Below are 60,948 nucleotides of genomic sequence, written 5' to 3'. Positions count from 1 at the left end.
ACACTTACGCACCTTTTTAAAAAATATAGCAATACCAAAATACAAACAATGTAGAATAGCTTACAGCTCAGACTGTAAACGAAGCTCGGGCGCACCGGATAACACGTCATTAGCGTCACTGTCCGGAGCAGAAGGGGGCGGTAATGCACCAATAAGCTGGATACCAACTGCCGTAAAACAGGAAAGAAGAAGAAGAAGAAGAAGCAGCATCACTGTGGAGTGAAAGCGGATATACAACAGACCCGGAAGAGAAGACAATGCTGAATAAAGTCGTAGTTTTTGTTATTTTTGGACCAAAATGTATTTTTGATGCTTCAGAAACTTCTAACTAACCCACTGATGTCACATGGACTACTTTGATGATGTTTTTATTACCTTTCTGGACATGGACAGTATACCGTACATACATTTTCAATAGAGGGACAGAAAGCTCTCGGACTAAATCTAAAATATCTTAAATTGTGTTCTGAAGATGAAGGTCTTACGGGTTTGGAACGACATGAGGGTGAGTCATTAATGACATAATTTTCATTTTTGGGTGAACTAACCTTTAAATTTCTTTTCGACTGAAAAAAGAAAGACATGGACATCTTGGATGACATGGGGGTGAATAAATTATAAGGAAATTTTAATTTGAAAGTGAACTAATCCTTTAATTTCATGTTAAATTAATCTGTGTTTATGTCAGAATGCCTTAGTAATGCATTATTTGGAAGATATTATTGCTCCTTTGAAATAGATTACTATTTCTGCATAAAAAAGTCCTCTGGACGTTTGGTGGCGCTGTAGCACTGATGGGATGCTTTGCCTTGTGTGTCAAAGCAGTTCCGGGATATTGCTCTCATTGAGCGGAATATCATTAGGTTTTTTCCAGTGCACAAAAATTACTTCCTCTAGGGGGCGCTTGTGGGCTCAAAAAAGTATCTTATAATGGTTTTGTCCTGCTGGGCACATTATTAATGTAAAAACGGCATTCAAATAAATAAATTAATTTCAGCGATTTATATCTGACATACTAAAAACATCCGCATAATCTATCTCGAAAAAAATGAATAAATACCGTGGCCTTAATCTGGAATAATCCTGATTTGGGCTGAGAAAAATATCAGGTAATTTACCGCGCGCCAAGGCCGTCATCCTGCTATTTTAGCAGCATTCTTGACAATAATTTTCACCCAAATAATAACAATTACAATCTTTAATAACCACTAAAGTGAAAATCCTCAGTGAAGACTTAAAACATGAGAATAATATTTTTAAATCCCCATACCAGGTCTAAGCCCCGCCCGTCTGTGACGGCAGTATTCATGCTAAATTTCCATTCCTGACGCTGGCGATATTTCTTTGGGTTTTCTATGGATGCTCGTTATTATCAGAGGAACGCATGACCAAATCAAAAGAGAAACATTAGTTATTGTACTGAACGTGGAGCTGTATTTCCATTCCTGTGGCTGATAGCAGGTCACATTATTTTAAGCGGAGTTGATACTAAAACCGAATTTGGTGAGTCTTCATCAATAATATAGTAAATACAGAGCAAATAATAATAATTCCAATATACCAGCCGGCCTCCTAATTTAATTAGGATATAATGAAGTGTAGTGATTTTATTTGGCTCTTAAAATAAATGTGAATGCAATGGGTGTTGATGCAAATATTGTTTTTCTTCCGCAACATCTCTTGGGTGGAAAGACAACTGGCTTTCATAGGATGTAGAACAGAGAGGAAAACATGCATAAGTTGTCAAGCAGGCAGTTTTGATATAGAATGTGCAGTCTGTATAGGTCCTATGTTTACTGCATACTGTGTGGTTTTTAATACCCAGATTGAAATCCCAGTTAGTCTTTGTATGGCCAAACACTTAAACGTTTATCTGACAGATTGGTGTATCAGCAGAGATGTCATTCCCTCCTCACCTGAACCAGATAGCCCAGTTACCCCCTGGCATTTCCCCCACACAGTTTACTGGGTTTCCCTCCACTGTCCCTACAGGTATGTCCTGAAGATGAGAGAGATGTATATTCGTACAGCCATATGGCGTCCTTAATCTTTATTTACTTATTTTTTCCTCAGCAAGTCCAATAATCCCAGTCCCTGTAGGAATGATGACTCCCTCTCCAGCGGTATGTACCGACACTGCTGAAATGTTTGCTTTGGTTTCCTGGGAATGAAAGTTAAGTCCAAATATCTGTTTTGAATATTAACCCTGTTAACAGAACGAGAGATCATGTAGGGGTAACTTTTTCTTATTTTTTGTAACTGTTATATTGTGCTTTATATATGTCCTGTTTACTGCTATATATAAGAATTTTGGATATGCTGATGACTAATTTGCATGTTAATTTTCCCTCCTCTTCTTTCATGTTTTCCTTCTGGACTTTATTTTCATTTCTTATTTGTCATTGATTATTTGTATTTCTACTTTTAAAATGGTTAATGATGTGATAAACAAACCATGCAGATGATGGTGAGGGGGTGGGGGGCAATGGTAATTTTTATGGCTTTATTTTATATTTTTATATTTTATTTATTTATGTTTATATACATTTTTTTTCTCTCTTCATTTTCTTGTTAGTTGTTATGATGAAAACAATGGAACATACTGTTATTTCTAGTGCACTTGCATGTTTCACTTTTTGTATGTATATTCCCAATAAATAAATCTTTAAAAGAGGAAAGAAAGAAATTTGGATGTTATCTTATAGGCTATTCAGTTCACAGGTTCCAATTACAGGGAAACCATGTAGGATCTCGTGGTGCAGTATGCTTACATTTTCAAAAAATAAACAACAAGCCTGGTTCCATACTCAATATGGATCTGTGAGCCAGGTATAGTCTGATGTCTTTGAACTACTTGCTACTAATTGTTCCTAAAATGTATCACAGGTTTTGGTTCAAACTGCAGTGCCAGTGGTTCAGAAGCTGACTAAGGAGACCATTGCCACCCGTAACAAGGACCAAGAGGAAGGTACGGGAACCAGCACAGGGCCAACCACCACAGTGTTTGTGGGAAACATCTCAGAAAAGGCCTCAGATATGTTGGTGCGGCAGTTGTTGGCGGTAAGTGTGGGGACTTTATTCACCAACTTTGTCTGCACAGTTATATTTAATATTTTAGACACCTTTAAATGGTTAGTTTTCCCAAAATTGAAGATTGTCATCATGTAGTCACCCTCATGCCGTTCTAAACCCATAAGATTTTTGTTCATCTTTAAAACATAAATTAAGGTATTTTTTATGAAATCAAAGTCTTGTTATCCCTCCATTTAAAGTCCTATCACCCAAAACTTTGATGCTTCAAAAGTTCATAAAGACATAAAAGTAATCCATAAGAAACAAGAGGTTTAATACAAATCTTCTGAAGAGACATGAGCTTTAAATCATGAAAAGATTTAATTTATGCTTTCATTCGTATATAAACATTGATCAGTGCACATATATAGAGCACATCAAATATGGAGGAAGCTCAAACATGCTTGCTTGATGTATGAGCAAAAACTTATGGGTTTGAGGTAAATCATGTCTGAATTTTCATTTTTGGGTGAACTGTCCCTTTAAGTTAACACATCCATTACTTGACCTGATGTTATGTGTTATGTAGCATTTAGCTCAGGATTTTTTTATAGTTAGCTTGTCCCAACATATTTTCTTCTCTTCTGCAGAAATGTGGTTTGGTCCTCAGCTGGAAAAGAGTTCAGGGGGCTTCTGGAAAACTGCAAGGTATAATAATCCTCAGTGCATAGCCTGTCTTTTCTTTTGTAGTCCACCATTGTCAACAAACATCTTATTGGTGAACTCTAGACAAGCCATGCCATTTTTTTACAAACTTGGTTTTCAAATTGATTTTGACTGCTTTTGAATAATTTTTCTGAAGAATCCCTCTCCACCGTTATTTTTATAATTCTAATCAGGGGATTTCTTAGACAAGTATCCTCTGCTCTGCTTTTCTATCCTAGAAAAGAAAAAAGCAGTAATATGTTTAAAAAGATCAGACCTTTAGCTGTCATCTGTCAGACCCAGTGTTGTGAACTTATTATATTTTTACTTTGTTTGTAGCATTTGGTTTCTGTGAGTACAAAGAGCCAGAGTCCACGCTGAGAGCTCTCCGACTGCTTCATGAGCTGCAAGTTGGTGATAAGAAGTTACTTGTGAAGGTGGATGCAAAGACCAAAGCTCAGCTGGAGACCTGGAAAGCCAGTCAGAGGAGACGAAACGGGGTAAGATGGCCTCCAGGACTAACTGCTAAATCGATACAATACATACACCACCATTCAAAAAGTTTGGGGTCAGTAATTTAATTTATTTATTTTTTTTAAAGAAATTACTGTTTTTATTCCACAAGGGCACATTAAATTGATTAAAAGTAATGACATTTTTAATATTACAAAATATTTCAAATAAATTCTGTTATTTTGAACTTTCTATTCATCAAAGAATCATAAAAAAAATTTATCACATTTCCACAAAAATATCAAGCAGCTGTTCAAGATTTGATAATATTAAAAAATGTTTCTTGTGTACGAAATCAGCATAGTAGAATGATTTCTGAAGAATCATGTGACACTGAAGACTGATGTAATGTCTGCTTTGCCATCACAGGAATAAATTACATTTTAACATGTGTTAAAATAGAAAAGTGTTAATTTAAATTGTAATAATTGTAAAAACTTTTTGATTAAGTAAATGCAGCTTTGGTGAGAATAAGAGACTTACTGACCCCAAACTTTTGAACGGTGGTATACTAATTATATATATATATATATATAAATATTAAAGATATTAATTACTAATATTAAAGATATTAATTACTAATATTAAAGGTGCAGTATGCAATTTCTCAAAATCGTTGTTGAACGCTGTTGATAATTGAAATCAAACCAAACAAACAAACCCCTCCCCCAAAATGCACAAACACACAATGTAAGAGTGATTCTTTTATCATAGCAGAAGCGAAGCAAAAATATTTGACAAAAATAAAGCGAAGGTGGTGTCGAACGAACAGATAATATTAACGTGGGTCCTATAGCTCTTGCCTCATCCTAGCCCTTCTTTTTCCAGTGTTATTACTCTGAGCTTTCTCTTTTGAAATGTTAGCCATCTCTCTTTCTAAAGTCTTTCTTAAAATCTCCCTCTTGTGGAGCTCACTTTCTCTCCTCTCCCATCATAAGTGGACACACCCCTTCTGCTGATTGGCTACAAGTTTGTTGTAGTGCTCGGCCTGATCCACTTTCAACAGCGTTTTCAAAAATCACTTACTGTACCTTTAAACTTCAATATGAATGCTCCTCACCTGCTTCATTGATTGAAAGAGCTTTTGTGGATCATGTCAGTCTAAAGTTGTCCAGAGATTTTCCCTGTTTAGAGGAGTTTGTAAAAAGTGATCATGTGTATCAGAAATGCATATCTCCTCTATACAGGCTACTCAGACTGGAGAAGAACCTAAGGACGAAGATGAGGAAGAGGTTCTGGACGAAGAGACGAAGCGGCGTGATCAGATGGTGAAGGGTGCCATAGACAGTCTGATACGGGAATATTCCAGCGAGCTGTCAGCTTCCTCACAGGATGCTGAAGCCCATCAACGCAAGAAACGTAAAGAGAAGAAGGAGGTATTTTGCTCTCACTATATATATAACCACACTGACCTGGTAGGCCTGTCATAATGACATCACTGAAATACTGGGACATTTTGCAGAAAGTTTCACTTAAAAAAATATTTTGACATCATTTATTCACCCATATGTTGTTCCAGTCCTATAACACTTACTTTCTCAAAAGTTACCATATGACTTAAAGGTGCCAAAGAACATGTTTTCAAAAGATGTACTATAAGTCTAAGACACCCCTGAATGTGTCTGTGAAGTTTCAGCTCAAAATACCACATAGTTTTTTTTTTTTTTATTATTAATTTTTTTAACTGCCTATCATTATAAATGCGCCGATTCAGGGTGTGCGGCCCCTTTAAATCTCGTGCTCCACGCCTCAAGAGCTGGCGCTTGCCTTAATCACCATAAAAACTTCAAACAGCTAATATAACCCTCAAAATGGATCTTTACAAAGTGTTCGTCATGCAGCATCTCTAATCGTGTGAGTATTGTATTTATTTGGATGTTTACATTTGATTCTGAATGAGTTTGAGGCTATGTTCCGTGGCTAAAGCTAACATTACACACTGTTGGAGAGATTTATAAAGAATGAAGTTGTGTTTATGAATTATACAGACTGCAAGTGTTTAAAAAATGAAAATAACGACAGTCTTGTCTCCGTGAATACAGTAAGAAACTATGGTAACTTTAACCACATTTAACAGTACATTAGCATCATGCTAACGAAACATTTAGAAAGACAATTTACAAATATCACTAAAAATATCATGATATCATGGATCATGTCAGTTATTATCGCTCCATCTACCATTTTTCGCTATTGTTCTTGCTTGCTTACCTAGTCTGATGATTCAGCTGTGCACAGATCCAGACGTTAATACTGGCTGCCCTTGTCTAATGCATTGAACATGGGCTGGCATATGCAAATATTGGGGGCGTACATATTAATGATCCCGACTGTTACGTAACAGTCGGTGTTATGTTGAGATTCGCCTGTTTTCCGGAGGTCGTTTAAACAAATGAGATTTATATAAGAAGGAGGAAACAATGGAGTTTGAGACTCACTGTATGTAATTTCCATGTACTGAACTCTTGTTATTTAACCATGCAGAGGTTAAATTTTTTAATCTAGGGCACCTTTAAGAAGACCTGGAATATAGCACTTAAGTCACATGGACTGTGTTTATGATTATTTTAAGGTGTTTATAGTCTTTTTTTAAAGGTTGAAAGTTCCATTCTCCCTTTATTATAATTGTATGGAAAAGATCAAATGGTAAATTATTAAGAATATTTCTTTTTTTGTTACATGGATGAAAGAAAGTCATATCTGTCTTGAACAACATGAGTAAATAAATGGTGACAACATTTTCGTTTATGGTTGAACTAATCCATTCTATATGTATTCAGGAATGTCTGGAAAACTAATTCTGATTATTGCTCTTAAAGGTTGAATCTATCTGATCTTACTATAATATTTTTCCCCAGGATGATATAAATGCCATGGAGCTGGAGGATGACAAGCGAGACCTGATTTCCAGAGAGATTAGCAAATTCAGAGACACACACAAGGTAACACACTCCTTTTCTCCTCCTTTCTCTCTCTTCTTTTCTTAGCATAGTCTGTGGACTGAAGACGGCCACATCTAGACTACTCTAAACCCACATTATTATAACTGAAACTACACCTGAATAGAGTAAATTCACACAAATAAATCTGAAGTATGACTTTAATATATCCTGCCCATTTTAGACAGCTGTGCTGGGCAATTTTCTAATCCAAAAAACATCATTATTACATTTATTAAAAATAATGCCACTTCTGTTGTTTTTTTCCCCCATCTAGCAGCATCTAAGCATAAGAGCTAACAAAATGGAGCCTTAAAAATTAGTTAGATGACAGCACTAGAAGCTGTTCTCTAGAATGGCTATAGAAAAGATAGGGCAGAAGCCTCATAGATTGTTCCCAATCAGAGAAACAGTGGCAGCAGATGGGCAGGACCAGTTCAGGCTAGCTTTACCACACAAAAAGTGCATGAACGAACTGTAAACCTCCCTCTAAAGCTAATCTGTTCATTAAACCCCACCATTACGGTAGAGGTCATATGGTGACTAAAGCAAGATGAATCTCAGAGCTTTGGAAAAAGTTGCTGGAATAGAGGATGTAAGTATGAGCCTCCTTTTCTATTCTTCATATCTTGGGCGCCCCCTTCTGGAGGATCCACAAAGGCGCAACTGGCTCTGGGCCTCAGAAATGCTGCACTGAGGATGCTGTAGTGTTGAAATGACCCACTGAAATGTAACACACTTTCATATCTTGACCTCAGGAGACACAGTAATCCTGAATGCATGTGTGTGTTCAGCGGAAATTGTTCGATAAATCATATTTTTGGAAGGTGTTGTGTGGGCAGAGCTTAGTGAACCTTTGTGAGTCCTCTGTGTAAAAGCGTGGTTTTGGTGAGAAATGCAGTACTGAATAACCACTGCAGTATTTTTCGCTGCAGTCCGAGGGGGGCGCCATTTCACAGCACACACAAAGCTGAAGATTGCTCAGGTAAGATTGTCATATTTTTGTCTTGTTTCATTCCCTCTTTCTTTCTGTTTCTGTCTATTGCTTTCGTGTGCTTTTCTGTTGTTACATTACATTTGATACAGTGATACATTACAACTGATACATTATTAGATTGAATTTGCCTATATCTGTGTATTTGAAACAATCATATCACAAGTAATCAAATTTTCCTTGATCTTCGAGATAAAAGCTCATATGGTGGAAACAGAATGATTAAAAACATCTCTGATGTTTTAACAATGAATTCCAGTTTTACAAAGAGACTTATTGAAAATAGTGGCAGTTAAAAACTATATTGAACATGACAACAAACCTGTAACTTAATAAGTTCAGCAAAACATGTGAAAAGGGCCTTTGCATAGGAGTCCGAAGGGTCAGTTAGAGGGTAGAAAGTGGGCATGAACAGATTATTTTTTTTTTAGTAAAAAACTTGTTTAACATTTTAAGTGGAACAAAATCTATAATAAAAAGTATGGTCTGTAAACACCTTAAAGGGATAGTTCACCCAAAGTGTTTATCAAAGATAGTTTATCTGCTTACCCCCAGTGCATCCAAGATGTAGGTGACTTTGTTTCTTCAGTAGAACACAAATGATGATTTTTAACTGTAACCGTTGCCGTCTGTCAGTCAAATAATGGGAGTGAATGGTAACTCGAACAGTAAGAGTCGAAAAAACTTGCATAGACAAATCCAAATTAAACCCTGCGTCTCGTGACGACACATTGATATCCTAAGACACGAAACGATTGGTTTGTGAGAGAAACTTGTCAGAGCGCGATCAGACCTCACTAAACGAGTGCTGAACACAGTTGGTGTTTTAGAGGTAAAAAATGATATAAATACTGTTCGTTTTCTCGCACAAACTGATCGTTTCGTGTCTTAGGACATCAATGTGTCGTAACGAGCCGCAGAATTTAATTTGGATTTGTCTATACATGTTTATTTTTTTTTTTACTCTCATAGGTTTTGTTACCATTGACATGCATTACAGACTGACAGACTGCAACAGTTACAGTTAAAAATCATCATTTGTGTTCTACTAAAGAAAAAAGTCACCTACATCTTTGATGCGCTGGGGGTAAGCAGATAAACATCAAATTTCAATTTTTGGGTGAACTATCCCTTTAAATTGAGTTTATTCAGAGGTAAGTTGACCAAAATTTAACTGCTGGCTCATTAAAATTCAGTGAAAGGAAAGTAATTTCCATACAATCCCACTTCTTTAGTTCTCATCTTTTCATTTCTCTCCGTTTCTCTTTGCATTTCCTCTTTTCTCAGCGTTCACCATTCAGAGCAGAGAGTTGCTCTCCACAGCAGTCATTCAGATCTCCTCTATTGTCACAGCTATTTAAAACATTTAGTTTTACTGTAGCCTCTCTCTCTGGATGGTCAGCGTCTGTTTTTGTGTTTATTTGTTTATATTTGTTGGTCGACTAAGGCCTGAGGGACAACAGAAGACGACCCTTGGGTGAGACTCCACCTCTCTGATTTCATTCATTTTTCCAAAGTGAATATATTTGGATGATACAGTGTATTACAGATTTCTGCAAAACTGATTCAAGAATAAATCAGTGAATGGAAATAGTGGATTTTTGCAGCAGTGTTTATTGTTACACTATGAGAGAAATACACAGGGTTTGTAGAGATTAAGAATGTGCCAGGTCAATACTAACATTAAAAGGTGTAATAATAATACAAGTCAAATCGGTACCCAAGGGCTGTCTGACTGACAGGTGCGTATATCTGTGTGTGAACGGTCAGTTCTTGGTCAAAATGGACGTTCTGGAGAGGTATTTGTTAAAAGGGTCAGTTTGTCTTATAGGAATGGTCAAAAATATCTTTGCGGTGTAAGTGCAGCCAAATAGATGTTGCTGTGTATTATGTTATTAATATTAATCAAACACTTCTGTTTACTCCAATAATTAAGCTAAAAATGCTTTATTTTAATTTAATATTTTTATTCATATTTTTACTGTTTAAATAAATGTGTGTAAACTGTGTATATATGTATGTTTGTATATATATGTATGTATACACTATTGGGTCAGCAAGATTTGTATTCATTATTAAATTTTCTAAAGAAATGTATTCTTTTATTCAGCAACATGTATTAAATTGATCTAAAGTGACAGTAAAGACATTTATGATGTTCCAAAAAAATCCCATTTCAATTTTTTTTATGAACCTTGTTCATCAAATAGGCTAATCCTGAAAAAAAATAAGTGTCATGGTTTCCACAAAAATATTGCACAGTTGTTTTCAAATGATGATGATAAGAAATATTTCTGACCACCAAATCAGCATATTAGAATGATTTCTGAAGGATCATGTGACACTGAATACTGGAGTAATGGTGCTGAAAATTCAGCTTTGCCATCACTGGAACAAATTACATTTTAAAAGATATTAGAATAGAAATGTTCTAAATTTTTATCAAATCACAGTTTTAAAATAAATGCAACCTTGGAGAGCATAAAATACTTTTTTCAAACACATGAAAAAAATCTTACTGACCGCAAACTTTTGAATGTAGTGTATTTATAAAGCATATTAGTTTTTGCTGTGGTAATGAAATTGATATTGATAATTCAACTCTTATTGGTACTTATTACAGAAATGGTATCGCAGCAATCCTGGGAGGGAGAATGCTTAAATATATTTTTGTGTCTGTGAACTGACCCATCTTTCCTCCTTAAGGCCTAGTTTTAATGTAATTTTTGGCAATAAAGCAATCTCTGACCGCAGAGTGAAAATTCTGCCACAGGCAATGGTGAAATCTTTTTAGGTCAATCAGAGAGAAAGTATCTTTAGTTTAGTGTGGTCTGTGTATATGCTATCAATATTAGTACTCTATTTTAAATATTTCAGATGTTATAAATAATAGGATCATATTTTCATGTAATCATGTAGGATGATATTTTTACTACAGTATCCAATATAATGTAGAATGAGACTTTATATATGAAACTTTCTATGGGAGAGGAATACAGTGTGTGTGTCTGTTTGAGATTTTCATCACACTGAAACACCGGATTCATTATTTTAAATTCTGTTTCCAGGGAGATTCTGGAACTTTGCTCTTGTTCTATATGTGTTCTCACACTTACATGAACTAATCTCTCTCTTTCCCCACCGGAACCCTGCAGAAACTAGAGGAGGAGAAGGAGAGAGAAAAACAGCAGATTGAGAAAGAGAGGAAAGAAAGAGATAAAGAGAGGGAGCGAGAGAAAGAGCGACGTGAACGAGAGAGAGAGAAGGAGCGGGAGAGAGAGCGACAGAAGGAGAGAGAAAAGGAGCGAGAGAGAGAGCGAGACCGCGAACGTGAAAGAACAAAGGAGAAAGAGCGGGAGAAAGAGAGAAGTCGTGATCGCAGTAAAGACCGAAGCAGATCAAGGTGTGTATTACTATATAGTCTTTACAAACATCCTATTTGAACTTTGACTGACACGTTACTTAATAAAGGTGTGCAAAGTATGACAGTGCAAGATTTAAAAAAAAAATTATTTAGACATTTCCCATATTCCGTTTCACTCTTAAAGGAACACTCCACTTTTTTTGAAAATAGGCTAATTTTCCAACTCCCCTAGAGTTAAACAGTTGAGTTTTACTGTTTTCAAATCCATTCAGCCGATCTCCGGTTCTGGCGGTACCACTTTTAGCATAGCTTAGCATAGTTCATTGAATCTGATTAGACCGTTAGCATCACGCTTAAAAATGACCAAAGAGTTTTGATATTTTTCCTATTTAAAACTTGACTCTTCTGTAGTTAAATCGTGTACTAAGACCGACTGAAAATGAAAAGTTGTGATTTTCTAGGCTGATATGGCTAGGAACTATACTCTCATTCAGGCGTAATAATCAAGGAACTTTGCTGCCGTTCCATGGCTGCAGCAGTGCAATGATATTACGCAGCGCCCGTGAGCCCCTGCTTGCACAAGGAAGACGCTGTGAGAGACACTGCGTAATATCATTGCACTGCTGCAGCCATGATACGGCAGCAAAGTTCCTTGATTATTACTGAATGAGAGTCATTTTTAAGCGCGATGCTAACGGTCTAATCAGATTCAATGAACTATGCTAAGCTATGCTAAAAGTGGTACCGCCAGAACCGGAGATCGGCTGAATGGATTCGAAAACGGTAAAACTCAACTGTTTAACTCTAGGGGAGTTGGAAAATGAGCCTATTTCCAAAAAAAGTGGAGTGTTCCTTTAAATACATCACATTACTTACTATGCAGCGAAATCACATTCCATGTTATTTTAAAAGACGTCATGAAATCGCCTCAGATTTTGACTGCAACCATGGTTCCCTGAGAAGGGAACGAGATACTGCGTTTTGGGACGCTATGGGAAAGCTCCTGTGTGATTGTCCAGCCATGTCCAACTAACTCCAATGTCACCCCGTGACGTGTGACTGCATACCATGGAAGCTATAAAGCAGTGGTCTCGAGAACTGCCGGCCTGCAGGCCATTTACAACCTCCAATTGTCAATATAATACAATACTACAGTACCAATACAGTACTACATTTCCTTCAAGGTAATTCCCATCCCGAATACAATACAATATAATACTACAGTATCTCGAGGTAATTCCCCTCTCAAATACTTCTAATACATTTCCAATACTTCGAGGTAAGTAAGGTGACAGCGTCCCGTCAAGAAGCTACTATCACTACCTCAATCACACGTGAGCACACAGGTCTTTAGCATCTATACACTCTCACCGTCCTTCTCAGGTGTACGCTGGTCCGACACAGGATCATTAATACTAACTCTGAGTATTACAGCCTCACCCCGAGGGCGACTCTATAGTCTTTCAACACTATCACTGTCTCTGCTGTGGCCTTTTGAACGTAGAATCTTTAGTACGTCTATTCCTCTGCTGCGCAGCATATACCTGACACGACTTCCAAGTTGCTCTTTGCAGAAATGAAGTTTTATTTACGGCCGGAAGATCATTGGTCAAAACTGGTCCCTTTCGAGGGAACTCTACACTGTGTCTGTGGAAATGGAATACCAACTGTGCCATACTGGTGAAATGCCTGTCCTAGTGTGAATCACATGACCACAGCTTAGGATGAAAGCACTTGAGACCCTGATGTAGAGTTCAGATCCAGGGTATAAAATCTGCCGAATGTGTGCAGAAAGGACCAGCCCTCCACATTACACACTTCTTGGAGGGAAACTCCTGATAGAAGAGCCTTTGATGCTGCCATACTTCTGGTGGAATGGGCCCTCACAGCCAGAGGCGAAGGAAGGTCACGCGCCTTGTAGGCAGTAGAGATAGCCTCAACTATTCACTTGCTTGGATGTCCACTTGAAATGTGTGCTTGGAAGCTGGGGAACCCCGTCTGGGTGAACCAAAGCATTACATTTATTTGTGCAGCACCTTTCAAGCAGTGATTCTTGTAGTGCTTCACATGACAGAATATATAGAAAAAAAATTAGAGTATAAAATACCTGCTTATATTTGTAGTATTTGTAAAACCATGTAATCTTTTAAAGAATAGAGAACTTTTTTTTTTTCTAGAAGTTGTTTTTCAAGAGTTCCATCTAAAAGCTTTGTCTAAAATCTTTCTGTATATCCTTGTGTAAGTGTTGTTTATCTTTTGTAAGTAGTGTAATTGCTAGTTTCTAATGTACAGAATAAATGTTGTGTGTGGGCGCGTTTTTGTTTTGAAGGGAGAAGAGTCGAGAAGAGAAGAAAAGGGAGCGAGAGGAAGATGAGGAGGAGGCATACGAACGACGGAGGTTGGAGAGGAAACTACGTGAAAAGGAGGCAGCCTATCAGGAGGTTTGAAATCTTTATTTTTCTACATGACTATAAAGGAACATCAGGGAAAACAACATAATTTATGTGCTCTTTACAAATTAAGAATTTTATATACTTTAAATGGTCATGTTGAAATAAATTATTAGGTTTTGGGCCCATAAAAGTGCAGAAAATCTGTGCCGTTTCCAGCTTCTGTTACTTCTTCTGTCTCTGGAGCTCTGTAGTGTCCTGCTTCTAGATCATCTGACCTCCTTTATTCTCAAATGCCAAACAGGACAAACAGAATTGTGCTTGAAACTGAACACAGTAAAATACTGTGATGTTTGTCTTTCACAGCGCCTGAAGAACTGGGAGATCAGAGAGAGGAAAAAAGCAAGGGATTACAGTAAAGAAACAGAGAGAGAGGAGGAAAGACAGAGAGAGATGGTAAGAATAAATGGATAAAACCATTAGTTATCAGAATGTTTTTATATACATGATGATTCAAGTAGAACATTATTATCTAGTTTTTTTCTTTCTCTTCTCAGTCAGATAAACCATAATTTTAACCAATCAGTCATTCTAGCTAAATAGATTTAAACATATTATACTTTTTGCATTATTTTTTGCTCAAGGAAAATATTAAAATTATGTTCATACATTATTTATATGCACCAATTTAAAATGGTGCATATAAAAATTGCAAAGCTGAATTTTCAGCATCATTACTCCAGTCTTCAGTGTCACATGATCCTACAATTATCATTCTAATATGCAGATTTGGTGCACATTTCTTCTTATCAATGTTAAAAACATGGTGATACATGTTTATTCAGAATTCTTTGATGTATATAAATTCCAAAAGAACAGTTATAAAATATATATTTTTTTTCATTAATAAGTAAATTCTTTACTTTCTGCAATGTTTTTAACAGTGGTCATATATTTACTAAAACATTTTTTGCCATAATTTGTCTGAACGCTGTCATATTTTTGAGTCATGGTACAAGGAGTAAATTAGTCTAATAACTGTAGTGACAAGGAAAAAATTATGTAAGTAAAGCTTTGTTTTTTTTCCTTCAGACTAAAGAAGCCAAGCGCCTGAAAGAGTTCCTGGAGGATTATGACGATGACAGAGATGATCCTAAATACTACAGGTACAAACCTACAGAAATGATGGTATTGCTGCTCTGTTACATGTCAGGGTAAATGAATAACAGTACTGCAATTTTTAAGGTTTGTAAGATTACACAAAAAGTGTGAAAATATTATTGAAATATAATTATTTTACATTTTAGGTGACTAGTTGGAGAAAAACCCATATATTGTGTTCTTGTTCAATTACATCTGTCACCCTGTCTATTTTACTTGTCTTGCTCTCTCTTTGTCTCTCTCAGGGGCAGTGCATTGCAGAAGCGATTGAGAGATAGGGAGAAAGAGCTGGAATTAGATGAAAGAGATCGAAAAAGAGAGAAAGATGAGTTAGAGGAGATCAGACAGAGACTCCTAGCAGAAGGACACCCAGATCCTGATGCTGAACTTCAGAGGGTACATATGTGTGTACAAATTTATGTCTGCATTTATCTGTGTGTGTGTGTGTGTGTAACTGTGTGTTTTTTGCCTTAAAGATAGAACAGGAGGCCGAGAAGCAGCGGCAGCCGCCTCTAAATCAAGAACAGAGTGAGGAGGTGCTGCACGTCTCCCGTGAGGAGCATCAGAGAAAAGAAGGTGTGGAGAAAGAGGCGTACTCCTCAGACAATAACGTCACCGACCAAGAGGAAGATGAAGAGGATGATGATGATGATGATGATGATGATGACCGAGAGGCTAAGCCATGCCTGAAGCCCACACTTAGACCTGTTACTACGGCACCCTCTGTCTCTTCAGCCAGTGGGAATGCCACACCCCTCTCACCCAGCAGCGAATCACCTCGCGGCATCGTCGCTCCGAATGAGAACTCTTCACATGAGGTCCCGCCCACAGAGGAGCTCAGGCCTAAAATAGGCCTCAGTCTCAAACTAGGTCTCTGTGTTATTAAAATGACTGTCACAACAACATTTGAGCTGATGTACATTACTGTTCAAAAGTTTGGCTCAGTAAGATTTTTTTATTTATTTTATTTTTTATTTTTATATGTTTTAGAAAGAACTCTCTTATGCTTACCAAAGCTGATTTAAAAAAAAAAAAAATTAAAAATAGTCAAAACGGTAATATTTGATATTTAATAATTATTACAGTTTAAAAGAACTTTTTTTTAATATATATTTTTAAATATTTAAAATGTATTGCTTTGATGCAAAGCTGAATTTTCAGAATCATTACTTTATTACATTATCAATGTCTTTACGGTCTCTTTTTATCAGTCTGATTTGTCCTTTCTGAATAAAAGTATTCATTTATTTAAGACAAATACTGACCCCAATCTTTTGAACGGTATTTTAAATTAAAAACTTCAGCAGTTACTTCAGCATGAACCACTTAGCAACTTGATTCAAACTTTGTTTTTTGGTTAATTTTACCCTTATATGTGATGCATTTATTTTTTTAAACTTCTGGTTTACATTGATATAATGTTTAACATTCAACATCTAACTGACAGGTGATGTCATCCAAGTATTTGCATACTAAATTGCAGTTGGTGTTTTGTTTTACATTTACATACTGAATTGTGATTGGTCTTGTCTTGTTTTCGAATCCATTCAGCCGATCTCAGAGTCTGTCTAGTTTTAGCATAGCTTAGCATAGATCATTGAATCTGATTAGACCGTTAGCATCTCACTCAAAAATTACCAAAGAGTTTCAATATTTTTCTTTTTTTTTTTTTTTTTTTGTGAGAGACGCTGCATAATATCATTGCTCCTGCTGCAGCCATGTTACGGCAGCACAGTTCCTTGATTATTACGCCAGAATGAGAGTATAGTTCCTAGCCGTATCGGCCTAGAAAATCGCAACTTTTCATTTTCCGTCGGTCTTAGTACACGATGTAACTACAGAAGAGTCAAGTTTTAAATTGGAAAAATATTGAAACTCTTTGGTCATTTTTTGAGCGAGATGCTAACGGTCTAATCAGATTCAATGAACTATGCTAAGCTATGCTAAAAGTGGTACCGCCAGACCCGGAGATCGGCTGAATGGATTCAAAAACGGTAAAACTTTTTAACTCTAGGGGAGTTAGAAAATGAACCTATTTTCAAAAAAAGTGGAGTGTTCACTTAAATCACAAAAGTTTTTCTTCTCCTTCACATTAAATTGCTTCTTGTCTCTCAGGTGCTGCAGGAAGTCCTAAAATGCCGCAGGCAGTAAGACGAAAGGCTCTTGCCGTGGTGGACAGCGTCTTTAATAAGTTTGACGATGAGGAGACAGAGGAAGCACCCAAGAAGAGGAAGCTGGTACCTCTCGATTACAGTGAGGATGAGAGGGGAGGCCTTAGCCTAGATGGAGCAGAGGTCACGGGGTCACGGCCTGGTGTAAACACAGAAGAGAAACGAAAACATATCAAGAGTCTGATTGAGAAAATTCCCACAGTCAAACAAGAGCTGTTTAATTATCCACTGGACTGGAACATGGTGGACACGGTGAGAGAAAAAGCTATTAGACAAGCCATTAGAGTGACTGCTTTAAACTGCAGTTTATTTGTTTAATGTGCCCTGTAATTACTCAGCCTAGATATTGAACTGTGTGTTTTTGTAGACATGAATGCAATATATCGATGACTCCTTTTTTTTTTCCCACACAGACATTGATGGACAGGAGGATCCGCCCCTGGATCAATAAGAAAATCATAGAATACATCGGAGAGGAGGAAGCCACACTAGTCGACTTTGTCTGTTCTAAGGTATGTTTGTGTCTCTATCTGGGTGGATATGTTGTCTGTTCTCCTTTCTTGGCATCAGTTTGTTTTTTGTCTTGTTGCAGGTCATGGCTCACAGCACACCAGAGGGAATTCTGGATGATGTTGCCATGGTAAATAGCACATGGAAAAGTGTCTACACACACACACACACACCTAATAAATATTATTTGGTGAATCTCACAGAACTTGTAAAGTCAGTAAATGGAAATGTCAGTATTTCTCCCCAATTCTATTGTATATAGTAGAACCATTAAGGGTTTTTTTGCACTGTAAAATTATTTTCATGACAATTAAGCACATTTATCATTCCCACAGTGTGAAAAATCTAATTGAATCCAATCAAATTATTATTGTTCTCATACCAGTAATGCATTCAAAAAATCTATATTTTTAAAAACTATGAAGCATTTACAATTATTTAAATGAAATCAGAATTTTATAGTTTTTATAGTAATGCAGTAAATATTACTATTGCAGTAATGATGATAACTAAAGAGAATAATGGGAAATGTGTCATGTCACAATGTAATAAATCTTAATCATTCTAAAAAAAAAAAAAAACACTACTAAAACTTTATTGCAGTGTCCATGTTTAACTTAAAGTTATAAAATACATGTACGTTCAACCAGTGCCCGAAAAAAGAAAGCAAAGTACATGTAGTTCATTAATATTACTCAGAAATATTAATAAGTACCAAATTTGTGAATACACATTAACACATTTTTTTTTTCTTTCAATTTTGGCTTGAATTGTGACTTGGACATATTTTTGTGGCATTCATCCTTTTACTGTTTGGATAATCTGAGATATATTTCCTACAGGTACTGGATGAAGAAGCGGAAGTGTTTATAGTGAAAATGTGGAGACTTCTCATCTATGAAACAGAAGCCAAGAAAATCGGCCTGGTAAAATAACATGAACTGAGAGAGAGAAACAAGCAGGAGAGAGGGTGAAGTTAACCTGGCTTCTTCTGCTTTTAGAGCCTTTAAATTAAAGTATGGTGGATGAACGCCACAGACTGATGCACATCAACTCTTCCTATATACTCCAGAGGATTAACTGCACAGCTACTGGTGTGTGTGTGTGTGTGTGTGTGTGTGTGTGTGTGTGTGTGTGTGTGTGTGTGTGTGTGTGTGTGTGTGTGTGCGTGTGCATGTGTACACTGGTATGAGGTTGTGTGTGTGTGTGTGTGTGTATAACAGGCATGTGCCAGTTGGTCTGAATGCATTGCCAAAACCGTGTAAAAGTTAAAAGCTTATTTCATGCCCAGATTAAACGGGGAATCTAGTTTGGCTGGCTGTTTTCCATTTGACTTAGTTGTAGGTTTTATTTAACTCTCTCAAGTCTCAATTGTAGCTCAGCCAAGTTCAATCAGCTTACGTTTTGTTTCCCCTTTTATTATTTGAGTGAACTCAGTTGGATTTTACTGTCTACCTGCCTCATTACAGAAAAGTATGATAATTTTTGTCTGTGTGTGTGCTGTATCAACAAAAAGTAATGTTTAAATAGGGATTAAATATCTCATTGTAAACAAGCTGAATGAAGCCATACCTGTGGAGATGTGGGATTTTCTCCAAGTTTGTCTGGTTTTGCAGCAGTGGTTTTGAATGTGGTGTATTTTGCACATACCAGCCCATTTGAAGGTTTGTTTCCATGGTGATTGCTTTGACTTTGAAATATTAAAATGTTTGATTTTCTAGACTGGAACCAGTCAGTACTTTTTTGCTACTTTATCTCATTCACTTTTTTTTTTTTTAATAGTTCTCAGATCTAAAATCATGCAGATACAAGTTGCTTTGAGATTTCAAACTGCCATGTTGACCACAGAAGTCACCAAAGATAAGTAACAGTATTTTTATGACTTATTGGTAGAAGAGATCAGTATTTCATATGTATTTACCAATGAATTGTGGAGAAATGGGGCAAGTTGTCACAGGGCAACTAAGATTATAGGTTTGATATCTAGTCCCCCCCCCCCCCCCCCCTCAAATTCTGTTCTTCATACAGAGTATTTTTCATAAATGTCATGTGTATTTTTTTATACAAGTAATTTTTCATCTTGCAGTTTTATATATTGTTTGGCCTTCATAATTTTCTTTTTTTACTGTTTTCAATTTGCATAAAAGCCTTTCACTAGCAGCTATATAATATGGAGTTTAATTGCAGGCTCCCATTGTGACCACTTATTTCATATAAAATTGTGTCAGTAAGTTTGTTTCCTGCGTGGAAATGGCCGAAGCGTTCGATAGTCCTTAATTTTCTTGGTTTGAAAAAACTAACAAACGACATGGCCACATCTACAGTTGTGGCCAGAATTATTAGACCCCTTCATAAATATGATCAAAGATGTCTCTAAAAATAAATCTACATTGTTTATCCTTTTGATCTTTAATTTATAAAATTAGCAAAAATCTAACCTTTCATTGAAGGAAAAGAATTGAAAGTGGGGGGGAAATAACATTATGAAATAAATGTTTTTCTCCAAAACACATTGCCCACAATTATTAGCACCCTTTTATTCAATACTTTTTGCAACCTCCTTTTGCCAAGAAAACCGCTCTGAATCTTCTTCCATGACACCTGATGAGTTTGGAGAACACCTGACAAGAGATCAGAGACCATTCCTTCATACAGAATCTTTCCAGATCCTTCAGATTCCCAACTCCATGTTGGTGGTGCTTCTCTTCGGTTCACTCCACTCATTTTCTTTAGGGTTCAGGTCAGGGGACTGGGATGGTCATGGCAGAAGCTTCATTTTGTGCTCAGTGACACATTTTTGTGCTGGTTTTGATGTTTGTTTTGGATCATTGTCCCAACGGATGATCTAACCACAGCCCATTATAAGATTTCTAGCAGAAGCGGTCAGGTTTTGATTTTTTATCTATTGGTATTTGATAGAATCCATGATACCATGTATCTGAACAAGATGTCCAGGACCTCCAGCAGAAAAATAGGCCCACAACATTAAAGATCCAGCAGTATATTTGACTGTGGGCATGGGGCACTTTTTATCCATGTGTGCACCAAACCCATCTGGTGGATTTGCTGCCAAAAAGCTCTTATTTTAGTTTGATCTGACCATAGAAGCTTGTCCCGTTTGAAGTTCCAGTCTTGTCTGACAACTGAATATGCTGGAGATTGTTTCTGGATGAGAGCAGAGGATTTTTCTTGAAACCCTCCTGAACAACTTGTGGGTATGTAGGTGCTGTTTGATAGTTTTTTTTTAGGCTTTCTGAGATTCAAGACTCAACTAATCTCTGCAATTCTCCAGCTGTGATCCTTGGAGAGTCTTTGTCCACTCAAACATTCCTCCTCACTTCGCATTAGGACGATTTAGAAACTCGTCCTCTTCCAGGCAGATTTGTAACATCTTTAATTAATTGGAACTTCTTAATTATTGCCCTGATAGTGGAAATGGGGATTTTCAATGTTTTAGGTATTTTCTTACAGCCACTTTCTATTTTGTGAAACTCGACAATCATTTGCTGCACATCAGAACTATATTCTTTGTTTTTTCTCATTGTGGTGAATGATTAAAGAAATTTGGCCTTTGTGTTTCCTCATGTTTATACTCCTGTGGAACAGGAAGTCCTGGCTGGACAATTTCATATTCATGATCACACTGGTATGCTAAAAAAAAATTTAAATATGAATGCGAATATACTTCAGAGATATTTTACTCATAAAAAATTCTAGGGGTGCTAATAATTGTGGGCAACGTGTTTTGGAGAAAAACATTTATTTCTTAATGTTATCTCCCCCCCCCCCCCACTTTCAATTCTTTTCCTTCAATGAAAGGTTAGATTTTTGCTAATTTTATGAATTAAAGATCAAAAGGATAAACAATGCAGATTTATTTTTAGAGTCATCTTTGATCATATTTATGAAGGGGTCTAATAATTCTGGCCACAACTGTATTCACATCTATCCAGCTATCTATTATTGTAATTCTACTGAATTTTCTAAGGGTGGCGCAATTACTCGGGGTTGCAGATGGTCGTCTCTTTCTGGCAAACCGGGGAGAACTATATGTTGATTGAATACTAATTCAGAAACGCTCTGTTGAGTGTTTGTATTTATCACATGCGTTCTGTGATGTATGAATCAACTTGAACTTGATGGAAGTATCCAGATTTTTGTCGTGCGCTGTGCATGTATCTCCAGGTGAGTCAAGTGAACAACCAGGGTGTGAATTATTCAAACTGTTGTACTCGGTGCTTTGGTGTCATTCATTTCCTCATGTTGCGACTGCCTGTGAGAAAAGAAAAAAATATGTTCACATGTAATGTGTTTTTCACCATTGTTGTCAAACAATGTAATCACAGAATTTCAGTAATCACAAAAGTTTAGGGCAACAAGATCGGAGCCCCTATTTTCACTTGTCGCCAAATAGACGCCAGTGAACATAAGTAACCACAGTATTTTACTTGCTAGCTTTCCGTGGGGAACAGCGATATATTGAAAAAAAAGTGACGTTCCATTATCAACAATGTATTGTTTCCTTTAAAAAGTGCTTAACCGATGTGTTTGCGTTGCGCGAGAAAAATCACAACACCTCACCCCGAAATCATATATATATCGCACCCTAATCTAAAAAGGCTGGAAACAGCAGGAGAGATACATTTATTAAGAGTTGGGGGTTATAGAGGGAGAGAGAGAAAAAAAGAGAGAGAGAGAGGTGCGCATGGAGGAGGGGGGAGACCTGTTACTGCTGTGCCAACTGCGCGCTTTCACTGCGCAAAAGCGCACAGAAATGTTACCGGCTCGAATCTAGATATCAGTCTCCCGATTCTTTTCTTATCAAAGCTTTTTCTCATTCACAGAACAAAATGATTTAATTTTACTCTTTAGCATGTCTTCAGTATTTATGAAGTCAGTCCTCTTTTGACATGAGGATCCTGCGTCTCCATGCGCCTTTTCACTACTCATCGTTTCTAACATTTAACTCGTTTTAAATGTTTTGAGACCAGGATTGCGAGGATGTGGACGCTACCGAGGACTCGGTTCGCACACTGTAACGGCTCGTCGAGCAGCGATGAGAAGGAAATCGCCGTGAACATCGGCGGCGTGCGGCTGGTGCTGTGCGGGGACATTCTGAACCGCTATCCGGACAGCAGGCTCGCCGAACTTGTGAACTGCTCAACTCGGAGTTTTGATGTCATTTCATCACTCTGCGATGATTATGACCCTGGGAAACGAGAATTCTACTTCGACAGAGACCCTGACTCGTTCAAATGCATCGTAGAAGTGTACTACTTCGGGGAGATCCATATGAAGCGCGGAATCTGCCCCATTTGTTTTATTAAAGAGATGGAGTTTTGGAAGATTGACTTAAGCTACTTGGACGAATGCTGCAAAAGCAACTTGACCGAGAAGGAGGAAGAGTTGGCGGAGATTGCAGACAAGGTGAAACTGATCCTGGATGATTTGGACTCTGACCCTGACGTGAGCCGCAATGAGAGATGGCAGAAGTTCGTCTGGAAGCTCATGGAGAAACCAGAGTCCTCGCTCCCCGCACGCGTAATTGCCGTCGTGTCGTTCCTGTTCATTCTAGTGTCATCTGTGGTGATGTGTCTCGGGACCATACCGGACCTCCAGGTGGAGGATTCCGAAGGTAACCGCGTTGAGCACCCGACCCTGGATGCTATCGAGACGGCATGCATCGGATGGTTCACGATAGAGTACGTACTGCGCTTCGCATCTTCCCCTAACAAGGTGCGCTTCGCGCTTTCCTTCATGAATATGATAGACTTCCTGGCCATTCTGCCGTTCTACGTGGTGCTGGTTCTCACGTACCTCGGCACGGCCATGATGGAGCTGGTCAACGTGCAGCAGGCGGTGCAGGCGCTCCGCATCATGCGCATTGCGCGTATCTTCAAGTTGGCGCGCCATTCTTCTGGCCTACAGACGCTCACGTACGCGCTCAAACGCAGCTTCAAGGAGCTGGGTCTGCTCCTCATGTACATGGGAGTGGGCATCTTCGTGTTCTCCGCACTCGGGTACACCATGGAGCAAAGCCACCCGGAGACGTTGTTCAGAAGCATCCCGCAGTCCTTTTGGTGGGCCATCATCACCATGACCACCGTCGGCTACGGGGACATCTACCCAAAGACAACTCTGGGCCGGTGCAACGCTGCAATCAGTTTTCTGTGCGGGGTGATCGCCATAGCGCTGCCCATACACCCCATCATCAATAACTTTGTCATCTATTACAACAAACAGAAGGTGCTCGAGACCGCCGCTAAGCACGAGCTGGAACTCATGGAGCTGCGCGCGCTCGAGCTCGCAGTCAGAAGCGCCTCGCGCAGGTCTGACGCGCCCGGGAACGCGTGGGAAGGTGCCTTGCGAGCATCGCGTAGCGATACATTCATCCCGCTCCTTTCTGGAGCGCACAGAACTGAGAGGGAGACCGTGAAGAAGAAAAGCCTGACTTAGGACAAAAAGTGAAAGAAACTCGATAGGCACTTTAGGTTTCAAGAGAGCTTGTGTTATTATGGTCATTGTGCGCTATAAACTTCTGTGCTGCAATGTGACCGTCAAGCTGCTTGTGCTGTTTTCACTGGACATCAAAATGAGTTCCTCTTCAAAGTGTTATTTTGTCTTAATTAAATAAAGTGCATGTCAAACTTCACGCCTATGTGTTTCAGATAATTATGACGCAAATAAAATTAGATTCAACATTATCAAAATGATCTTTAACAAACACACAATGAGCTACAGGTGTGAAACTTGACCTGAGGTCACGGTAGAAGTTGTGTTTGTGTCAAGGATTTATAGGACAAACAGCACATTTGAGGTAAAGTATAATTTCACATTTTTATAATTTGATTTGTGATTATGTTGATGGTGAATGACTGAACTGCATGAATTTGCAGGTTCTGTTGTTTAATTTCACTTAATCAATTACAGATGATGGGGTATAGCATATTAAATTATTCTGAACAAGTAACTTTGTTTACAAAAAAAAAAATGCATGCACAAAATGTAACATTTTTACATGTTTTTTATTAGTGTTACCACTCTTCCCAGTAGTGTGGTAATTTTCAAAAACATCATTATTTGTACTTGGAAAAACTGTTTATATTTGAATATATTTTATAATGTAATTTATTCCTGTGATGCAGTTGAATTTGCAGCATCCATTACTCCAGTCTTCAGTGTCACATGATCTCCTTCAGACTTCATTCTACTATTCAGATTTGGTGCTTGATTATTATCTGTTATTATTATTATTATTTATTATTATATTATCTGTTATTATATTATTATTAGTGCTAAAATATTCTATGCTCAAATATAGTTTCTTATTATTATCAAAGATAAAAAACCTTTTTAATAACAGTTTTTTTCTGCTTATTTTTATTGATACATTCTTTGGATAAAAAGTTCAAAAGAACAGCATTTATTGAAAACAGAAATATTTTGTAACATTATAAATGTCTTTACTGTCACTTTTGGTCAATTTAATGCATTCTTGCTGAGTAAAATCATTAATACCACTTTTGAATTACAGTTTTTTATATATATATATATAATTATTATAGCATCTTAGAATGATATATTTCACAATATTACTGTTTTTGCTGCCTTGGTGAGCATAAGGAACTTCTTTAAAAAAACAAACAAAGACAAAAAAAAAAAATATATATATATATATATATATATAATAATATATAGGTTGCTAGGAAGCTGAGACATGTAAACGCCAACTGTATGTCTGTTTTTATAATGGTGTTTTTTTAATACTCCGTATTATAAAGACCTACAAGCATTTAGACATGAAAGACAGATATTCTCAGACCTTCTTTACTGGGAAGAAGAATAACTCAGGTGATGGGGGAGTTACAGGTGAGTCTTACGTTCCTCAAATCAAATGAAATAATTCTCATAGTCTCTGTTTCTCGTTCTCTTTCTCTCTCTCTCTCCCTCTGCCTCCATCTCTGTCTTCTAACCTCTTCACAATAATCCGATTACTAGTGGTCAGTGCAAAATACAGTTGTATATGGAGTCTAAAACAATTTCTGTTCAGAGGTCCAAATTCAGAGGTAGTCAGAAGTGCATATGACCACGTTGCATTTGTAGTGTAAAAACATGGTCTTTGTCTTTACATTATAGTGTCATTCTATTGGCTGCAGTCTCTTCCGCCCTCAAGTGCACTGTTTGTTCAGGTTTGCACACTGTGCAAATGGCCAGCACAACAGATGTCTAAAAAAGTAGGCTGAGATTCTGAAATGTTGCTTTTGCATCTTGCAAAAGATTTACTCTCATCTTTATTCTGATGTCCAATTTCTGACTCAACAATCCAGCACAGAGATAAAAACAAATGAGTCACAGAATCCACCCAAACATGCTGGAATTCAGCAAAGAGTCACCGGAGGCTAAGAATAGGACCTCCAGCATGATGTGGGCTGGTGTCAGTCATGAGAACGATACAGAGCGTTTATGGAGGGAATGTGTGTCTGGTTGTTATATAGAGAAGCATTTGAACATGTCTACACGGCAGGGGGTTCTCACATACACCCTCGAAACGCTCAGACAAGATGGCTACCCTGGCACCTACAAGCGTGATGAGATAGCTGACATGGTTTAGATCCACAGTGTGAGGAGTATGGGTGTGCTTCTGTGTGGGTTTGTGTGAGTAGTTTAAAGGTTTCTTTCGAGGTGTACATTTATCTTAGCCCCTGCAGTGTGTTCTTCATTTGGATAACAGTTTTAAGCGTTCCTGAAAGTTTATCCTGTATGCACCTGTGCTGTTCTCCTATTCCATTCCACCAATCATCTCTCTTGGGCCCCCATCACCATGGGAACTTGGTTAGAGGACTATGGTTAGAGTCCTCAGAACGTCTACGCCAATTAACAAGATCTAAATGAAGTTCAGCCATAATGATGCCACCAAAGTTTGTTGTGTGTGACATTCTGCTATTGAGAATTAGAGGTAGAGTGTGTTTCCTGAAATTCCTGTAGAGTATTAATAGAAAAGGTTATGGAATATTTTTTGTCAATAATGTGTGGTAACCCATTGTCACAAATTGACAATTCTTATTTTTATATAAGGATTATTGCAGTATTTATTATAAAAGATTTATCCGTGCACATCATTATTTTTAAAAAATGTATGAGCCTTGTAATCTTTCATTAAAAAATATCTTACCCTCCCTCTTGCAACAGCCTCGCTTCTCTTCTCTTCTCTTCTCTTCTCTTCTCTTCTCTTCTCTTCTCTTCTCTTCTCTTCTCTTCTCTTCTCTTCTCTTCTCTTCTCTTCTCTTCTCTTCTCTTCTCTTCTCTGATACTGCAATTAAGAGAGTGAGTAAGACTGCATTGTGATTATATGTACAAGTTTGCATGAAGCTACATGTATTGTACATATGCATGCTTTGCATATCACAGCTGTGCATTGGTCCGTGAGATTGAGTAACAGTTTTTGTCCCTGCAGACACATTCACACATCATTCTCACAGTAAGAGTGTTCACATGCTTTAATAGCTGAATATTACACTTTCTAGTTAATGCTAACATTATTACAGCTATTCCACTGGCATGTTCATTATATAAGAAAGTTACTTCCTCATGACTGTGCACAGGTTAGAAACGTGAAGTTTGTTTGTGAGAGAGGCAGAAAAGAGAGCAGTTGGGAGCGCTTAATGGTATTGTAGATTCACTTAATGAGTGTGGATGTAATAACTCTCTACAGGCCAGTAGCAAATACATACATAAATTGTGAGTTGTTTTCTAATTTAAGAAATTAACGGCATATTTAAAGGCATTGGCTATTGGCTAAAGGCATTGTCATTATTGGCTATTTCAAAGCATTTAAAATAGCCCTAACCCATAAGACCTTCGTTCATCTTCAGAACACAAATTAAGATATTTTTTATAAAATCCGATGGCTCAGAGACACCTGCATTGCCAATTAACACTTTCAATGCCCAGAAAGCTACTAAAAACATATTTGAAATGGTTCATGTGACTACAGTGGTTCAACCTTCATGTTATGAAGCAACGAGAATACTTTTTGCGCACCAAAAAACAAAATAACGACTTTATTCAACAATATCTGGTGATGGGCGATTTCAAGACACTGCTTCATGGAGCTTTACGAATCTTTTGTTTTGAATCAGTGGTTCGGAGCGTGTATCAAACTGCCAAAGTCACGCCCCCCAGTGGTAAACCATTGAAATTTCGAAACACTTATGATGTAACAAGCCTCATTTACTGAAATAAATTGACTTTGTCAGTTTGATACGCGCTCCGAACCACTAATTCGAAACAAAAAACGTCTGTTGGATCGGACCACACGGGCCAGCCTTTCGCTCCACACGTGCATCATTGAGCCTTGGCCACCCATGACCCTGTCGCCGGTTCACCGCTGTTCCTTCCTTGGAGCACTTTTGATAGATACTGACCACTGCAGACCGGGAACACCCCACAAGAGCTGCAGTTTTGGAGATGCTCTTTCTTTGCCATCACAATTTGGTGCTTAATGCTTACGCTTAGCCATTTTTCCTGCTTCTAACACATCATCTTTGAGGACAAAATGTTCACTTGCTGCCTAATATAGTATATCCCACCCACTAACAGGTGCCAGGTACTGAGTTATTCACTTCACTTTTTTGTTAGATGCGATTAATTACGATTAATCAAAGCACAAATTTTTATAATTGTTCATATTTTGTAAGTTTTGCTCACATAATATATATTTTATAACAATATATTTGCTCACATAATACCTTTAACTGTGCTAAATGAACTTTAGCTCAGCTGATATATTTTGTTCAGTCACCGCAGAGTATCAGTGTTTTTGACATTAAGAGAATAATGCCCTACTAAAACTTCCGTTCCTTTTAGTTAATGTCACAGCTGAAAAAAAAAAATGGAACCATTTCACTCATTTATCTTTGCAGTTTAATCATTCTGTCCATTCTATCCTCCGGCAGCGTATCTGCCATTATGGGACTCAAGTGTTTGTTGACATTTAAACATCCAATTCTGTGTACTCTCAAGCACTTAATGGCATTTAATGTGTCGCTAAAAATAAAACTCGGTGTGTTTTGGAATCATGCAGGATAAAGAAAAAAACTTTCCAGCATAGATCTCGGTATAATGCGCTGTGAAGTTTCTGGAATTGACTCTGTGATAATGAGAAGTAGTTTAGTGAGTCATTAAATGCTCTTAGTTACTTGGGTGAAATCATCCATCCATCCACCCATTCTCTTTTATTCTGTGTCTTCAGTCTCATATGAAAGAAAAATCACAAATGAGATCTCTTTTACCTCCATCTTCTAGACCGCAATCAAAAATGAAAGCTTTGTGTGACCAGACTTCAGTTCCACTTCATTTAGCTCACTGCAAAGGTGGCATTAGGAGCACAGCTGGGTGTTTTGTGATTTAGAGCTTGGCTGAATGTGTGTGTTTTAGTGTAAAATTTAGGAGACTGCCTGATTGTTAGTGTTCATTGTAAGCACTGATCATGTTCTGCCAGGAGCCGCCAGCTCACGCCTACAGTTCTGCTGCTCGTTAGGGTTCTAACAGCAAAAATAATTAGTCCAAAACTCTGGCAATTCCAATCCGAGATAATTACTCAAACATGGCACAGTCCTTCACACAGACAGAACAACTTGACCTTTTACTTCAGAGCACAAGGGAGAAACGAGTAATGATTGTCTTTTATGAGATCGAAAAAAAATGCTTTTTCACATTGTGCCCTCAACCACCTCAACCATTAAAGAAATGATTAGATGAATGGAGGAAAAGATAGTTGGATGAAATCCTTTTTTCATTAGCATATTAGTTCCTGTTTCTCCTATGTTGTGTATATTTCTGCTTTGTGTCAGATCTGTGCCCAGGAGAGAGGGCAAGCTCTCCACAGGGGCATTATGGGTACTGTCATTATAAACTTAATCAGTGCTGTATCTATCTGAATATGGTGCGTAGAATGTGTGTAGGGTCAGGTTTTGCCATCATCGTGGGACTAAATGTGCCCAAAAGTATAGTACAACCTGCGATCACCTGCATGGTGGAGAGTGGCTAATGATAATAATTTTAATAATTTTAATCTAATAATTTTAATGTCTTTAAGGGATAGTTCAGCGGAAAATTACAAATCTGTTAACATTTACTCTTCCTCGTGTCCTTTAGAACTGTTTTTTTTCTTTCATAGACCACAAAAGGAAATGTTTCATTCTCATCTTTTCTGTATAATGAAAGTGAATTTTGACCACGGGGCTGTCAAAATCATAAAAAAAGGTCTGAATGACGTGCACAACATTTTTCTGAAGCAGCAGTTGTGTATAATGAGGTTGAAATTGTCATGTTATGGTTTTTGACGTCAAACCTGGAGTTTTGACGTGCGCAAATGTGAATGAAATTTACAGTCAAACCAAAAGAAACATTTCTTGAACATTTCATTCATTAATACAGTTTATTCACTATATAATAAAATATGACAAGATCTCAGAGTTAAACTGTGTCAGAAAAAAATCATTTTAATTATGTCAGATGTTTTATCAATTTTACTGGTAGCCCACTGTATGAAGAATTTTTGGGTATAATATATGTCACAGTTTACTTTATTTTGCTATCCTTACTTAAATGAACTATAGTGTCCTGCACCCACTAGTAAAAATATAAAAAATTCTGAATATTTTTTGGTTTGACTGTATAGTAGTGGCCAAAAGGTGATGTCTGGACAGGATATTTGCTTTTAATGACACTTCAGTTTCTATTAAACAATCAAAATATGAGGAGTATGTTATATTGGGAAGAAGAATACACTAAACTTTAAGGTATTAAAATGGCAAAATTCAGCAATTAAAAATGTGTTTAATTGTATTGTTCAAAAAAGGCATAGAAAAACTCAGGAATCTCAGGCATACATTGACTACAATGTAATCAGTTATTAATATTTTGTTGGTTCATCCTTGTTTTTGGTTACAGCAAGCCATAGGCATAAATTTGTGCATGTGTCGTGCTTAACTTATTTTTCAACCCTCCTTAAGTTCTTCCCGAAGTTGAGCTTCATTGGAAGACCTTCATGAAGACCTTTTTACAATTCATGTTTCTAATTTCCCAAAGATTTTCAATGGTTTTAAGGTCAGGGGACTGAGCAGGCTGGAAAATACACATTTGCTCTCCAAACAGATCCTCCATACTTGGCTGCATTGTGTTCAGCAGGATTCCCAAGTATTGGTCCATTTTAAAAGTGCCAGCAACTTTGTAGATCCTTCCAACACCTGCTGCAGACATGCGTCCCCAATACATTTCCCCTACTGTGCTTAATGGCGCCAAGCATGCATTTGGTATTAAAACACTCCAGTCATCTCCTACTAACATACCTGAAAAGGTTGTCAAATTTTGACTTGTCAGACTGCAGAATGCTGCTTCAATCGTTATATGTTCTTTGGCAAATGCAAGGTGTTAAGACAAATAAATGGTTTCTTTACTGATACACAACTTCCTAATCCATCCTCTTATAGCCGTTGGCTTACAGTTAAAGATGAAACTGGAGGTTGGAGGTCTCATCCAGTTTTTAGAAGCTGGTCTTTTTGGGGTGGTTCCACATTCAGGTGTTTTTCATCCTCCTGTCAAAATGCGGATGGCAGTGGTGTCATTGAAATGATTCTGTGGACACTGTGACTATTCACATCCTGTAATATCCAAAACCGACTGACCAGATTTAGCCATTTTAACAATATCCTCCTTCGTTGCAGAGGACAGCCCCTTCCATCTGCCCATTTTCACTAAATACCATCTAATAATATAGCTTATACTTGCCACAACAGTGGTTTATTGAATTATAGGCTGGGAATAATGAGTGCAAGATTGGTATGACCACTAGGCCAAAATTGATGTCCACACAATTTGATTTGTTTCATTGCATCATGACAAATAAAACAGTTAGGATGTGTTTACAACTTGTGTACTACTGGCCACTACTGTATCTAAACTCAGCCAAAAAAAAAAAAAAGGAAAAGAAAAAAAACGTCTTCTTACTTTAAACTGCGCCCCCCCCCCCCCCCCCAGCAAATGTTATAACATGTAATTATTTGTATGCACATAAAAAGATCCAACAACTATCAAAAGTTGTTGGAAGTCAGTATGTGGTGTGGCCACCAGCTGCTTTAAGTCCTACAGTGCATCTTCTCATCATGGACTGAGCCAGATTCGGCCGTTTTTGCTGTGAGATATAAACATGACATGAGGTTTGGCACTGAAAGCATAATCAGTTTTCCTTTGTATCTTTCTGTAGCACTGTCTTAAATTAGGGACATTGCAGTTTATTGTTCTGGCCACATCTGCAGTTCTCATGCCTCCCTATAGCAGGACTATGGCATGTTCATGCAGGTAATATGTCAATAGAAAGGTATCTTTAGTGTCCTAAGTTTCTGGAACTGTGACCTTATTGTCTACTGCCTGTAAACTGTTAGTACCTTCAGGTGCATGTGCAATAATTGTTTATATTTCACTGAACAAGCGTGAGCATAAAAAAAAAATGTTTAAACCTATTCCAACAAAATTTTCTCTAAAATTCAGTATCCTGAAAAAGATATGTTTCTTTTTCTTTATTTATATATATATACTGTGTCTATGTAATATACACACCCAAGATGTACAGTCTTTACAAAGGCACACACTGTATAAAGGTCTTAAATCAAGTAACTGTTTTATGGATTTTTTTTTTTTTCTGAAAGACGTTTTGTCAGCTAAAAAATTGTTAAACGCAATGTATTCTTTCCCTCGCAGCCTCGTTTTCATTCTTGTCAGAAATGAAATATAGCGCTACCCTGACTAAAGTTTATCATTTGATTCACATAAATCCCGTCACTTTTGTACAATTGACTACAAGCCTGCATTCGGATCTGCTGCCATCCAGTCAACAGATGATGAATTGAACCAAATCCCTGTCCTACATTTTTTTTCTCTCCTTGATAAACTGCTTCACTCTGATTCTTTTGGAAGAAAGGATCTGTTGCAACTTTAATATTATCTTTTAATAAAAAAATCCCAAATCCAAAAAATACTTCTGTGAGGGAGAGGCTTAGGGTTAAGCGATAAAAAATATAATTAGCTCAGCTTAAAAACAGTTGAAGTCAAAGAACGTGTGTGTAGCAGAGAGAACTGAATACATGTTTGATGGCAAGATAGATGTGAGTGTGGGCTGTGAGAGAAAAACAGTCAGGAGGTTCAACTCATGGATTTATTGACTGATTCCTGGACAGACAGACAAAGAATAATGTTGGTGTTTGTTGACAGAGCTTAGATTGTGAGCAACAGAATTCATTATTTAGCTATCTAAATTTAATCTGGTATGTTTAAAAAAAGAGCCACAAGATAAAATGTTATACAGATGGACAATGAATAACCGATCACTTCAATTAACCTGTTTAGTGGTGCAGGAAGTGAGACTGTTAGGGGAATGATCGAAAGTCACATTAAATTAGTTCCAAGGACTGTGATTACTTGCTTCAGTACCCAGCTGACAAGAAGAGTCAGTGAATAATCTTGCAAAAAATTAGGAATACGGATCTGCTGGCATCTTGTTCTGACTGAAGATTCTTCAGAAAGGACAAAGAAAGATGACAGAAGAATCACATTGAGATCAATGATAACAGCATGCAGGTGTCTAATGAACTGCCTAGACTTAGCAGGGCATGAAATAGCAGTGCAGCTTTCAGTATGAGCACACACAGGGATGCTGAGATCTGCTTTCTAAGATGCTGCTGGTTTTGGAAATGCAAACAGTAGGCAGGGCTTAGAGGGAGTGGGATGGCAGATGTGGCATATCTGTCAATGATAATAACGTATAGGTGTCTTGTTTAAAAATGTTCAGTGCTGACTGATGCAGTTACATATATAATCGTTTTTTTTTCCTGTATGCACTTCTCTTACAGTTTACACATTGGAAACCATTAATTCAGGGTGATCAATGACAGAGTCGACATGTTCCTCATTTTAGGCATGCACGAGCACGTAATGCAGAGTGTTTCTGCACCCGTAACCTGTCAACTGGATCATTAATTATTTCTTTGTATAGTGAGGACATATTGAGATAAAATTTATTTTTGTTCAGTTGTTTTTATTTGTTTGTTGATTTTTAATGCTGATTTAATGACTTTTAATTGGTCTTGTTGTATATTAAGTTCATGCTGATGCATATTTTATGTACTAGACTATAGTATAGATAGGGAAAAGCATATATTGCAGCAGATTCATATTTGAATTGAATTGAATTTTTCAATTTATCTGTGCTGGTCCATGTTTAAGTGTTAATGTTGGATGTTCTCCGAGCCTCTGCTCTACTCTTGTCTGCCCCTTAAGTCTGAGTGGAGTGGCATCCCATAATCCTTTTCAAGATTGAGATCTGCATCTTCAGCCTTTTACAAAGATTACACTTGTTGATTCTGAATAGAGAGAGAGAGTGATTGATGATGGACAGGCTTGAGTTAAAGGACATTTCAGAACATTTTAAATTTGACGTTATAGCAGGGACTAAAAAACTGTCTGGGACATACCAGCCAAATAAAAACAATGTCTGCTGTGTTATCTAGTTCATTTACAGGTATATAGATTATGACAGTGTAATATTTTTACACTACTGTGCAAGATTGTGGTCTGTAAGATGTTTTGTTTTTGAAAGAAGTCTTTTAAAGTCCTTGTGTAGTCAATAATTTCATCCCTTAAAACTCATCTTTGATCACCAAAATTACATATTTAAACGTTTTTTTTTCCTGTGAAAAAAATGCTAATGCCTTAAAATATATTGAATGTAACTCTACACCTTTGCCTCATTCAATATACACGGATCTATGAATATGATAATTAGCCCCGCCTCCACTCACTCGCACGAGCTCAGACGAGATCCAGTCGGTGAACTTACTGAGGTAAACGCTGCACAATGGTTACGTCGGACACATAACGGTAATTAATATGATTAGTGCTTTGCTTGGCTACATTATTAAACAGCTAATAATGTGTTGCTAACCATGTTCACATTCATAAGTCAGACAGCTGCCTTCTAACAATCAGTAGCCTATCCTTAGAAACGCTTTGAACAACTCAGAACATCAGTGGAGAAAAGTATTATAGTTCCTAACGTTGTATTATATCATACTCCCGTTATATTGCTAAATCTTGCCCGATTTTTCATATCAACAGAAAAATATACCGGGATAACCTTCTTTTAAGACTCCCTTGCGCGGTCAGTTAATGATATGCTAAACACCGCCGGCAAGTTGACATGATTGGTTACAAGGTAGTTTGTGACGTCAGAAACACCAGCGATTTCAAACCACGGGTTTGAGACTGTCTTTGGTTTACTGCAGTTTTAAAGAGAAAATACTCCTCAATGGTGCTGACATATGAATTTGCAAATGGCTTGTATTAAAGCATATTAAAAACTCCAGGTACACTCTAAAAACTGCTGGGTTAAATATGGACAAAACCAGGGATTGGGTTATTTTTACCCAGCCATTTTTTAGAGTGTAGACATATGAACAACATTAAAAACTTGATTTTCACTAAAGGGGGACTTTAATAAAAATTAGTGTATGTTAAATTGGACAACAATCAGTAAATCTGTTAAATATCTAGGCTGAGAAATACATAATGCAATATGAGCAAATGGTTTTAAAATTTGACAGATGTGGTGACCATAGTATAAATGGCTTGGTGTGACAATGTTAGAGCCTTTTTTCCCTTTGTTTGTTTACCTTGTAGCTAAATTTAGTATTGACCCGCAAGTCGACCAGCCCACTGGGAAAAGTCCTGGTGCTCCCCATGGTCAGCCGGTGCCCCCGTACTGATTGATTGGAATTCCTTCTCTGACTGGCTTCTGTCCTTGAGGTCCTGCTGTAATTGAACACACCATTTCATGCCCTCTGCTGCTTTGTGGGTAAGTAAATCAAAGTTCTTTGTACACTAAATGCATACTATAGTATTTTTCAGGAAAACCCCATATTGAAGAAAAATACTTTAAAATTTATGCTACTGTTAAAAAGTTAAACTTTTTTTTAAAGAAATTTTAAATTAAACTAAACTGATCAAAAGTGACGGTGAAGACATTTACAATGTTGTTCTTTTGAACTTTCATCAAAAGAATTCTAGAGAAAAATCTCAGTTTCCACAACAGTATGAAGCAGCACAGCTGTTTTCAGCATTTATAATAATAATAAGAAATGTTTCTGAGCAGCAATCAGCATATTCAGCATATTAGAATGATTTCTGAAGGATCATGTGACACTGAAGACTGGAATAATGATGCTGAAAATTCAGCTTTGCATCACAGGAATAAATTACATTTTAAAATATATCACAATAATAAACAGTTGTTTTAAATTGTAATAATGTTTCATAATTTTACAGTTTTTACAGTTTTATAAATGCAGCATAGTGAGCATGAGAGACTTCTTTCAAAAACGTCAAAAATTTGTACCGACCCCAAACTGGTGTTGTATATTGAACGGTGTTGTATATTGTTGCCCCTTAAATCTGTTGCGCAAAGTCCCTTTTTCTCTTTGTGTTTAAGTCATAAATTTGTCATCTTCTTATTCTTTTCTCTAAATGTTCAATTAATGTATGGATTTTTCTGTGATTCATTTCTGTCTGCTGCTCACTGAATAATTTCCATTTGGGAGCAAAGATGCCTCTGGAATTTGGTTACACTGGTGTCTCGTCTCAGAGAGTGATTTTTTGGACTGAGATGGATTTGTTTAATCACAAGCCTAGACAAGTGTGTGTTTGTGTGGCCTCTGAAGTGTTGACCTCATCCATCTCTCCATACTGTTATTTATTGGTATTGCTTCTTATGTGTGATTCACTTGTGTGATCTGTAATGCGCTACAGGACAGCAGTGGCACATGCATTAATCAGAGAGAGATGTAGACAAAACACAAAAGTGTGTGCGTGTGTGCATGTGTTTAAGACACTCATGTCATGTATCACAGAGATTTATGCTGGCTAACGGCGAGAGAAGATCAACCAGTCACTCATATTGATTCACTGTTAGTCTCTTTGACAAACACACACAGAAACCCATGTGCTGTCCATTCTGTTGAAGCTGATGTTAGATTAAACAGGAAGTATAACAGGCAGGGGGATAAGAGTGTGTAGTTAGTTTGTCATTATTCTGTGTCTGTGTGTTTTGTATGCTGACCCAAAACAGCACAAAAAAAAAAAAGAAAAGAAGCAAAATTGGTGGTTTTGCACTTGTAGCCTTTTGTGTGGGTTTTTATTGTCCATGAATATGCGTGTGCACCAACATGAGGATTGAGTAAGGGTATCTCCAGGAACTATGAAATTTGATTTACAAGCTTTTTACAGTGGATGTGCACAGGAAAGGTACTTCACTGTGTTGTTTGTGTGTGTGTGTGTGTGTGTGGTCAAAATTTCAGTCCCCATCAAATCATCAAATTATGTTTTAGTATGCAGAATGATTTTCTGAATGGGTTAGGTTTAGAGGTAGGGTTAATATAAACTTTGTTCAGTATAAAAATCATTATGTGGTTAATTTGGGGATAAATTTGTCGATAGAACTTCCAAAACCTCCCTTTGAGGATATCCAGGTGCATTCTGTATTGGAAAAATATATTCATATTCAATATATTCATATAATAAATAAAATGCATTATACTGTCCAATGTTTAATTTAGGGTCAGTTAAGATTTTTAAATGTTTTTTAAAAAGAAGTCTCTTTTGCTCACCAAGGTTAAATTTACTTGATCAAAAAATACTGTTAAAATGGTAATATTGTAAAATATAATTACAATTTAAAATGAATGTTTTTTTAAAAAAAAATGTAAAATATAATTTATTCCTGTGATGGGAAAGCTTAATGAGTTTTCAGCAGTAAGTCCAGTCTTCTGTGTCAGGTGATCCTCCAGAAATCTTTTTAAAATGCTGATTTGGTGCTCAAGAAACATTTCTTATTATTATCATTAGCTGCGTCTCATTTCGGAGGCTGCGTCCTCTGGATGTTGCATTTGAAGACTACATATGTCATCAAGGATGTCTTATAAGGAGAGTAACTAATAAAATTGACTGTTATTCCTTGTGAGGTGTAAAATACTTTAATTTCTTTCTTTCTTTGCAATCTAACAGTTATTTTTCTTAAATGAGACCACTTTGATGACGAATGCAGCCTTCAAATGCAACCTCCGGAGGACGCAGCCTTCGAAATGAGACGCAGCTATTGTTGAAAACAGTTGTGCTACTTAATATTTTTGAGGAAATTCTGATACATTTGTATTTCAGGATTCTTTGATGAATAGAATGTATGAATAAAAAGAACAGCAATTATTTGGAAAAAAAAAAAAAAATTGTAACATTTATAAATTTCTTCATTGTCACTTTTGATCAATTTAATGCATCCTTGTTAAATAAAAGTATTTGAAAAGTATTTCTTTCAAACAACAACAACAACAAAAACCTTACTAACCCCAAACTTTTGAATTGTTTATTTTTAATTCCAAAATTATCTTAAAAATTAAAAAATATAATGTGTTTTTAATTATGCATTTTAAAATAATTGTACTTTTTTGCCTTTATTCAAAGGACAATAGAGCACACAGAAAAGTATGGAAAGAGGGGGAAAACGGGATCAGGTCATGGCTCAGGTCGAATTCAAATCTGAATTCCTGTGAGCCACAGCTTTTGTGTCGTGAGCTAGTGTACAACCCGCATCTCCAGAATTGTAGAGATTCTCAAAAAATAAAATAAAAAAATAAAGTACAAAATAAAAAAATATTATTTTAAGGTTAGCGTTATTCTGTAGTCATTATAATCAGCTTTATAAAAAACAATAAAAGGTATGTCCTAATTTAGGCATGTTTGTGTGAGTTTTGGGGAGGCACAAGCCCTTATTATCATGAGAGTAAAATAAAGGAGAAGAGTCTTATCACATAGAAACAGGTGTGAAAATGACAGTGTGGGGGCGGAAACACTCACGCGCGCTCTCTCTCTCTCTCTCTCTCTCTTACACACACACACACACACACTGTGAACAGGCTTTGAAGCCGTTCTGCCTGCAGGCTCTCTGTCCGCCCTGATGCACATTTATTTCTTGGTAGCAAGTGGTCTGATTGGTGTATGTGTGTGTATGACAAGGTTTTTCTTCCTCCTTTCTTTCCTCTAACAATAGTGTATTGATTTATATTCAGACGGACATAAGTCAGAGCACTGGTAAAAATGCTTCTCAGTTATGGTGTTTTCTAATTTAATACAACATTTTAATTCTTTTTTTAGCATAGCAGTTTGAGTGGAGAGTTACTGTTTTAATGAATTACATAATGTCTCAGTATTTGGTTTGTCCCTCATTTGCTTTAATGACAGGACAGCTGCACTTAAGCTGCATGAGCTCCACAAGTTTTTGTAAAACCTGATGATCATGTTCACCAGCATGGTTTGACAGTGAAAAGCATCCTCTCAACAGAGTTGTTCACGTTAATGTCACGATGTTCTGCAGAATCTGGAATGTTTCTTCTTTTAAGTCCGAATTCTTTATTTGCACTTTAGCATCCCGCAAACTAATCACCAATTTGAAAACATGCAGAAATCTACAGGTGTGTTTGGATATGCTCATGCACTCCTGCTGTCTTTTCAGTGAGATCTGGGAGCAGCAGGTCTCTGAGGGAGCGTTTGTTGGCTCAACAGGGTGCAATAGGTGTTTTTATGGTTACTGGCAGATCCCTTGTGTTTCTGAGAAGTGTGTTTGTGTGTGTGTAAACCTCTGCTGTTGTGTGTAGCTGTGATCATCCACCAGAGCCCTGGGAAGACAGCACAAGCTCAAATACACAATACAGTATATAAATGACACAATGGGATGCATATCTCTCAATTCAATATGATGTCTTAGCCCTGCAGAGTGTTTTGGTTTGTGTGCATCTCGCATTCTCTCTTTTTCTATCAGACAGACTGTGCCATCTCCCTCTGTAACGCAGCAGCAACACAGCAGTAACTCGACATTAACTGTTTGGCAGCACATTTTCCAACATTTTAAAGTTTAAAAAATCTTTATCAGTCAGTAGTAGAGAGTATTTTTTTTTTCTTTGTGGAAGTTTTGCATAGGGATCTAAAGAAGATAATTGTGAGCTTGCCAAAAGGAAGTTTTATTATGTGTGGATATTTTGGATTTTTGGATTGGCCAAGTGTATGGTTCTTTACACGTAGTAACAGTTCTATTTAGAACCATAACTCTTTATATGCTGAAATGGTTCTTTGTGTTAGGATCTTTTTCCCCCGCCTTTTTTATTTGTTTGTTTGTTTGTTTTTTAAATCAGTAACTGTCAAAGCCACCTCATTATTGATTTTCTGGAGCTCAGCAGCCATCCAAAATACACTGACTGCCAACACACTCTTGACTAGTAAATAATTTCTTTCTTAAAATGTCTTTAGATTTTAACTTTCAATTTGGTTATGGTCATGTCTTTTTCTCTTTTTAGTTTAGAACATGTAAGCAGCTCTATTTACTAAAGGATACTTATCTTCTCTTCTTCCACCAAGTAAGAGAGATATTGAATTCATGATCCATGTATTTTTAGATTTTTTTAAATTAGTACTTTTATATATCACTTGTTCCTTTTAACATTGTAAAGGGCTCACATATTGCCATTTTTTGCTTATTTCGGCCTTAATAAACATTGTTTTTACATAAACAAATAGAAGAGACATACTGTAACTGTAAAGATACTAATATAAAATAAACTATAATAAAAAGGTTATTTGTAACACCATTGATGACTTATATAGCACTATGAAAGCATGGTTCTTTATGGAACCTTATAAAAATGGTTCTATTTAGGACCAGAAAAGGGTCTGCTATTGTTACAAGCAGAAGAACCCTAATTTGGTACTGTTTAGAACTATTTTTCTTTAGAGTGTATTGTTCATAAATGAAAACTCAGAACTTTGCAACATTAGGTGAGCACATGCGACATAAGATTCAAAAGAAGCATGCAAACTTTTATGGAGATTGCGCAATAGGTGGTGAATATATACAGGTGCTGGTCATATAATTAGAATATCATCAAAAAGTTGATTTATTTCACTAATTCCATTCAAAAAGTGAAACTTGTATATTATATTCATTCATTTCACTCAGACTGATATATTTCAAATGTTTATTTCTTTTAATTTTGATTATTATAACTGACAACTAAGGAAAATCCCAAATTCAGTATCTCAGAAAATTAGAATATTGTGAAAAGGTTCAATATTGAAGACACCTGGTGCCACACTCTAATCAGCTAATTAACTCAAAACACCTGCAAAGGCCTTTAAATGGTCTCTCAGTCTAGTTCTGTAGGCTACACAATCATGGAGAAGACTGCTGACTTGACAGTTGTCCAAAAGATGACCACTGACACCTTGCACAAGGAGGGCAAGACACAAAAGGTCATTGCAAAAGAGGCTGGCTGTTCACAGAGCTCTGTGTCCAAGCACATTAATAGAGAGGCGAAGGGAAGGAAAAGATGTGGTAGAAAAAAAGTGTACAAGCAATAGGGATAACCGCACACTGGAGAGGATTGTGAAACAAAACCCATTCAAAAATGTGGGGGAGATTCACAAAGAGTGGACTGCAGCTGGAGTCAGTGCTTCAAGAACCACTACGCACAGACGTATGAAAGACATGGGTTTCAGCTGTCGCATTCCTTGTGTCAAGCCACTCTTGAACAACAGACAGCGTGAGAAGCGTCTCGCCTGGGCTAAAGACAAAAATGACTGGACTGCTGCTGAGTGGTCTAAAGTTATGTTCTCTGATGAAAGTAAATTTTGCATTTCCTTTGGAAATCAGGCTCTCAGAGTCTGGAGGAAGAGAGGAGAGGCACACAATCCACGTTGCTTGAGGTCCAGTGTAAAGTTTTCACAGTCAGTGATGGTTTGGGGTGCCATGTCATCTGCTGGTGTTGGTCCACTGTGTTTTCTGAGGTCCAAGGTCAACGCAGCCGTATACCAGGAAGTTTTAGAGCACTTCATGCTTCCTGCTGCTGGAGATGCAGATTTCATTTTCCAACAGGACTTGGCACCTGCACACAGTGCCAAAGCTACCAGTACCTGGTTTATGGACCATGGTATCCCTGTTCTTAACTGGCCAGCAAACTCGGCTGACCTTAACTCTATAGAAAATCTATGGGGAATTGTGAAGAGGAAGATGCGATATGCCAGACCCAACAATGCAGAAGAGCTGAAGGCCACTATCAGAGCAACCTGGGCTCTCATAACACCTGAGCAGTGCCACAGACTGATCGACTCCATGCCACGCCGCATTGCTGCAGTAATTCAGGCAAAAGGAGCCTCAACTAAGTATTGAGTGCTGTATGGAATTTTGAATTCTGTTTTGAATGGAATTAGTGAAATAAATCAACTTTTTGATGATATTCTAATTATATGACCAGCACCTGTATTATATACCAGTTATCACTGTAAAGCTGCTTTGAAACAATCTGCATTGTAAAAAGCACTATATAAATAAAGGTGACTTCACTTAAAGAAACATATTTCCTTAGTTAATTGCTTGTATTGGCCATAAATGGTATTTTCCATCTCAGATAGGTGGTCACAGGCTTGCTAAATGAAACATAATATCTTTTTACACATGTGCTTAAAGGCCTTAAAAAGCTTGAACCCTAATTGCTGCTTGCAGCTACATTCGTCTTTGTTTTTCCCTTAATGTTTTAGTAAAGCAATAAGCCACTCAAGCCAATGTTTTACAGTAATTTTTTACCATAGCTAAGGGTGAATTTGTACAATCTAATTTGTACAGAATCTGTCAAAAGTTTGGAAACATTATAATTTTTTTATATTTTGAAAGATATTTATTTAATCAAAAATACACAGAAACATTAATGTTGTGAAATATTATTATTATTATATATTATTAAGTAATTTTTTTTTTTTTTTATAAATTTGAAAATGTAATTTATTCCTGTGATGAAAAACTGAATTTTCAGTATCATTACTCAAGTCTTCAGTCTCTCGTGATCTTTTAATAAGCTGATTTGCTGCTCAAGAAACATTTATTATTATTATCAATGTTGAAAACAGTTTTTCCTGCTTAACATTTTTGGAAACAATGATACAAAAAAAGAGAGAGGAATTAATACTTTTATTCATCAAGGATTCGTTAAATTGATAAAAAAGTGACAGTGAACACATTTATAATGTTACAAAAGATTTCTATTTAAAAAATGCTTTAATAAATTTAATAAATGCAAACAAATGCTGTTCATTGAACTTTCTATTCATCGAAGAATCAGAAAGAGTGTTAATTTTGCAATTGTCTGTTTGATCATTTTTACAATTTTTAAGGGATTGATTTAAAGAAATACCACCTCACAATAACCTCCAAGGTCAACTGGTTTGTGATTTACTGGAGTATCTACCATGACATTCAACATGGCATTGGACCCACGCAGCACTTTTACTGTTCAGGGCCTGTCAGCCAAATTGAATTACAGTCTCTTTAGCTCTTCTTGCTAAGCCAAATCAGATTTACTGATGTTGTATTTAAATATTTATTAGATATATCTATCAGATTCTCAGTCTGAGAAACACCAGCCATTAATCACAGCATAAACTGTTACATATTCAACATGCAACACAATCTCCAGCTGAGGCGACTATACAGGAACCCAAATAGTATTTCAATGTTCTAAACCCTCCATCAGCTCTGTTGTGGCCCTTCTAAACAAACAGATTTTGTTTTTAGCATTTGTAATCTATTCTCTCTTTTTGCTCTTGCTTTCTCTACATGACTTTGCAATTATTTGTATATGTGTGTGTATGATTGGTTGCATCCTCCTTCTACTTAACTGCCATCAACTAATGTTATTTTCTCTGTCTCGGTGTGTATGCATTCTTCTTTGTGTGTGTGTGTGCATCTGTCATTTTCACACTTAATGAGGGCTGGTTTTTTCAGTTCCCATAGTAACGTCAAGATAATGATGCCTCTGTGTCTTGTCAAGATGTCTGACAACACAGTGGGTTGTCTGTGACATCCTAACTTACATAGCATTGTGGGAAATGTCCCATGTGAGCTTGCAAGTGGCACCACTTCACTCATGGGTGAAACTAGAGGAACTCCAATATATCAGAGTCTGTTAAAAAGACAAAACGAGGCCAGATAGAACAGTACAATGAGGAGGCGAGACAGATTTTTTTTTTCTTGTAAGGTGTAGTTATAGTGAAAAACTTGCTGGTTTAAATCATGACAGCTCTCAGTCTCGGTGGTAACTGTAGACTTTATACCAACACAGCGGGTTCAAAACAAAAATGCCTCTACCTACATTTTTGCAAAACTACTAAAATGTACCAATAAATAAAGTTTTGCTGCATTTTCCACCAACATATTTTATTCTTTTTGACACAAATTGTGATTACAGGGGCATTAATAAAGACTTATTTTTATACAATTCCATTCACAATACTGTTTGACCATACTATATGAATGCTTTTGTCCATGATTTGTGAACTATTACATTTTGATGTTTACCTCACATAACCAGCTCCATATGGCTTTTCTGTCATAGTAAACTTGTTCAGTAGCTCACCTGGTACAGCACTGCATTTGCAATCTGAAGCACTTGTGTACGAGTTTAAGGCAATGTTTGACCAACAGGTAAGAATGTTGAACCAAAACATTTGAAGAGAAGTAATTTCTTGACAATTAAAAGTGTTATATAGCCCACTGAATCATTCTCAGACTTAATGCTGACAACAATGGAAGCACTTGGGAGAGAACTGTCAGGAGACTTATTTCTTAGCACAGAAGAGGACAGTGGTGCAAGAGGATTACCAAATCATTGTTTTAAGTCTGAAAATATAGCAAAAGTAAAACAGAAATTCAAAAACAATGGACTTGTGACAAGACCCCTGAAATAATAAGGCCTTAATTTTAAGCTTTCATAGTGATGAGGGATATTTTTGCTAGACAAAGAGCAGGAGAAATACCAAGCGAGTGTCTCAGAGCCAGCAAAAGCTATGGAAAGAGTGACTGTTTATCTCACAGAGTAAGATGCAGCCTGCAGAAATGACATGCATGGTTGTTGTCCTCACTGGAACTACCTACTGTAGCCAAGGCACAATAAAGTCTGTTAGCCATTTCCAAAGCCCATCTTTACAAAATATAGATTCTGGGAATCAATACTCATGAGACCAAATCAATCATTTTAGATCTAACAGCATCCAAAATGTTATGGTGTTGCTAGAGGAGGAGTACAGTGAGAAGTGCCTGGTTCCCACAGTAAAGTTCAGTGGTAGTAAAGCTCTTATATAGGGATGTATGAGTGCTGAGGGTGTGAGGGAGTTGTGCTTTATCAATGCTGTCATGAATTCCCACACCACTGTGTAATTTAATACACAAACTTGAAACAGAAGATGTTACCCTTTCCGCATTTTTTCAACATGACAATGAGGAAATGCATTCTCCCAAGGCGAAAAACCTTCTGTGGACATGTATTGCACTCAATCTTAACACTCTTGAGTGCCTGTGGGGGATTCTGTAGAGACGAGTTGAGCAACACTCCCCATTAAAGATCAGGGCATTTAAGGAGCTCATCATCCAGGAGTTAAACAGGACAGATGTGACAATTTGTCATGAACTTGTACACTCCGTGCCAAGAAGGGTCAGAGCAGTATATTCAAAATTATGGAGGGCATACTAAGTACTAGAATATTATACATTTGTTGAATTAAATCTAGGGTGTACTCATTTCTGCAATCCTTAATTTAAACAAAATTGGCTAATTTACTTATTTTATGGCTATCAATGACATATATTTCTCAGTTTTTATTATGTATATGTTTAATGCATTTTAGTTTTGCCATCTTTCCATGAATTGTATTAGTGATCATAAAGAAAATACACCTTTTGTATTTGTTCAGTATTTGCTCATTTATGCTGTGCACTGTAAGTAACATTTTCAATTAAGTAACGCAAGTTACTTTTTCACATTTATTGACTGACAGCCCTCCTGTTCCCATGTTGAGAGAAATAAAGTGCAGAGGCGTTGTGTGCGCTGTGTGAAAATGATAGTTATTGTAGTTCTAGACTAAATGTGAACTTGCACGAAAACATTCAGTGTTCCTCAAAATGAATAAAAACAGTGAAATGCAATCTAAGAATTTTACGCAAACATGGAATAATTAACTATATTAAATTTCACAGATATACTTGTATTTAACCTCACTTTATTAACCAATGTCTTTGCTGCTGACCTTCAATGATCTAATTCAACCATACTAATAAGCAAAAATTAGATTAGGTTTAGAAATAAGAGTGTTGAACGTTCTTCTCCTGTATCCTATTCTTCTTTAATCCAGAATGGCAGCACAGCTGAAAGGTTTGTTTGAGCTGCGCCCTCTACTGTACAGGTGTAAATATGCATTTCCTTCAGCCTGGGGATTATTCATTTCATTTTTGGTGTGAAAGAGCCTTTACATTTACCAAAAATATAACTTCTTTTGTTGTTGTTATTAAACAAACAAGCAAGCTCAACTCAGGTGAAAAAAAGTAACGCAAAAGTAATGTAACGTATTACTTTTCATAAAAAGTAACTAAGTAATGCAATTAGTTATTTTTTAAGGAGTAAAAAGTAACTTTCCCCAACACTGGACACAAGAGTTAAACATTGAATGTGTCGGCATGAAACTAGTGTGATAAAATTATTTACTTTTCTGGGTAAAGCAAAGCTATGTACAATCTTTTAACTTTAATGTCATGACCATGCTAAATTCTGCACAATATTTGCAAGGATAACAATAAGGGATGTGGCGTTTATTTATTCATCTCTATTCTAGCCTGTACTCCTCTGAACAGCTTTGTACCTTTGTGTTTTAGCACTTCTCGTGTAACAGACTCCTTATCACTCGTTTATAAGTTGCTTTGGATAAAAGTGTCTGATAACTGAATAAAAGTAAATGAAAGCTGAATGTTTTAAAGCACCCACAGATGTTCGTCCACCTAGAAAAGTAGTCCTTTCTTTAGAAAGTAAGAAAAAGGAAGAAAAAAAGTTTTACAGATTAAAAAACGAAACATTTTTAGTGAATAATGTTTGTAACAAAAATGCAAGCTTCACATTTCTGAATTTGAACATTCATAGTGCTTTGCCCTGTGTATGTCCATTCTGAGAGCTTTACAGTAACTATGATTTTACAAAAAGTTAAAATAGAAAAACATGAACAAAGAATGTGAAACTTGTATTAAAACTGCAACCAAAAGAACCACAACTTGCAGAACGACAAAAGTTGGAGGTCAAAAGTGCAAAAATTGAATTGACCAAAAACATGATATGCAGAAAACAAGCATCAAAGAGACATAATGAAAAATAAGGATAGACAAAAGAAATCACCCTTTCTTGTTTTCTTGCTTTGGTTTTAAACTCATCCCTCATTTATATGCAGCCCAGTCGTCAACACAGTCCTTTCACACAGTCAGGCTGCTCACACTGATCTAACATCTGAGAACCAACGCTTTCATCAACACACCTGATATGAAACACTGTGACAGTCCATTTTGTTTTAAATTAACAGACATTCAGGGACAACGGGTCGCTTGTCAGTGCCCACAGGCAGAGCTATATTCACCAGAGAATCTGGTGGCGATTTAAATGCACGCTCACGCACACATGGGAGACGAGGGAACATCATCCCCTGAGTGAATCTTTCATGCTTCTCCGCTCTATTCCTTCTAAATAAAACTCTCTGCTGAAATATTGACACTGTAACTTTTGAGCGCTTCAGTTTTCTACTCTAAAACCTTAATAATGCTTCTTGAGATTCTCAGCAATCCTTGAAAGACTTTTTGTCTTGACTCATTCACTTTTTCAAAGGACTTTTTCAGGAGAAGAGAAAGTCTGACTCTCTCTCTCTCTCTCTCTCTCTCTCTCTCTCTCTCTCTCTCTCTCTCTCTCTCTCTCTCTCTCTCTCTCTCTCTCTCTCTATATATATATATATATATATATATATATAGTATAAATATATATATGACTTTGTATGGGAGCTACAGGGTTACTGTCTGTGTAGCATTATAAACTGTGCCTGTTCTGTGACCTTTTGCTCCTTTTTGGAAGTTTTGGTTATTATAATTTAGAATTTTTCACTCAAAAAATGTTCAAAACCCATATGATTTTTTTTTTTTCATGCACAAGTTGAAACAATTATAAATGAGCAATGGAATGAAATCACAAGTTTGTGGTCAGTTTTTTTGTTTTATTTTTTTGGAATGCTTCTATAGAGTGCCCCAGGGATGACGCGTTTTTGTAGGCCAACCCGGAAGTTAGTGGCGCACGGGTTCCCTCGACTGAAAGCCTATTAATTTTTCCCACAGACTTTTGGAAAATCGCAGAAAATAAGCTCTGTGTTTAACAAAGGGTTATGACACTTACACGTTTTGTCTATCAAGATAATCTTTACAAGTTAACACAACATTTACAGATTTTGAAGCCTAAATAAAGTCGTCAGATATAAAAGGCTAACAGTAGGCTATAAACGGACGTCGTCCGTATCAACGTCGTCACCACCAAGCGTCCTCAAACTTTATTTAGAAAACAACTCTATTTAAAAACATGCTCACTGATTATGATCTGTGCTGTTATGAATACTTATCCACTTTTTCGTGAGAAATGCTGTCCAAATGTCCTGTTTGTCATGATGACGTCTAAAGTCCCCGCCAAAGGAAGTAGTCCCTTTTAGCAATTTTTTAGCAACCGCCAATTTTAAGACAGTAAAAGTTTAAAAAATCACAAGTGGGTTATAACTGGTGTGCTTTATGTCATAGATCAAAACGTTAAAGTATTTAGAGGCTTTGTTTACCACAGACCTTATTTCAGGCGATTTAGCAAAAACCCATTCAAAAAACCCATAGACTTTACGGCGTTGGAACCGGAAGTCCTAAAATGCTAACTCGCTTCCGGGTTTTGCCTACAAAAACACGTCATCCCTGGGGCACTCTATTCTGCATTGATTAAAAAATAACATTAAAATAAAAACATTATTTTTTATTTTTATTTATTCCAATAAAAATAAATCCTGTTCATTTTAACTTTCTATTCATCAATAATCCTGAAAAAAAAAATGATCATGGCTTGCACAAAAATATTACGCAGCACAACTGTTTTAACATTGTTAATTGCAAATGTTTCTTGAGCACCAAATCAGCATATTAGAATGATTTCTGAAGGATCGTGTGACACTGAAGACTGGAGTAATGATGCTGATAATTCAGCTTTGCATCACAGAAATAAATTACATTTTAAAATATGCTAAAATTGACAATTTTTTAAAATTGTAATAATATTTTACAATATTACAGTTTACTGTATTTTTGATAAAATAAATGCAGCCTTGTGAAAATGAGAAACTTCTTTCAAAGAACTTTTGAACAGTACTGTATATGACCATCATCCTGTTAAGATAATTCAGATGAAAGTTGTAACACTGTTTTGAGGTAAGAAAGTACAATTTCACATCTGGTATCATCGGAATCAGCAGGCTTTCGTCTTTGTTGTCCTATACAACAAAAACACAGGGTTGCATGCGTTGCAAATGAAATTTCCTTTGCTTCAGCAAAATACATAGCGGTGTGTTTGATCTCGCCATGACATTTGAGAGAAGCTGCGTAATAATAAGGGTTTATGAATGAGAGCTCATGTTTTTTTCGCTGTCATCCTGCAGGCTGAAAAACAACCTCATCTTTTGCACAACAAACAAATGAAAGGCACAGTGTGTGGAGAACAAGCCGAGTGAATCCATAAAGCTATCCTCTTGACAGTAAGTCTTGAATGCTCTTTGAAGTATATACTGTGTTTTTGTATTAAGAATAACAAGAGTCTGGTCAATTTGACTACTGTAAAATGATTTCTTACAGGATTCACATGATCCATGGTAGATTCATTACCTGTTTCAGGTCGAGCAGTTAACAGATGCTTTCACCACGGTATCTGTGTCTCTGCTAAATGCTTTTATTTTTAGTGTTTACATGCAGCAGAAACTGAAAAATTATGCACATGGCATTTCTGTGAGAAGTTTTCTAAGAATGTCTCTTGCTTCTTTACACATCATATTTAATTAATTAAACTTTTGTCATCTAATATTCTAACCAACAAACCATGATGATACCAATCCCTAGGAAAAAGGGGAAAAAAAGGAGAAAAAAAATCTTGGCAAAAATAGTATTTAAACAAATTGCAGTGATTTAAATCTGTTAAAACTTTATATAAAATGTATTAACATTAATTGAACAATTTTCGAGTTTTGTTTAAATTCAAAATTCATACTTAATTTTATATCAAATACGTCACATAGTGTGTACACTATTTAAAGATGACTTAGTTCAGTTTGATAGATATGTTTCATGAAATTGAAATGTGTAAATATTTTAAAAACATTTTTTTTTAGTGTAAGGGCTTTGAAAAACAAGTTCTCGAGACCTATTTTTTAAAAGTTGAACTGGTTTTGACTTGAGCACTACGTTTTTAGAACGCCTTGTCATGCGTGAAACGCTGCAAAAGATGCAAGACATGAGTGCAATGGTCATACATGTCCGTCTAGCGTGTTTACTTAGAAAAACAATGGGAAAGTAGTGCACTGGAATGGAAAAATGCATTCTATGTGAACAGCCTCTAATACTGCTCATAGTTCAATACTGACATTCTAAAGGACTTCCTTTAAGAGCCTCTATTATGCTCATTTACAGATTAATCAATTTGTTCAGGGCTTCTACTAAAAAGATTTACATAATTTAATGTTCAAATTGTTTTTCTTATAATTACCTGTTTTCACTCTCTGTCTGAATACTCTGTTTACAAGGGTACGTTTATATGTCAACAATGTACTAAAAACAAAAAACGTTTTTCCTTTGCACTTTTCATGTACAGACAACAATGTTGTCAATATGATCCCTGTTCACACATAATACACTGATCACTGAAGTCACTTTGACTGCATAACATGCATGCGCATGACGTCACCGTTTTCACAAATTTGCATTTTCAGGCCCCCAAAACGCTGCTGTCATTGAACGGCGAAAACACATAAAAAGTTTTCCAGTCTGTTGTGATTTGTCTACTGCTTAGAGCATGTGTCGGAAATGTAACACGACTTACCGGCGAGTATCAGCTCTGGAGGCTGCCTAGGAAAAAAATAATTTCCTTGACATAGTGATGGACTCTTCCATTACATGGCGACATAATCACATTACGAAAATAATAGCAGGAATAAATAATACAAGGCTTTTTAGGCAGGTGTTTTCTGTTGGAGAGATTAACTCACTTTTTGGCATGGACTTTGTGCTTTGTAACTTTGCAGATAGTTTACATGTGCAAACAGCTATATTACACTCTAAAGGAAAGGTAAAAACAAAACAGCATACTGGGTCCCCTTTAGAGGAAACCCAAAAATGTAAATTCTGTCATTTACTCAAACTGATGTTGATACAAACCCATGTGGTTATTTTGTGTGTGTGTGTGTGTGTGCTTGTTTTCATGATTTATGAGGACACAAATTTGTATAATGACATGGGTATTACACTGGTATTATGACATAAACATGTTTTATGAGGACATTTCGTGAGTTCTCATAATTAAAATAGCTTTAAAAACATACTAAACAATCTTCTACAGGTGCTGGTCATATAATTAGAATATCATCAAAAAGTTGATTTATTTCACTAATTCCATTCAAAAAGTGAAACTTGTATATTATATTCATTCATTACACACAGACTGATATATTGTATGTGTATATATATATATATATATATATATATATATATATATATATATATATATATATAAGAGCCCAGGTTGCTCTGATAGTGGCCTTCAGCTCTTCTGCATTGTTGGGTCTGGCATATATTGCATATTCCTCTTCACAATACCCCATAGATTTTCTATGGGGTTATGGTCAGGCGAGTTTGCTGGCCAATCAGGGATACCATGGTCCTTAAACCAGGTACTGGTAGCTTTGGCACTGTGTACAGGTGCCAAGTCCTGTTGGGAAATGAAATCTGCATCTCCATAAAGTTGGTCTGCAGCAGGAAGCATGAAGTGCTCTAAAACTTCCTGGTATACGGCTGCGTTGACCTTGGACCTCAGAAAACACAGTGGCCCAACACCAGCAGATGTCATGGCACCCCAAACCATCACTGACTGTGGAAACTTTACACTGGACCTCAAGCAACGTGGATTGTGTGCCTCTCCTCTCTTCCTCCAGACTCTGGGACCCTGATTTACAAAGGAAATGCAAAATTTACTTTCATCAGAGAACATAACTTTAGACCACTCAGCAGCAGTCCAGTCCTTTTTGTCTTTAGCCCAGGCGAGACGCTTCTGATGCTGTCTGTTGTTCAAGAGTGGCTTGACACAAGGAATGCGACAGCTGAAACCCATGTCTTGCATACGTCTGTGCGTAGTGGTTCTTGAAGCACTGACTCCAGCTGCAGTCCACTCTTTGTGAATCTCCCCCACATTTTTGAACTGGTTTTGTTTCACAATCCTCTCCAGGGTGCGGTTATCCCTATTGCTTGTACACTTTTTTCTACCACATCTTTTCCTTCCCTTCACCTCTCTATTAATGTGCTTGGACACAGAGCTCTGTGAACAGCCAGCCTCTTTTGCAATGACCTTTGCAGGTGTTTTGAGTTAATTATCTGATTAGAGTGTGGCACCAGGTTTCTTCAATATTGAACCTTTTCACAATATTCTAATTTTCTGAGATACTGAATTTGGGATTTTCCTTAGTTGTCAGTTATAATCATCAAAATTAAAAGAAATAAACATTTGAAATATATCAGTCTGCGTGTTCTGGCTTTGCCTGCTTTGGTGTTTTTGCTCCCTCTACTGGTAGTTTTATATTCTGCAGATTGAATATGTTTTATTCAGTTTCTGGGGTTCAAAAAGAACAACGTGCAAAGCACATGGTAGCGCACTTTAATTTGCTGTGTCAGTCCATCGGATTAACAACTCTTAACGAGGCACTGCCTGTAAGTAGAGTTTGATTATTTTTGATTGTTAATATATTATGATTGCGAGGAAGTACATGTAGATGTTTTCATGTTATAGCATTGGGAAATTTATATTGTACAATCATTTTGTACAACTGTCTTCTGGTGAACATTGTTGGACTGGACGTTTACCATGTGACATTTTATTTATGTATTCCTTCTGTGTTATGTTGTTTTACAGTTTTACACATTTATTCAGTAAATCAAAACGACGACTCCGGTGTCAAGACTGTTTATTGAGTGGATGTGTTTAGCTTGCTGGGTGCGAAGCCAGTATAGTAAAAAGGCAAGCTTCATACAAGAGCTGTTTATCTTGGAAGCTGGATTTCACCTGCTATTGTCATCTACGGCATAGAGGCTAACACGACAACTGCAGAGTATCCACACGGTAAAATCCATCAAGCTTATATTTCGGACCAGTCATGGAAGATGACAAAAGTCAGTCAGCTTCATCTCGACGTTCCGTGACTTCCAGCAAGTCCACGGTTAGTATGGCAGCGACTAAAGCAAGAGCAAAGGCGGAAGCTGCACAGGCAAGAGCCTCATTTGCAAAGAGGGAAATGGAAATTAAAATAGAGAAAGCTCGCCTTGAAGCAACATTAGACGTAATGGAAAAGGAGAGAGGCTGAAGCTGCAATGGCAGAAGCGGCAGTCATGGAAGCTGCAGTCGCAGATCTAGAGGTAAAAAGATCACAACATAGTTCAACTCTCCACCTTCCACAGCAAAGTCCTAGGCAACGTACTGAAGAGTATGTAAAACAACATAGTGAACCTAGTGATACTGTACCAGAGAATTCAAAGCCTGAATTACCCCAAAATATAGAGGATGATAGAGAGAAAAAGCCTTCTTCACCGGTGTATCATGTTCTGTCCTCTTGGAATGTCAGTCAATGCAGTTGCAGTGAGAAAAGGCAGCAGAGTAAACCTCCATTCCCCCACTCTCCACATAGCTTCTCACACCCTTCTAAGAGTCCAGCTGCGCCCATGCACCATCCTAGACGAGACACGAATCATCCTACTCATCACTCTAGTCATGATGTAGCCACGTATGACTTAGCTAAGTTTTTAACACGAAATCAGCTAGTGACATCTGGGCTTAACAAATTTGATGATCGTCCGGAAAACTATCTGGCCTGGAAATCATCATTTCTCAATGCCACCAAGAACCTTGATCTCACAGCAGGTGAGGAATTTGATTTATTGATTAGATGGCTGGGGAGAGATTCAGCAGATCATGCCCGTCGCATTAAGTCTGTGAATGTAAGGAACTTACCAGCTGGTCTTGAACTCATCTGGGAGAGGCTAGATATGACCTACGGATCTCCGGAAGCTATTGAAAAAGCTCTCTTCACAAAAATAGAGACTTTTCCAAAAATATCAGCTAAAGACCATGATAAACTCCGGGAATTAGGAGACTTGCTTTCAGAGATTGAAGCAGCTAAGAATGGCGGTGATCTACCTGGGCTCACTTATCTAGATACAGCAAGAGGAGTTAATCCTATTGTGCAAAAGTTGCCCTTTGGACTACAAGAAAAGTGGATGATGCAGGGTTCACACTACAAGTACACTTATGGAGTTTCTTTCCCACCATTCTCCTTCTTTGTGGAATTTGTATGTGCAGAAGCAAGAGCACGCAACGATCCTAGCTTCAATTTTTCTTTACTTTCCATAAACCCTGGTGGAAAGATCAGGTATAATGAAAGTCATGCTCAGAAACCTGTTTCAGTCCATAAAACGGATGTGATGTCCTCCTCTAACCTTTCTCATACCAAGAGTCTTCAAAGAGGAAACAACGAGGTTGAGAAGCAATGTCCTATACATCGAAAACCTCATCCTCTCAAGAAATGCAGAGGCTTCAGAGAAAAGCCATTAGAGGAACGAAAAAGGATCTTAAGGGAGCTATCTATTTGTTTCAGATGCTGCTCATCTAACAAACATGTGGCTAAGAATTGTGATGTGTCAATTAAATGTTCTGAATGTGAGAGTGACAAACACCTGGCTGCTCTCCATCCAGGCCCAGCGCCGTGGCGTTCTGATTCTACTCCTCCTTCACTGCATGGCGGGGAGGAAGAGGAGTGCTGCGGTGGAGATGTGTCATCAAAGTGCACCAAGATTTGTGGCAAAGGTTTTAGTGAGAAGTCATGCTCTAAAATATGCCTTGTGAATGTTTATCCTGCTGGCAGCCCTGACCAAGGCAGGCGGATTTACACTATTATAGATGAGCAAAGCAATAGATCCTTGGCCAGATCAGAATTTTTTGACAGTTTCAATGTGCAAGGAACTTCTGCTCCGTACACATTAAAGACGTGTGCAGGAGTAGTCCAAGCAACTGGAAGAAGAGCTCAAGGGTTCATCATTGAGTCTGCAGATGGTGAGATCAATTTTCCACTTCCTACTCTCATCGAATGCAATAGTATGCCAGATAACCGAGATGAAATACCAACCGCAGTTGCTGCCCTGCATCACAGCCACCTAAAAGAGATAGCAGACAAGATACCGCCTATTGATCCAAATGCTGAAATACTGCTTCTGCTGGGAAGAGACATAATACGAGCACATAAAGTCCGCAAACAACTCAACGGTCCTCATGATGCTCCGTATGCGCAAAAATTGGACCTTGGTTGGGTCATTGTGGGAAATGTGTGTCTAGGAAAGTGCCACAAGCCCTCTCTGGTGAACTGCATGAGAACACACATCTTAGAGAATGGCAGACCAAGCTACTTCAGTCCATGCAATAATCACATTGTACTGAAGGAGACGTTTAATGAGAAAACCCAGTTCCACAAACCTAGCCTATCAAGCTGCAGACTTGGTCAGTCTTTGTTTCAGCAGACCAAAGATGACAATAAATTTGCACCTTCAGTTGAGGATCAGTTATTCCTGGACATTATGGATAAGGAATTCTTCAAGGACTCAAGTAACAGCTGGGTAGCACCATTGCCATTCCGTGAGCCAAGGAGACGCTTACCCAACAACAGGGAGTATGCAGCAAGACGTTTCATGTCTCTTCGTCGCAACCTTGACAAACGACCAAAGATGAGAGATGACTTCACAGAATTCATGCAGAGAATACTTGACAATAACCATGCAGAGCTAGCTCCTCCTTTACAAGATGGTCAGGAGAGCTGGTATCTTCCATCATTTGGTGTGTACCATCCAAAAACCAGACCAAATACGAGTGGTATTTGACTCTAGTGCACAGTTTGATGGAGTGTCCCTCAATGATGTACTGCTTTCTGGCCCTGACCTTAACAATAGCCTGTTAGGAGTCCTCATAAGATTTCGAAAGGATCCTGTTGCCATCACAGCCGACATACAGCAGATGTTTCACTGCTTCTTGGTCCGGGAGGACTGTCGTGATGTTTTACGCTTTCTATGGCATCGTGATAATGATCTGTCTAAAGAGGTTGTGGACTACAGGATGCGAGTTCACGTATTTGGAAATAGCCCTTCACCGGCAGTGGCCATTTATGGAATTCGCCGAGCTGCCAGAGAAGAAGAGAAAGAATATGGCACTGATGTGAGGAAATTCATTGAACAAGACTTCTATGTAGATGATGCCTTAAAGTCATTTCCTACAGAGGAAGAGGCAATCAATGTGCTTAAAAGAGCACAAGAGGCACTAGCTGCTTCAAACCTCAGGCTTCATAAAATTGCTGCAAACAGAGCCAAAGTAATGGATGCCTTTCCAAATGAAGATTTGGCTAAGGACATCAAATGCCTTGACCTCTCCACGGATGACTTACCTGATCAGCGAAGCTTGGGGGTACAGTGGAACCTAATGTCGGATACGTTCACCTTCCAAGTGCCCGACACTGAAAAACCATACACACGTAGAGGAGTGTTGTCAACAGTGAATAGCTTGTTCGATCCCCTTGGATTCCTAGCTCCTATCACAATCCAGGGCCGTTTACTTTTAAGAGAACTCTCATCGCAGACACACATGAGTGGGATACACCATTGCCTGAAAGCAGACATGAAAAGTGGGCACAGTGGTGTCATTCGCTGCAAGACCTAAGAAGTCTGAACATTCCACGCATGTATGTATCCATTCCTCTTTCTGAAGCCAAACACACTGAAATATGTGTCTTCTCGGATGCCTCCATGAAGGCCATCTCAGCTGTTGCATACTTGAAAGCTTCGGATCAGTATGGGAAAACAGAGGTTGGCTTTGTTCTTGGCAAGGCGAGGTTGGCTCCAAAGCCTGATCTTTCTGTTCCTAGGCTGGAACTATGTGCTGCAGTCCTGGCTGTCGAACTGACTGAACTCATCACAGAAGAGATTCATCTAAAGCTAGATAGAATAAGGTTCTACACAGATAGTAGAGTAGTGTTAGGCTACATCTATAACGAGTCAAGACGGTTCCATATATATGTGAACAACAGAGTGCAGCGCATCAGACAGTCTTCTCAGCCTGAACAGTGGAGGTACGTTTCTTCTGAACAAAATCCTGCCGATCATGGCTCTCGTTCTGTTTCATCTTCTAAGCTTGAGGCCACAACCTGGCTCACAGGACCTTCATTTTTGCACTATCCATCAGAGCAGCTCTTTGATCACCCAAACTCATATGATCTTATTGACCCAGAGGAAGATGTTGAAGTTCGCTCAGAGGTTAAAGTCTTGTCTACGCAGATTGAAGTGAATCATCTAGGTACCAAAAGATTTGAGCAATTCTCAGACTGGAGAACAGTCGTCAGAGCTGTGGCACGGCTGCATCACATTGCTCATTGTTTCACAGGACCAAGTAACGATAGTCAGTGCACAGGTTGGCATTGGTGCTCAAGGGGTTTATCTGTAAGTGATCTTCTGAAAGCAGAGGAAATCATCATCAAGAGTGTACAACAAGAAGTGTATACAGATGAGATGAAATGCATCACTTCTGCAAGTGAAATTCCGTCACATAGTCCACTTTTGAAGTTGAATCCAATCATCGACAGCAATGGTTTGCTGAGAGTTGGTGGACGCATCAGACAAGCAGAAATAGGAGATAAAGAAACAAATCCCCTCATCATTCCGGCTCACCATCACATCACAGTCCTACTGGTCAGACATTTTCATGAACGTGTGCAACATCAGGGCAGACATCTTACAGAGGGCACCATAAGATCCAATGGTTTTTGGATAACTGGGGCTAAACGATGCATTAGCAGTATTATTCGGAGGTGTGTTACTTGCCGTAAACTAAGAGGCAAGGTGGAGGAACAACAAATGGCTGACCTGCCAGCAGAAAGGCTGCAAATGGATCCACCCTTTTCCTTTGTCGGCTTAGATGTTTTTGGGCCATGGGAGGTGATCTCACGCCGCACAAGGGGTGGCCAAGCAAACAGCAAGAGGTGGGCAGTGTTGTTCACTTGCATGTGTACCAGAGGAGTTCACATAGAGGTGATTGAGTCGATGACTTCCTCAAGTCTTATTAACGCTCTCAGAAGATTCTTTTCTATTAGAGGTCCTGCCAAACAGCTGCGCTCCGATTGTGGGACGAATTTCGTTGGTGCCTCTAGAGAGCTTAAAATGAGCGAGAACGAACAAACAGAGGTGAGAGAATACCTACTTGAGCAAAGATGTTCCTGGGTTTTTAACCCACCACACTCTTCTCATATGGGTGGCGCCTGGGAACGTATGATTGGTCTAACAAGGCGAATCTTGGATTCAATGCTCTTGAAAAACAAGTACTCACAGCTTACACATGAAGTCTTAGTGACATTCATGTCTGAGGTCACAGCCATCGTTAATGCACGGCCTCTAGTCCCAGTCTCCACAGATTCTGAATTCCCCTTCATCCTAACACCATCTATGCTTTTGACACAAAAGGCTGGTAATCCTCCAACTCCACAAGAAGATTTCAGTAAGAAAGACATGCTCCTATGTCAATGGAAACAGGTTCAAACATTAGCAGAAACATTCTGGAATAGGTGGCGGAAGGAGTATCTTGGAACACTTCAGAACCGTCACAAGTGGTTTCACAAACATCCAAACATCAAAGAAGGCGACATTGTACTGCTCAAAGACAAACAAGTCAAAAGAAACGAGTGGCCGATGGGGATAATTGTGAAGGCTGTTCCCAGTACAGACGGTATTGTGAGAAAAGTGGAGGTGAAAACTGTTCAGCATGGGACAACAAAAATCTATCACAGACCTATATCTGAGTTAGTATACCTTGTGTCTTCAGATCAGGCTGTTTAATCCAATAATTGCTAGTGTATATGGTATCTTTGTGATACCAGACGGGGAGTGTTCTGGCTTTGCCTGCTTTGGTGTTTTTGCTCCCTCTACTGGTAGTTTTATATTCTGCAGATTGAATATGTTTTATTCAGTTTCTGGGGTTCAAAAAGAACAACGTGCAAAGCACATGGTAGCGCACTTTAATTTGCTGTGTCAGTCCATCGGATTAACAACTCTTAACGAGGCACTGCCTGTAAGTAGAGTTTGATTATTTTTGATTGTTAATATATTATGATTGCGAGGAAGTACATGTAGATGTTTTCATGTTATAGCATTGGGAAATTTATATTGTACAATCATTTTGTACAACTGTCTTCTGGTGAACATTGTTGGACTGGACGTTTACCATGTGACATTTTATTTATGTATTCCTTCTGTGTTATGTTGTTTTACAGTTTTACACATTTATTCAGTAAATCAAAACGACGACTCCGGTGTCAAGACTGTTTATTGAGTGGATGTGTTTAGCTTGCTGGGTGCGAAGCCAGTATACTGCGTGTAATGAATGAATATAATATACAAGTTTAACTTTTTGAATGGAATTAGTGAAATAAATCAACTTTTTGATGATATTCTAATTATATGACCAGCACCTGTATTAAAAATGTAAAAATGCAGAATGTTTTCTTTGATGGGTAGGTTTAGGGGTAGGGGTAGTGTAGGGGAATAGAATATAAAGTTTGTACAGTATAAAAACCATTGCGCCAATGGGATAATCTTTGAAGAAAGCTTACTATCTTTTTTTTTATCAGGATGTTGGAGGTTCTTGTTTGATGAGAATCTGTGAGTGGGATATGGATCAATGAAGCCCATGCAGATCGGATCAATTCCAATTAGCTATCCAGCAATTTCTGTATTGCAAGGCCACTAAGCAGCTGGGCATTTTAATCACATATCTCAAAGTGGCCGACCTGAAAGTGACCTCTAAAATAAAAAGACTGGTAAGTGCTCGCTTTCAGCTCTAAACATGCTCGAGTAAAAAAGTAGAATGCACTGAACATCATTGAACCATGAGCAGAAAATCCTCCTTTTTTTGCCCTTCCATTTTATAGTCATACTTAAAGATCAGCCTCTCTTCAAGTAGCAGAAATATATGTTCTTTGTGGAAGTGTATCAGACTTAAATGTCAAAAGGCTGTTAAAATGATAGGGGAAAAAAGACTGTAATCTCTTTTATTCTCCTTCTTCTTCTAGGCCTTTCTCTCCACATTCACATTCACATCCCCCCCCCCCACACACTTTCTCTTCTGCTTTAATGTCACTGTATAAAGTCAACATTAAAGAGCTGTAGCAGTCGGCCAGAAGCTAACAAAGATTATCTCTCTCCCTCTCTGTAAGAAACTAAAAAGATGTACACAAAATTAAGGGAAAATAAATTAGCTTCTTCAAAGTTACCACAGCCAGAGGGGGCCAAATAGAGCTACTCAGTGATGAAACACACAAGGGCTGTGCACAGGGGGAAATCTGTTTTATACTCCAGTTTTGGGGAAGCTACTTTAAAACTTGTCAAACTAGAAGTTGCTCATAATTTAAAGTAGTTCAACAACAAAAAAGTATAGGCACACTACAAACTACACTGGCGCCAATATTGTTCATATTGCAAGCATCAAGTTATATAATTTATAATTTATTTAAAGGGGAAAATAGGAGAGAGGAGAGCAGCTAGTATCTTGCAACTGGAAAAGCTACAGTATTTCAAAAACCGCCGCATCATGCAGAAGCAGTGACATCAGTCATTGAAACTCTGTGTATTCCATATCAGTTCATATTTCATATTTCTCAGATCGTATTTCCCTCTCTTTTTCACCGTCTCTTCTTCCGCCTCCCATGGACACTTTCAGCTTCCCTTTACATTCATAATTCAGTTTTGCCCCATATTTCCCCCAGTATTAATAGATTTGAGTCAACCGACTCATCCACAATCATTCATCTCTTGTGTGCCATTCACTTTAAGTAAATG

At 37.5% G+C, this 60,948-nt stretch overlaps 3 protein-coding genes across 5 annotated transcripts in view; all 3 read left to right on the top strand.

The window, feature by feature from the left end:
* Positions 1 to 1,284: 1,284 nt before the first annotated feature.
* Positions 1,285 to 49,484, top strand: rbm25a (RNA binding motif protein 25a). 3 transcript variants are annotated; one of them, XM_067386522.1, is made up of 20 exons: positions 1,285 to 1,503; positions 1,881 to 1,992; positions 2,074 to 2,123; positions 2,887 to 3,060; positions 3,663 to 3,720; positions 4,057 to 4,217; positions 5,418 to 5,606; positions 7,089 to 7,172; positions 11,319 to 11,566; positions 13,857 to 13,968; positions 14,284 to 14,373; positions 15,010 to 15,083; positions 15,324 to 15,474; positions 15,555 to 15,948; positions 17,194 to 17,501; positions 17,663 to 17,761; positions 17,842 to 17,889; positions 18,602 to 18,685; positions 35,493 to 35,667; positions 49,440 to 49,484. In XM_067386522.1, the coding sequence occupies exons 2-19, from the start codon at positions 1,899 to 1,901 to the stop codon at positions 35,580 to 35,582; spliced, it is 2,508 nt and encodes an 835-aa protein (XP_067242623.1). In that variant the 5' UTR covers positions 1,285 to 1,503; positions 1,881 to 1,898; the 3' UTR covers positions 35,583 to 35,667; positions 49,440 to 49,484. The 3 variants fall into 3 exon arrangements, with proteins under 3 accessions (XP_067242623.1, XP_067242624.1, XP_067242625.1); XM_067386523.1 differs by lacking the exons at positions 35,493 to 35,667; positions 49,440 to 49,484 and adding an exon at positions 19,542 to 19,687; XM_067386524.1 differs by lacking the exons at positions 35,493 to 35,667; positions 49,440 to 49,484 and adding an exon at positions 18,761 to 19,481.
* kcnf1b (potassium voltage-gated channel, subfamily F, member 1b) lies at positions 22,761 to 24,915 on the top strand. The gene has a single exon (XM_067385365.1). It carries the CDS (start codon positions 22,761 to 22,763, stop codon positions 24,213 to 24,215), a length of 1,455 nt encoding a protein of 484 aa, XP_067241466.1. The 3' UTR covers positions 24,216 to 24,915.
* Positions 49,485 to 57,418: 7,934 nt separating the features above from the next.
* Positions 57,419 to 60,948, top strand: part of LOC137020139 (uncharacterized) — a 9,652-nt gene continuing 6,122 nt past the window's right edge. Inside the window, exons 1-2 of the mRNA XM_067385363.1 lie at positions 57,419 to 59,182; positions 59,742 to 59,930. Coding sequence (XP_067241464.1) covers positions 57,631 to 58,950 — 1,320 coding nt within the window. The 5' untranslated portion in view covers positions 57,419 to 57,630 and the 3' untranslated portion in view covers positions 58,951 to 59,182; positions 59,742 to 59,930. The remainder of the gene's footprint in view (positions 59,183 to 59,741; positions 59,931 to 60,948) is intronic.

The sequence above is a fragment of the Chanodichthys erythropterus genome, chromosome 5 (assembly GCF_024489055.1).
Source record: "Chanodichthys erythropterus isolate Z2021 chromosome 5, ASM2448905v1, whole genome shotgun sequence".
Lineage (NCBI taxonomy): Eukaryota > Metazoa > Chordata > Actinopteri > Cypriniformes > Xenocyprididae > Chanodichthys > Chanodichthys erythropterus.
Note: the sequence above shows the minus strand (reverse complement) of the source record. Positions and strands in the feature narration are given on the sequence as shown.

Coding starts and splice junctions, on each gene's coding strand:
- rbm25a (XM_067386522.1), top strand. CDS start 1,899: ATGTCATTCCCTCCTCACCTGAACCAGATAGCCCAGTTACCCCCTGGC. Junction 13,969..14,283: donor AGGAGGCAGCCTATCAGGAG/GTTTGAAATCTT, acceptor TGTCTTTCACAG/CGCCTGAAGAACTGGGAGAT. Junction 17,762..17,841: donor TCGACTTTGTCTGTTCTAAG/GTATGTTTGTGT, acceptor GTCTTGTTGCAG/GTCATGGCTCACAGCACACC.
- kcnf1b (XM_067385365.1), top strand. CDS start 22,761: ATGTGGACGCTACCGAGGACTCGGTTCGCACACTGTAACGGCTCGTCG.